Source organism: Hakea prostrata, chromosome 8 (assembly GCF_041222555.1).
Source record: "Hakea prostrata isolate BN-2017 chromosome 8, UWA_Hpros_2, whole genome shotgun sequence".
NCBI classification, from domain to species: Eukaryota; Viridiplantae; Streptophyta; class Magnoliopsida; order Proteales; family Proteaceae; genus Hakea; species Hakea prostrata.
The window spans coordinates 23196432-23268520 of record NC_142607.1 but is presented as its reverse complement, the minus strand read 5'-3'; the positions used below and the strand labels follow the sequence as shown (position 1 = coordinate 23268520).

The 72089-nt window shown below is 39.7% G+C and overlaps 1 long non-coding RNA gene across 1 annotated transcript; it reads right to left on the bottom strand.

The window, feature by feature from the left end:
- Positions 1–15750: 15750 nt before the first annotated feature.
- Positions 15751–19903, bottom strand: LOC149007438 (uncharacterized). Its single transcript, XR_016175116.1, has 7 exons — positions 19729–19903; positions 18585–18744; positions 16917–17011; positions 16714–16815; positions 16290–16501; positions 16114–16186; positions 15751–16003 (listed from the first exon to the last, which is right to left on the bottom strand). It is a non-coding gene; the product is annotated as an uncharacterized LOC149007438 (long non-coding RNA).
- Between the last annotated feature and the right edge of the window lie 52186 nt (positions 19904–72089).

Here is a 72089-nt window from a genome sequence, read left to right as displayed (position 1 = left end):
TATTATTATTATTATTATTATTATTATTTTATTCCCTTGTTTGTAAATTATTCTCATTCTCCTATAAATATTACCTCCCCTCTTTGGTCTAGTCTGACACTTCACTTTCTCTTTTGTTTACTTTAGTCTGACACTTTTATTTTCTCTTTAGTTTATTTTAGTCTTGCACTTTCTATTTTCTTTAGCTTGCTCTAGGTTTTCTCTAGTTCTTTGATTACTTTGTGGGTTCTAATACTAGATTGAATGTTTAGGTATTAATGTTTTGCAAGGAAGATTGAAGTTGTGCAATTTTTCTTTTATGCAAGGGTAATTCCTTTAGTTTTATCAATGCAATTGCAAGTTCAAGTTCAAGTTCAAATTTCAAGTTTGAGGATTCACTTTCTCTCTGGGTCTAGCAATTGCCGATCTAGATTATTCTAGATCTGGTTGTTAGGGTTGGTTGCGATTCGAATTGTTTGTTCAAGTTTTTTTTTGGAGATTCAAAAATACAAGTAAGTAAGATTTTTCAACAATCTTTTCTCCCCCCTCCATTCCCGCTTCTATCTACCCCTCCATATTCTTAATTTAGGATTTAAATTTCAGCATTTACTTACTGTTCTCCCTTCCCCTAGGTCCTTGATCAAAGATGTCTACAGTCGTGCCTCTCTTTGGGTTAAGGTTTCCCTTTTTCTATTATTGCTTTGTTATTTACTTTATGTTATTTCCTTTCTGCAATTTCTTTTTCTCTAATATCCTTTCCCCCGATCGGTGGACTGTAAGCTACAACAAAGGGTCCATGGTCAAAGTCATTATTATTATACTCCCCTTCCCTCGATCTAGAGCTGACACTCGGATCACTTCCCTTTTCCTTTTATTTTTATTGTTCGCATTTTTTTTATTGTCTTTTATTTATGCGTTGGTTATGTTTGCTTTATTTTTCGTCTTAATTCGATTGCATTAGATGTATGGATTAGGATCGTTTAGTTTAGTTAATTAGTTAACAAAAATTGAATCATTCCACTCTTGCATTACCATTAAGGAGTTGAATTCTAGGTGGCATATCTCCTTGAGATCGACCCGTTAGCTACACAATACTGTGCGCTTGCGGTTATTTTATTTTGCAAACAATACTCATTAGAGGCCATTTGTTGGTAGGGTTGCAAATAGCTAGACTTGGGCTCACGGGCGCTCAAGACCTGTGAGTGAGAGGACGTGAGAGCTTCCCGTCTATTATTTGTGGAAGACCAATAGGGTTGATGAGTTCATAGTCAGGGACTATGTTGACTCTAGTGTGAAGGATACCGGAAAGGATTGCCAGGGGCGAGGAAAGGAAATATCTGGATCTGACTTGATACGACTGAATAGATGAGTTGCATTGGGCTAGGCTTTACCGTGACATGTGTAATACTTATACCAAATGGTGATGTGAGAGAGTGGTGACTTAACCCCCAGCCATGGATTGTCCCGAGGGATGTAGGACCCATTGCCTACCAGAGTCGGGTGATCGGATCTACCCAAGAAAAGTATGGTGCTATGACTTAAAGCATGTCTACCACAGAGACTAGCATACATAGAGTTAGATTCATATTTGCATCATCTGTTTCATATCATCTTGCATCATGTTATGTTTTGTATCATGTATATGTGTTATTATGGAATAACTTGCCTTGCTGAGTTCTTTTGAACTCACTCCTTTTGTGCAATGTTTTGTTAGACTATCCTACATGTGTTGAAGAACTTGATGGCCCCACTATGAGGAGACCAATGATGAAGCATACTACCCTCCGGGTGTTGGCTACTACAAATATTACTCTAAAGATCCCACGGGTGATTATGCTACTGATGCGTCAAAAATCTGCTCAGCCCTTAGATCTCCTGTGGATGACTTGCATAAACGAACGTCAGATATGGCCCGACCGTTGGGGTCGGGAGTCCACCTCCGAAGGCTAAGTCAGTTGATGAATTGATCATAAACGGCTCTGCTTGAGCACAAAGCTAAAGAATAAATGATGAGAATACGATTTAGATTGTATTTGTTTTTTTTTTTTTTTTTATCTCTACCTTGTGGGTAGGTGATGTCTTATATAGTGTGTACCTTCGAACCTCCTTCGTTGGATGTATTTGAGCCTTCTTCGGATAGCCGTCAGATCTTAACGAATAGATCCTTTTGAGGTTTGGCTAATAGATAACTCCTTTGATAATATGATCGTTATATGGTAGTTATCCATATGATAACGATCGATATCTTGGGCAAATGTTGCTAACCGTCTCCTTGATGATTAGTCCATTCCGATTATAGCGGATTCGGGCGTATTTGCCGACTGAGTCAGTTTACTTCCTCCGCAAGCTACCTTTTGAACCCGGACCGCTCGGAAGCGAGTTGATTCCTTTTGTCCCGACCGGGGTCGAGGGTCGAACCAAGGATGAACTCGGTTCGATTATATTTTCTCCGTATCACGAGCCCCCCAGACCAAGCGTTCGGGCAATTCCGAGGGCTTCGTTTTGAACTTGACTTATCTGTTGAAAGAGGGCTTTGCATAATCCTCAGCTTATTAAATGTCGTATCACATTTAATGCGGCTGTATTGCTTTTTTGTCGAGCATCGTGAATATTTTCACTTTTTGTGGGGGTGACGCCAAGTGTCCCCTGCAGCCGAAATCATCATCGCTCATGAAATCGAAACGACGGTTTCTGAATGCTTGTTTTTGATTCGTGAGTTCAAACTTTCGAACCGTCTTCAAATCACGATCGTTGATGTTGGATCCATCTCAATCGTACACGTCCCCGATCATCCGTGTGAGTGCTTAAAAGCGGTTCGTTGTCTTCGTAGGTTTCATTCTCTTTATTTGGAATTTTGAAACTTCGTCGTCTTCTGCACGCTCTAACGAGCTTTTCACCTGTAAGGGTTCTGCTTCACTGATTCAGTAAGTCTACTAACTCCTTTGTAACCTTTACTATCGTCTCCAATTTCTTTTTTTGTTAAAAACCACAACCAGACCATTGCAGTAATGGAAGGCGGTAGGGTTTCTTTTGAAATTCCTTTTGAACATAGGGCCGGTAAGGGCGACTTTGGTGATGAGGCCCTCGCTTCTGTCCCTCATGAGCAGTCAGATAGTGACAAGAAAACCTTAACTGCTCTTTGGCGTGACTTCGAAGAAGTTACCAACAAAAAAGAGCAGAAGAAAGTGTTGAGGCTCCTTCTGCGCTTTCCGAGTCTGGACCATCCAGAACTCCAAAGGCGATTGTCGAATCTTCTGGGCAGTCCAAACAACTTATCAAGTTGACTGATGAACCTAGTTCTTTTCCCTCCTCCTTTACTGAGGAGAACCTTCCTTCGGCCATCGAACGCTTCAACTTTCCTTCTTCATACCACCTTAGAGCCCCCACTCCTGATGAGAGGGTTAATTCGATCCTTCCTAGTGAATTTTCCCTGTATATAGATACTCAGGAAAGCGGAGTTCGCTTTCCCTTCTTCAATACTTTGTTTTCTGCCATTCTGAATCATTGGGAGATTTGTCCTGGCATGCTCCTTCCCAATAACTGGCGTCTCATCGTTGGCTTTCTGGGTTTATGTTTCGAACTTGGCATCACACCTTTTCTTCCTCTTTTTGTACATTTTCATGTCATGTCTCTTTGTCACATCCACCCAGCTGGTACCCTACCTAGCATACCCGAGTGTGTGATCCAGCCCCAAAGATCAAGTATCGAGGAAATCATCCTCCCACATAAACAATAACATAATCATGAACATAAATAATCAATATGCAAAGCAAAGTATAAATGATAGATCCAAATAAGGAAGGAATAAAGTTATATATCATCAGAGTACGAAAGGTAACAATAATGTCAAAATCATAAAGTAAAGTGAGGCGGAATCTCACTCTACCAAACATAGCGGAATAGTAGTTCAGAGAGAAAAAGGAAAATAGATTAAAACTAATCCCAATAACAAGTGCAATGAGTAACTAAATCGTTATCAATCTTATAGAGAACATCTTTATAAGTGTAAATCTAAAAAATAGCACATGGATGCTTCCATTCAATCGACGGACTAAGCATTGTACGTAGCATGACCACCCGAGGAATCTTCAAGGTAATCGTCGTAACCGCAATCACCTTCTTGGAAATATGTCTCCTCTCCTTGTGCTTCTTCACATGAGCAATCATAATATTCTGAGCCTGTAGAGAAATCTAACAAGACATAGCACAAAAGGAGTGAGTTTCAAAAGAAACCCAATAAGGCAGTTAAATTCATAATAACAAAAATGGCAGGATTCCAAAGCAAAACACGAATACAATATGGTATAAGACATCTCTCCTTTCCAAACCATACCTAATCAATCTCAATCATCAATCAATCGCATCACAAGTATAGTAACTCCCCATATGGAAAGTAATCAAGAACATGATCCAGCTCATATATATAATTGGCAAGTAAAGTCATACTTAAACTAAATAATATAAACAAGTATGCTACTGTGATTAGAGTAGTTGCATCAGTAGTACATCAATATAAGAATCTACTTATGGAAATAAATCAGAATATTCAAATATGGAAATTAAATCATGCAATCTATGTAATTAAAGAAATAACTATCCTTACCTTAAATAATTCGTAAAAAATCCCGAGAATCAAGGAAGATCTTTTCTAAACTAGGAAGGGGATCCTAAACAATGTACATACCTTATTAGGAAAGATCTCCAGAAGATAGGAATCAAATCAACCAAAAATCAACCAAAACAGAGGCTACTGTCTTCATTGGTTGATTGATTGGTCTACTGACTCAGTCCACCAATCAGTCGACCAACAGAGTCAGTGACAGACAAAATCAGAGATTTCTGATCCAAAATCCGAATTTTGTGATTTGAACCGCCATCAAACAAGAAGGGAATTCTATGTTAGTGTATTGGTCTAAAGAGAAACTTAAAAACCTTAACAACATCAAGTCCTAAGGTCACAAATTAGGAAATAAAACTTACCATAAATAGATCAGTCATGGTTCTTGGAGAAATCATAGCAAATTCATGGAGGAAAAACTAAAGAATGAAAGATTACTAATTTGATAAAGAAATCATGGAAAACATGTATAGAACTTCTAGAAACACAGATCTTAGATTGAAGAACTTTGAATCTAAAAAGGGAAAGAAGATGAAGACATAGATTCCTCCAAAAGCAAGTGATGTTCTTGGTTAAGAACATCCATCAAGCCTTAAATCCTTTGGAAAAGGTAGAGAGATGAGTAGAGTGATGGTTGCAACAGAGATGCAACATCAACCCCACTGTTTTCAGTCAGAAAAGGAAAGAAAAACTACAGAAAACCTAAAATGGAGAAGAGAGGAGGATGATCACATACCTTGTGATGTAAATGCAAGAGAATTGACGAAGATCCAACAAGAAAACCACCAAGGATGCAAGGGAGATGACTTGGGAGAGCTCTGGTTCGTTCCAGGGAGTTTGGAGGCACAAAAGACGAATTAGACTCGAAGTTGGGCTTAAATAGAGTAGCCAAGACCTAATTCAGCAAAACAAATCTCATTGGTCGATTGATTAGTCGACTGGCCCAGTTGACCAAGCATTCAACCAATCAGGACAGCAGGGCCAAAGTAGGGAATTGAAGGCCCAGATCAAATCAAATCTTGAAGGGGTTTTGCACACACACAAAGTGGCTTACCTAGTATGTAGAAATGCCTTCGAACCAAATCAGATAATACTCCAAGTGTGAAATCCAGCCCAAATCTAGCCCAGGGCACCCTATTTATTTTGGGTGAAGAAATACTTGTTTAATATTAGACCTTGATGTTAGACCGTGATTTCTGTGTTTTTATCTTTGAAAGCCTTAGGAGGTTATGTCCGACCTTTTCCTTAGTGTAGATCCATGTCCCGAAATGATGGGAGTTGTCCTTGTGGGCCCTCTTTATGGAAGACATGGTGTTTGACCCGAAGTGGGGGAAATAGAGACTTGTGGACCCTTTTGATTAATGATTTGGTGTCGGAGCCCAAGCCTTTGGACATTGTCGATGATGCCCCTCACTTGAGAGCATCGTCAGTGTTAGTTTTGAATCTGCAGCCTGAAGAAGGTGAGCTTAGTTGGTGGACCTAATGAACTCCCATGCCCAATCCGAAGGTATTTTCCGAAACTAGACTTCTTGATGGACTTGTAGAAGAAGACCCCACTCAATTTGACCCCATATAACCCTCCAAATCCCTGTCCGAAGTTGCTGAACTATGTTTGGCCAATCCTGCCTGCGCATTGATGAAGATTGAATTATTTGAAGTAACTAACAAGCTCCAATTCTTGATCCGAAGGTATTTCTGGAAACTATACTTCTTGATTGACTTGTAGGAGAAAACCTCACTCAATTTGACCCAGTATAGCCTTCCGAATCCCTGTCCGAAGTTTCTGTTCATGTCTTGGTCGACTGTTGGTCGACTGACAGTCAACCAAGCCAGTCAACCAAGAGATGGTAACACCCCTGTACTCGGCCGAAGTGATCCGTTTGACCTCCGATTCGATTGCTTTCTTCTCTGATGTTACTTGTGTGTTGTCTAGGGTACAAACACTGACTTTTGGGCTATTCTATGTGATCTTTGGGATTAGTTTCGACTCGATTAAGGTAAGGATGGTTATCGCCATAAATACGTAGGCTATGTACTTATGCCTTGATTTTCATAACTTGGTGAACATGGTCTCTTTATTACTTGTGAACATCATAGGACTGTTATACATGCTCTAGAACAATAGTATTGTGATTTCATATATTCTTGCTACAATGATTAATTATTATTGCCACTTATACTTATGATGAATCATTTCAATATTATGAGTGAACTTCTGCTATGATGATGTATCAAATGTATGTGAGATGTTGGACTTGAGTATGTGGTTGCTTAGGTATAACTTGGGATTGGGGAGTGTTCTATTGACACTTCTGTCCTTGGGCATCGGAGGGAATAGTATGGGATGTTCTCCGAAGGTGCCCATCGACACTTTCCTGGGTTATTGGATAACATACATAGGATTGTCTAGTTGTATGGCTAGGATTATCCTTATCGTATCAAACCCAAATCGGAAGGGCATTGAGACCGAACGACCCGTGGTAGGGTATGGTTTGATGGGCGCTCAAGACCAATAACCACCCCGTGAGAGGACATAAACCATATTGGGGATACCTGAAAGGGGCCATTTATTGGTAGGGTTGCAAATAGCTAGACTTGGGCTCACGGGCGCTCAAGACAGGTAACCAACCCGTGAGAGGATGTGAGAGCTTCCCGTTTACTATTTGTGGATGACCAATAGGGTTGATGAGTCCGTAATCCGGGATTACGCTGACTCTAGTGTGAAGGATACCGGAAAGGATCGCCGAGGGCGAGGAATGGACGTATCTGGATCTGACATGATATGACTGAGTAGATGACTTGGATTGGGCTAGGCTTTACCTTGACATGCGCCAATACTTAGACCAAATGGTGATGTGAGAGAGCGGTGACCAAAACCCCAGCCAAGGTTGTCCGGAAGGTTTCTGAACCGAATTCCCACCGGCTTGAGTGATTGAGACCTACCCAAAGAAGTATGGTGCTATGACTTAAAGCATGTCTACCTTAGAGACCAGCATTCATAGAGTTAGAACCATACTTGCATCATGTGTTTCATATCATATTGCATCATGTATGGCTTGTATCATATGGCTTATGTTTTATGGAATGACTACCTTGCTGAGTTCTTTTGAACTCACTCCTTTTTGCAACATATTTTGTTAGACTTTTCTACAGGTACTACTACGTTGTTCGTGACGATCCAACACTCTGAAGACCAAGTTGGTACTCGTACCACACTGGTGGCAGTGAACACGTTGATAAAGACTAGCAGTCCGAGACTGATATTTGTTAGGAGCAGATTCGGCCTGGCTTAGTTTCTTATGATTTTGTTATTTAGGAAACATTGTATAAGCTAGAAGAAACTGTAGTTTAGTTGCTTACCTTTCCTTTCCCTTCTTTTAAGAACTGGTTGTAACCTGCACCTTATCTCGATCTATCTTCCGTTGTTATTGTAGAATGGGTTTCTGCTTCATTTCAATTTTGATTAATTATTTTATTAGTATCTTTCTGCACTCTGATGCTCTTTGTGATTCTTCTGAGATTCTTCCTTGACTTTTATTATTAAGTTAATTGAAAATTTTGATTTGTTCCTGCTTTTGATTTAATTATTGTGCTAAATGGATATGATCGTTCCTAAACTTGATCTTTTGGGCTGTGGATCACTCCACCGGGTAATCCAGATAGGGTACCCTTAGGGTGGATGTGACACCAAGTCCATCAACTAATCCCATCTTCATCAGGGTGCAGTTTCCTTTTCAGTTTCGAACAAGTTTCCATAAATGGAACACTGTCATCAACTTCCATGGATTATAAGCCGGACACCAAATCTTCCACTGAGATTGTCACATCCACCCAGCCGGTACCCTATTTGGCATACTCGGGAATGTGATCCACAGTCCAAGGATCAAGAATCGAGGGACCATGCCTCCCACATACACAATAACACAATCATGAACAATAAAAATTAAGGTAAAAGCAACAAATAATAGATATCATGAATAAGATAAGATTCAACTAATAAGAATGCGGAAGTATATAATATCAATGTGTAAGTGTAATCATAAGGACGAGAGAATAAGTGAAATCACTCTCTCAAAGCAGCGGAAATGTAGTAATAATCAAGTTAGTTACAATCCCATGTTTCAAAAAAGTAATCCAGAGAAAATTAATTACACATCCAAAGGTTACATAATAAACCAGGGAAATGGGGCACTAGACAAGGGTTTCTTCTATCCTAATGATCGTCTCCTCATAGGTGTGGATGAAGAAAGCCCAGCTCGGCTAGATGAGTGGATATAGGTCGAGGACTTGTTCCCCGGGCAGAGGTTACAGACGAGGAGCATTTCACTACTCCGATGGCGGAGTTTCTACACGAGCACTATTTCCATGATATACCGATCGAGCACGGACGATTGGTGGATGTGGATGATTTAGAGATATTTCGCATCCAAGAGAGATTGGAGGCTATGGATTGGCTTCACTTATACACTACGGCACAACCAGTCTATCCAGCTCTTGTTAGGTACTTCTATAGACTTACCATATAGAGGATGATCCACAGGATGGTTCTAGGATTGTCATGGATTCTATGGTTGGAGGTAGGGAGATCAGCTTCACTACCAGGACATTGGCTCGCATCTTGGATGTCCCAATTGTACGAGATTCCCGTTGGTGGATTCCCGCTGGTACAGACATCACAGATGTTCTTCTTCCCTACGAGGTATATGAGGTATGCATGACTCTATGGGTTGACATTAACTTCTATACGCCCCGGTGTGGTACCGCGATGCGTCCTTCAGCTCGGGTTATCGCTCATATCGTCGGGCGAAACATCCTTCCGAAGGCAGGGCACCATAGCAAGGTGTCAACGATGGAGGCACTGGTTATCTATAGCATGTATACTGGAGTGCAGATCGATTTAGCATACATTATGCAGAATGTTATGATTGATCGGGTTGAGTTTCCTGGGGATAGGAACTTGGCTTTCGGTCGACTCTTGACTCGTGTTTTTGAGCACTTTGATGTGGACTTAGAGCATACACCCATGATTCAGGGTCGAGACTTAGGTGAGAACATCGGCTCATGGTCGATCAGGAAGATGGGGCTCCATGATGCCGTCAGATCAGAGGATGAGGATGACATCGATGATCCATCGGGAGATGATAGTACTGATGATGATGATGATGATGATGATGATGGTGATGACGATGATGAGCATGGTGAGGATGACGATCAGGGTCATGATGAGGCTCCGAGACATGAGGAGGTTCCCACTCCACGATTCACTGAGGTCGGAGGTCCATCTCATGTGACTTCTGAGGCTCCAGATGTGGCTTCTCATCAGCCATCTATTTACTCTATACTTGAGAGGATCGAGGCTTGACAAGAGAGGATAGAATTACACATGTGCACCCTTGGTGAGAGGTTTGCACGACTGGAGGAGGAATTCAGATCTAGGAGGGGTCAGACAGATCGTCGGAGTCGATCACCTATATAGATAGTACTAGGAATTTTCTTTTATGCTATCTTGGATGTATCTCTTTTCCAGACTTGTAAAATTCCCTTATGTGATTAATGAAGATCAGTTACTTTGTTTATATTATTGTGTCTTATTCATGAATCAAATTATGCTTCAATATTTTAGTTTCTAATCCAGGTTATCTATTATTCGCTTCTAAGAGTACTTGAGTCACTTTTGGATCTGTGACTCGGAATGTTCCGTCACCGTTTCTGTGGTCGGGGTTCCACTTGATCTTGGGCTCTGATACCAATCTGTCACATCCACCCAGCCGATACCCCATTTGGAATACCCTGGAATGTGATCCACAGTCCAAGGATCAAGATTCGTAGGTCCATGCCTCCCACATACACAATGACATAATCATGAACAAAGATAATCAAAGTAAAAACAATTAATACTAAGTATCATGAATAAGATAAGATTAAATAAATCAGAGTGCGGAAGACAGATAACAATAAAGTGTGAACATAATCATAAAGGTGAGAGAAGGTATGATAACCACTCTCTCAGAGCAGCGGAAAAGAAGTGTGATTAAGTTAATTACAAGTTCAAGTATCTAAAGATAATCCAAAACAAGTTAGTTATATAACCAAAGGTTCCATAAATACACCAGAGAAATGGGGCACTAAGCTAGGGTTTCCTCTACTCTAATAACAGTCTCCTCAATGGTACGGATGAAGTAAACCCAGCTTTGCCGCTCCCTCACAACCGTGGGGCTAACCCTGGTGCGGATAGTAATCCTCCTCGGCACCAACACTCGGATCTTCACAGATGCCACTACCCGAAGGGTAGTATGCAGAATCATAGTCAGTCTCAAAGGGGGTGCCATCGTAGTCTTCGGTACTTGTAGGATAATCTACATTTGTACAAAAGGAATGAGTTCGAAGAACTCAGCAAGGTAGTTATTCCATAATTAGAAATCATACACATACAGAACATATATAATGCAATGTGATATGGAACATATGATGCAGTATGATTCTAACTCTATGAATGCTAGTCATAGCACCATACTTCTTTGGGTGGTCATTCACTCCCCCTCAATCATACAAGATATCTTGGGTCTGCCAGGGAAGTTCGATAAAGTCATCTCAAAAACCATGGTAAGGGAATAGGTCACCACTCTCTCACATCACCATTTGGTATAAATCTGGCGCATGTCCACAAGTAAAGCCTAGCCCAATGCAAGTCATCTACTCAGTCGGTCAAGTCAGATCCAGATACGTCCATTCCTCACCCCGGCGATCCTTTCCGGTATCCTTCACACTAGAGTTAGCGAAATCCCAGATTTTGGGATTTCGGACTCATCAACCCTATTGGTCATCCACAAATAGTAAACGTAAAGCTCTCACGTCCTCTCATGGGTTGGTTACCGGTCTTGAGCGCCCGTGAGCCCAAGTCTAGCCATTTGCAACCCTACCAATAAATGGCCCCTTTCGGGTATCCGTAGCATGGTTTATGTCCCCTACCGGATTGGTTACAGGCCTAGAGCGCCCATCCAACCATACACTACCACGGGTTGTTCGGTCTCAATGCCCTTCCGATTCAGGTTTGACACGACAAGGATAAACCTAGCCAACCAACTAGACAGTCCTATGTATGTCATCCAATAACCCGGGAAAGTGTCTATAGGCACCATCAGAGAACATCCCATACTATTCCCTCCGATGCCTAAGGACAGAAGTGTCAATAGAACACTCCCCAATCCCAAGTCAATACGTAAGCAATCACATATTCAAGTTCATCATCTTTCATGCATCCCATGCATCTTATCATAAAATTTAAATCATGATATTGAAATGAATCATCATAAACATAAGTAAACAAGAATAGTGAGGTAACATGACAAAAGTATGAAGATATCAATACTACTGTTGTTCTAACACATATATAACAGTCTTATCAAGATTTAAAAGAAATCAAAAGGTTCTATTCATAATCAAGAACATAAATCATAAGTTGGTGATCTATATATTTATGGAGATAATCATCCTTACCTTGGGTTGAATTGATGATGAATTGAGAGTACCAAGAAATAGTCCAAAATAATTGTTAAGGCCCTAAACAAACATCAATAATAAGTTAGAGAAGAAATTAGGAAGATTGGATATCAATTGGATCAAAACTGGCCAAGGTTGCTGTCAGCAACAACTTTGGTCCACCAAAATTTCCTTCGGGACAGAATGATGGATTTTGGGTGTTTTCATCCGAAATTGGTTTTCCGGTGTTCGGATCAATCTGAAACTTGGAGGAACACTTAACAACAGTAGTAGGACACTATAAGTCAAGAAATTTACCCAATCCAATGGTCCAAACAAAAAGCCCCAAATTGAGCTAACAAGTTCAAGTGACAAACATCATGGCATGAGTTGGGATTGATTGCTTTGTCGTGGAAATGGCATGTAATAGCTAGGGGAACTAATAGAATTTCGATTAAAATCATATAGAAGTGATAAACATGAACATAGCATGCCCTACAACTCAGTTTGGTACAAAATGACATGATGTTAATAGAAAAATAGAGGAATACATATGTTAGGCATGAGGTGGAGGCATAGCATCAATGGATGGCTAAGAAACTCATAGGTTAATCATGTGTAGACACTTGGAGTGGTGGTTGCAAGGTTGCAGCACCATTTCCAATGTCTCACCAGCAAGAAAGGAATAGAAAAGAGTAGAAAATGGTAGGATAGAGAGTGGAATGGTGATTCATACCTTAGTGTGGAAGAAGTAGACAAGAATCAATAGTAAACAATGAGTTTTGGATGAGATGCCCTTCACATTAGCCAAGGAGGTGCCTTGGGAAGCTCTCCCCACGATTTCAGGTGAGAAAATTATTGCACAAGGCTCAAGGCTCGAGGTCATAATAAATAGAATAGGAATATTCCATAGAATCTTTAACTTGGCAGACTGGGAAACTTTGGTCGATGGTATCGACCAAAAGGATCGGCCAAAATGTTTCTCAGCAGAAAAACATGTTTAGTTCAGCAACTTCAAGTAGGGATTTGAAAGGATATACAAGGTCAATTTAAGTGAGGTTTTCTTCCACAATTCAATCAAGAAGTCTAGTTTCGGGGAATACCTTCGGATTGTGCACAGGAGGTCATTAGGTACATCAACTAGATTAATCTTCTCCGATGCACAGACTTTCCTTAAACATTGATAATGCATTTAAGCAAGGGGTATCATCATCAATGTCCATAGGCTCAGTCTCCGAATCATGATCATCAATCAGAATGGTCCATAGGTCTCTTCTACCATCGCTTCGGGTCTTCGGACCTGAATACAACAGTGGATCCAGGTTAGGGTCAGGGTTAGAATAGGGCTGGATATTACAGTTATTCCATAGTTTAACATCATACAAATACAGATCATAACATAATGCAATGTGATATGAGACATGTGATGCAAATATGATTCTAACTCTATGAATGCTAGTCTCTATGGTAACATGCTTTAAGTCATAGCACCATACTTCTTTGGGTAGTCAGTCACTCTCCCTCAACCCATTTCGTATCTTGGGAATGCCGTGGTAATTGGGTAAAGTCATCTCAAAGCATGGTAGGGGAATCAGTCACCGCTCTTTCACATCACCATTTGGTATAAGTATTGGCGCATGTCACATTTAAGCCTAGCCCAATGCAAGTCATCTACTCAGTCGTATCAAGTCAGATCCAGATACGTCCATCCCTCGCCCCTGGCGATCCTTTCCGGTATCCTTCACACTAGAGTCAGCGAAATCCCAGATTACGGACTCATCAACCCTATTGGTCATCCACAAATAGTAAACGGGAAGCTCTCACATCCTCTCACGGGTTGGTTACCGGTCTTGAGTGCCCATCAAACCATACACTACCACGGGTTGTTCGGTCTCAATGCCCTTCCGATTCGGGTCTGACACAACAAGGACAATCCTAGCCACACAACTAGACAATCCTATGTATGTCATCCAATAACCCGGGAAAGTGTCGATAGGCACCTTCGGAGAACATCCCATACTATTCCCTCCGATGCCCAAGGACAGAAGCGTCAATAGGACACTCCCCAATCCCAAGTTATACTTAGGCAATCACATATTCAAGTCCATCATTTCTCATACATTCAATACATCTTCATGATAAAAGTTAAGTCATAATATTGAAATGATCCACCATGAACACAAGTAACAAGAATAATAAATCATTATGACAAGAGTATATGAATCGCAATACTACTGTTCTAAAACATGTATAGCAGTTCTATAATAATCAAAAGCAATTAAGAGACTATGTTCATTAAGTATAAGCATCAATCATAAGTTCATGGCCAAAGTGTTTATGGAGATAACCATCCTTACCTTAGGTTGAGTTGATGATGAATCGAGAATTATCAAGAAATGGTCCAAAAGTAATGTTAAGACCCTAAACAAACATCAATAATAAGTTAGAGAAGAAATCGGGAAGATCGGATGTTAAATGGGTCAAAACTGGCTAAGGTTGTTGTTAGCAACAACTTTGGTCAATGGTCTTAAAGAGGATCGACCAAAATGTCTTCGGGACAGAATAGTGGGTTTTGGTCCGAAATTGGTCTTCTGGGGTTCGGATCGATCCGAAACTTGGAGGAATGCTTAAGAACAGTATGAGGACACTACAAATCAAGGAATTAACATAATCCAATGGTCTAAATAGAAAGTCCCAAATTGAACTACTAAGTTCAAGAGACAAGCATCATAGCATGAATTGAAATTGATTGCATTGACATTGAAAAGGCATGCGCGCTACAACAAAAAGGGCATATAACCGCGGAATTTTCCGCAGTAAAATGTACCGAAATCTGTAGTAATAGCCTATAGCTATGGATTACATGTGGTTATTATCTGTCGCAACAAGCTCCGTCGCAAACACATTAGCTACACATAAAATACTGCATGTACAAGGTTGTCTATAGCTATGGTTTTTTAGTTACAGGTATTTCTGTAGCTATATCTATAGCTACGGATTGTTAGTTACAGATGTTTCCACATCCAACTTCTAGCTATACATATTGAAGCGACGGATATTTTTGTGGTTATATATCATCTAACTACGGAAAAAATAATTGTGGATGTTTTCGCGACTACCCTATAGCTACGAAAAACATAACCGTGGATGTTTTCGCATCTAACTTCTACCTACACATATTGTAGCGACAGATAATTCCATGGTTATATATCCTCTAGCTGCGGAAAGTTTAACTACATATGTAACTGCGGCTACCCTATAGCTACGAAAACTATAACTGTGGATATTTCGCGGCTAACTTCTAACTACACATATTGTAGCGCCAGATGTTTCCGTGGGTATATATCTTTTAGCTGCGGATGTTTTTGTATCTCACTTCTTGATATACACATTGTAGCAACTGACATTTCCGTGGCTAATTTATAGCTTCCGTATATTAACTACAAATATTTTTGCTACAATACTATAGGTGTGGAAATTTATTTGTAGGTATTTCCTCCATAATGAAAATGTAGCTACAGATTTTATTCTATAAATATATTCACAAGTCATCTATTGGTACCAATATTAGTGTGGATTGTCTTATAAAATTTATAACTACAAACTCTTTATAGATGCACAAATTAATAGGTATACATTTCTTTGCAACAATTGTATGGAAACAAAATATACATTTATTGAATTCATTATCATCTGAAATCCATACATATCAATTAAAAATAAATAAATAAAATAAATTATTTGTAATCCAACTTATTCAAACTAGAATAACTGCAAATTAAAACTTAAATCTAGATAAAAGTCTATGCTAAAGTTCAAAGTGTACTTAAAAAAAAAAACACAAGAATCAACTAGTCAATCTAAGCCTCTATGCTTTATGCTATGTGGAACTCTGCGGTGGTTAACTTCACTTCTTAATAAATCATCCTGCAATCAATATAAAAATATAAAAAAATTAAAAAATTAAAAAAAAAAAACAATTAATAATATTGTCATAAAAATTCATAAGAAACCCATAGCTTAGAGTATCGCATTACCTTTATAAGAACAAAATGCATCATTTCTTCTAGAAGAGTGATTTCCTTCGTAACTATTAAAGTGATTAAGCTCCTATCACAAAGATACAATATTTGCAAAATCAATTAAAATAAAAATCATTAAGTTTAAGGAATAAAAGAAACTTTAGAGATTGATAAAATTTTGGTAACATTACCTGTTCCTCAGATGAATAATCTTTTATCTGACAACCTGAATTTGATTGTTTAACAAACAACAAAATTATGTTGGCTTGAGCTTCTAACATATTAACTTTATTCTTCAAGAAAGTAACTTGTTCAAGATCATCTTCTCTTTTATTTTCCTTAGAGGCAAGCCTAGCTCCCAATCCTAGTCCTTGAATGCGTTTATGTTTATCTTTCTTAATACCTGAAAAAAGATGTCATTGTCTCAATTATTACTCTCGCCATTGCCTTGAGAGGCATCTATTTCTACTTTCTTTCCCTTAATTTTTTTCCTACAACTAACATATAAAAATATATATATCATACACATTTATTATGCTTGATTTTATTTGGAAAAAGAATTAGTTGGTTGGTATTTTGATAAAAAAAAAATATAATAAACGAAGGAAAACATACAATTGTTAATTGTGCAATCTCATGAACTGGACGTCCATCTGCATGTTCATGAGTGACTATGTACAAACTAGCAAAGTCTAGTTGTACTCCAATTTCTTTCAGCTGTTTTAACATTGTAAATATCACAGTTAAATATTTGATACTACAATATTTATGAATATATAAAATGTAAGAGTTCTATAGTCAGCGTTTTCAAATATTACCTTTTCATGGCGAATTCATACAAAACTCTTCTGACCTGCAGTATGTGGTGGACCTTGATTTTTACGATTATATTCTTGTTTCTTGTATTACGATCCTACAAGCAAAAATACTCAATAAGTAATTAATTATTATAAAAGAATTTTGAAACCAAATAAGCATCCTATAGCACACCCCTGTCCATCTACAATTATCTAATTAGGCTATAATGATTTGAAACGATAAAATCACAACTCCATTATCATAGTTCTTTATTTCAAGAAATAACCTTATGTAAGTGGTTGTAGCACCTGTCCAAAAGAAAATGAAGAAATATGGGAAGAATACAAGCATAAGACTCTTGAGTTCTTGCATGCCAAAACACTATACTTCCAATATGAAGGGAGCAGCCGCATTACATGTAGAAAGAAGATTATCTATCAATAGTACTCCAATTCTAATGATAATAGCTTGACCTACATAGGTAGTTTTATCTGCTACACTGCTGATTAAAAGGGCTAACAACCTGTTGTAAGTGTAGCAACTCCTCTATTCAATCCTTTGCAGGGAGTTGCCCCTAGATAACTAGTTTCCCATTATTGGGTAAGTAATAATCTACTGTTTGAAACTCTCACTTGCAGTGGGAAACCTATAAAACTAACTAATTGTGGATTCCCAATGAAGAATGAGGTCATATACACCTCTCCGTGGTGATTCCTATAAAACTTTATTAAGGCAATTCAGTAGGTCAGGTAATGTTGTGATTCCGTTCCTGCAAGCTGCTAGGTGCTGAAGAGATGTTCATTTTTTGAGTACTCATTCAAATTGCCTTTTTAAAAGCTAAGAACTGGATGTCTTCCAATAACCTCTCTCACCCCATAAGGAACAGGGGATTTGCTGTTCAGCATGTTAGTCACTGATTTGACAATCAAAATTTTTTTTTTCTGGTCAAAGAAATTATTATATTAGGCTCTCCAAATAAATATTGCTAGAGGCACAAACATAATTGTTTACAGGAAAAGGAGGAGGTGAAGACCATCAACATCTAGATAACCCAAAATGCTTCAAACATCTTGCAAGATGATCTGTTAAATAGTTTTCAGACCTAGAGACAAAACAAAATTGAAGAGAAGCTTTAAGGGACCAATCTAAGGAGTGATCTAGCCCATTAAGGGCTCGCACTGCAACCTAGCAATCAGATTCCTCCCACAAGTGCTTGATGTCTTCAGATATACTTTCCAACATACCTTCTCCCACACTTAAAGCTTCTCCTCCTAAAATTGAGTCAAATTGTTTGGCCAGAGAAACTGCTGCAATTGGCTTACCTCTTTCATTTCTAATGATATATCCCATGCCACCTTTCTTCTTTAAAGTGCAGAGAAATTTCCTTGATTCAGAGTGCCAAGGTGTAGTGTTTGGGGTTCCATACCATCCCTATTTTTCTTTTTAAATTTAAAAAGGCTACAAAGTTCAAGGCCTAGACAACAAATATTTACCACAAAAGGAGGAGACATCACACCATGCAAAAATACCAATCTATGTAGCCTATACCTATTCCATATTTATTTTTTTCTTTTTTGGTTGATTTCCTATTCAACTGTTTAAGTAAAGCAGAAAACATGCAAAAACATACAGCATAATTCAAGGCAGAAGTGGGAAAACAAGATGAGTTAGAATGAAGAATCACATACTTAAAACATGAAGTAACAGACACAGTGCCTCTTTTCTGTTGGATGGTCCCCTCCTTTTGCAAAAGAAAATTGCTCCATTGCAGGATCTCCACACTTGTGCAGGCGCTTTATTCCATATTGAATCCCTTATTGGATTATTGCCTGGATTATGAGCCAAAAGCTACCCAAAAAGTACATTTTTCAACAGTGAAGACAAAGATAAACTTGAATGAGAAATTGGTGGCATTGCTGCAATAGCATGCAGATGGAATCTAGAAAACCATGAAGGATGTAGAACCATTATTATATTCAGACTACATCAAGTCCAGGAACGGCCTCACTCATTCATTGTCATGATCTACCATTGTTGGTGCAATGGCATAGTCTCCAACCAAACCTGCCTCTGTTGGAAAAGATGGTCTGTGATTTAATAGGGTCAGGTTCATTTTTGAATAAGATTATATGGGAGTATGAATTCAACAATGAAATCTGCTCTACTCAGTTGCTTTAACTGAAATTCACTAATGGAAGTCCACTAACCTCAGTTGCTATGCCGACTTATTCCAAGTCAATCACCAAAGCTTAAAACTGATTACAAATATATTGAACATAATATAATCTACAGCGAACCCTTACATGTCTTAAATAAACTGCCTTGATGCATGATCTATTTGACAAGGAATGAAGAAAATCACTACATCAAAGTTAAAAAATGTTAAAAGCTACATCTTCTTGAGTAATTATCAACTCTTCGGTCAGTGGCTTATATGCAGGGCAGACATAGTTACACAGATTAATGCAACCAAATGATACCACTCATCGAATTGATTATAAGCAATCATCGTTCTCTGAGCACAGGACTTTCAACAAATGCAAAGTCGGTTTTGTGTCCGCTAGGGATGGAAACTCTCAGAGCCCAAGTTCTTTTGGGGAGAGAATTTCTAAAGAAGTTAGGAAACAGAGATGGGTTTTAGGAAGAAGGATTTGTAGGATTGGGAAGTCCATCGCTACCAAAGAGGTAAGAAACTAAAAAACCAAATGGGGGATAACATAGAGATTAATGGCACGGAATTAACCAGTAATCAGAGGAAATTGATAGACCCTTAAACCATTGCAAGGTCAAGAACGAGATCAAGAACAAGGAAAACTAGATCGGTAGACATACCTGTTCTTTCAACCCTCACTTGGGAGCCAGCTTAGGGATTGAGATGTTTCAACCACAGTGCTGCAACTGACTGCCTTCGACCGAGAGTGATTTGTTCCACTCTGCTCTACCGTTTCACCGCCTTGATCTGAAAATAGGTTTTTGAAATGAGCGTTAGCTTTAGAGAATGAGAGAGAGAAACGTATAAACCATCAGAGGTGGTAGAGAGAGAAACCTTTAAGCGGGAAGACGAAAAGTATAAGCGGGAAGACGAAAATTATTTTCCACTAGTAAAAAGCTTGGATGACCGTCAAGCTGAGATTTTGGCCGTCGGATCTGAAATTTCGGTCTCGACAGTTGAATTTCAATGGTCAAAATCAAAATTTCAACCAAGATTTCAATCCGTCTGCCCCAAATGCATGGCTTGACAGCAAGACCCTTTCCAGAAACCGTGGCTAGTAATCCAAGAGACAAACCCCCTTATCGTGTTTTACAGCGGCAAAATAAAAAAACCGCCACTAAACATAAACAATTGGTGGCGCTTTACAAAAAACTCCACTAATAATCCAATACTTAGCGGCAGTTTATATAAATCGATTCTGATGTATTGTGTTTTATAGTATCAGGATTTGGCTCGTAAGGTTCTGTCTATTCATGACGATTTACATAAAACTGCCACTGTTGAAAAATTAAAAGGGTCACCAATTGTGTCTTTTCTTATAGTGTCTCCGTACTCAAAAAATAACATTTTACATAAATAAATTCGCCAAGGTGGATTCCGTTGGTCAAGGCCAAACGTGCACCCTTAATTTTAGTATTAAATAATTAGGTATGTGAGTGTAACTAGACCGATAAACAGAACGATTTGGCTCAGATACACCAATAGCCGAATCCAATTAACAAAACTGTTATCTAAATCCAAATCAAATGGAAATTTAGAAAAGGCATCCGAATTCAAATCCGGAATTTTATCGGATATCCGATAAACTATCTAATTATTGATTGGTGATTGTCATTTTTTTAATTTTTTATTTTCGATTTTCAATTTCCAGTTTCTGACTACATGTTTCCGAATCCCATTATCAACACTTTTTTAGAAAAATTAATGTTTAATACTTGACTTTAACCAGATAATTGCCGATTTTCGGTTATCCGGTTACCAATTACCGATTTTAGAATCCGATTATCATCCACTTTTAGAGAAAATAATGTTGAATACTTTACCTTACTTTATCCGGGAAAAAAATTTTCCAGACTGATCCGATAAGCAATAATCCGAATCCGGTTGCTTAGCGGATGGATACAAATATTTTTTAGTGAGAAAATTTCTGAATATGTACACACTTAAAATAATACGAATGCGAATTTAGAGGCAGATTTCGGCTATCCATTTATAGGTCTAAGTGTAACAAGGTTTATGATTTAACTGGAAACAAAAAGGATAAATTTCTAAAACATTCAAATTTTTTGAATATTCTCCCGTTCCCTTGTAAAAATTTTAAAATTTTCTTCTGACCCTCTTTCCATGTTTGAAATGTAGGGGTGTCAATAAAGCTCGGTTGACCCATCCCGGCCCTAACCCCCTAAGCACAAGCAAAATTCGACCTGAAGGGTGAGTTAGGGTTACATAATACTTGACCCTGGTAGGGTTGGGTCGGGCTTGGGTTCCACCCTCCGAATTGTAATTTATTCTAGTTATTAAAAAACTTGATGTCGCTACACTGTTAATTATCATAACAATAAGTTTATCATATTACTACAATTTTTAACTTTAGTGTTGTTGTCGTAGTTATAGCGTTTTTTTATTGTCGTGGTTTAAATACTATAATATAAAATATCTTAAATTACTACAATACATAACTGTAATTATATTTTTGTAGCTAGAGGGAATGTATTTACTATGATTTTTAACCGCAGTTTTATATCCGCAGCTAAAAAGAAATTGTTACTACAATTTTAAATATTGCAGTTATTATATAAACTATATTACTACAATTTCAAAATGTAGTTCTATTTTAGTAGCTAAAAAGTTTAATATTGTTACACTTTTATTTCCATAGTAATAAGTTTCATATATTACTACAATTTTTAGTTGTAGTTTTGTTTCTGTAGTTACCATGTTTTTTTATTACTATGGTCTTGAATGTTGTAGTTAAAAATATTTAAATTACTGCAATACATAACTGTAGTTATATTTTTACAGTTAGAAGTAATATATTACTATGGTTTTGAATACTGTAGTAAAAAGTTGTTCATATTACTACAATTTTTAGTTACACTTTTACAAGCACATCTATAAATATATTTGTTACTACAGGTGTTACATACTGCAGCAATAATTGTTTTATATTACTACACATGAAAAAATTGTAGTTAGAAGAGACTTGTAGCTTCGGTTAAAAAAACTGTAGCTAACTATCTGTAGCTATAAGGGGTTTTTGTTGTAGCACATTAGCTAAGGGAACTTATGAGGATATTTTGTATAAAACTGAAAAAACCTTAGTTTCGATGTTTAACTCTTTATTTTATCTTTTGAGACTTGGTTTCTAAACCCTTATGAAGGCAAGTGATGTTTGGAGATGTCCGGAGTGAAGGTAAGATCTCCCCCATGTCTTCTTTCGGGCTAGGTTGTACTTGGACATCAACCCCTTAGCAAAGCACCCTTGTATGGCAAAATACATGGAGGCTGTTGCTAGTGGCAGTCGATTGAACCAAGCGACCGCATGGAGCGACCGCCTGGTTCTTGTTGTGGGGTTTTGCCCTATTTTGCCCCCGACTTCTATAAATAGTAACCCTCGCCTATTTTACAAATATTTTATTCATGGTTACTTTTTTGGAGGTTAGACGGCTGCGGAGAAGTGTTGAAAGCAGATCTGAAGTTATTTTAGAGTCCCAGAAGGTTCTATTGTTATTCATAGTCAATCTAGTTGAGGTAAGTGGTTCCCTGTTCACTTATGCTTCACCACTTGCTATGATTAAGGTAGTTCAGTGTTCATCTTTGCTTGTTCTTGATCCTTCCATTGCATTGTCTATCCTTTTGATGATCTTGGTTAGATCAGATTCGAAAACGAAACCCTGCTTTCATGAAAATGGCTGATTTGATCAAGGGAAGGTTTCTGGGTAATCCATTTATGATGATTGTTAGGTTTCTTTTCACCCATTGGCTATAGGAGTGTTAGATTCGAGATTCGGACTATGATCTTTCAAAATTTTGATTGAAAACGGATGATCAAAAGCCTGAGTTTCGGATTTGAAACTCACTGTTTTTTAGGTGGTCACTAGTGGCGGTCGCTCAACCTAAGCGACCGGCCCAAGCGACCGGCTGGTACATAGTGACCAAATGGCTTTTGGTTTTAATCTGATTTGATTCATTTGACTTATACCTTATTGTAACCCTGTGTATAGGTGTCCTCTATTTGAAGAGAAAGTTTTATAATTGTTTACAGATTTCTTTTTACGGACAAATTACTTATATGCAGGTAAGGATATACAATCCTATCTTTATAAATTTCCTTGAACATGCTAGTCCAGTGTCTTCCTTCACTGTTCTTTTGTTCTATATACTGCTATAATCATGTTTCATATGCTGATCTTGTTATATGACTGTTGTTTACACTGTCTTTACTTAGACTATAATGGTTATGAATGTGATATACTGTGATGGTTATGAATGTGATATACTGATGATGGTTAGTATGTGGTTCTGATGGATGAGGTATTCCATTGGGATATCTTAGCTTGGGATATCAGAAGGTTGTGGTATGGGACACATGCTTGCTGATGTCTCCAGCATTGTCATAACTATTGGATGACATTCTTAGGTAGAATCTAGAGTTGCATGGCTAGGTACCCCACATGCTACTACCCTTTCGGTAGGGGAATTGAAACCGGATGACCCGTGATGATAGTGATGTGACGTTAATCCACTGTTAGTCATATAAATGGTAGGGTTGCATATGTTAGGGTTGGGCTCATGGACGTCCAAGGAACGGACTGGGTGTCGTGAGGAGTCATGAGAGCATTCTGCCCCCAACAATATGTGGATGACCATAGGGTTATGGAATGAAGTCCAATAGCAGTAGCTAGTCCGTGAGGATTCTCATTCCTAGGTTGTGAAGGATATTGAACCGAGTTGGTTGGTGCCATAGGGGATGTATCTGGACTTCATGTAGTTACCTGTATGACCTTGCATTGGATTAGAAACTCCGACATGCGCCAGTACTCATTGCCAATGGTCGTGGTGAGAGAGTGTTGACTTAACCCCAGCCATGGTTTGAGAGCCAGGTTTGGACTTTCCATTTTACCAAGGATCCCTACAGAGGTAACCAGTCCTTTCCGGATCAGAGTGACTAGACCTACCCAGAGGAGGGCTGGTGTATATCTTAAAGCATGTCAACTGTTAGAGACTTGCATAATTAGATCTTAGCAGCATTCATACTTTGCACTCATACATATCATATATGCATTTCTGATTTGGTTTGACATATGGATGGGAATTATTGTTGTTCTTACTGAGTTCTCCAGAACTCATTCCTTTATTTGTATATGTTTTATTAGCCTGCGCAGATGGAGGAAATGTGTTGGAAGATGGGTTGGTTTCCTATGAAGGAACCTTCCTGTATGAAGAAGATGTGGCACCGACAATGGGAAATGGAAATAGCCTGTGCGGGAGCTCCTGAAAGTGCATGGAATGCGCTTATCGCACCCATTGATGGGTGGAGGAGACAAGTTGCCAGATAGTTTGCTCACTGTATAGAGGAGAATTGGAGAACCCCTCATCTTGATAAACTTGAGTCTAAGTTTATAGCTATAGAAAAAGAATCTGGAAAGAAAATAATTTAACTCTTTTTGATTGCTTCCGCTGAACTCGTATTCATTTTGATTTATTATTCTTTCATTGATTATCTTATTGGAGTATTTGGACTCCTGTAATCTTTTAATTCATTAATTGAACTATTTTTGCACTTGATTGTCTTTATTTGTATTTATTATTGTTGATAGACTAAAACCGTGGATCCTATAACAGATCGCTCCCATGGATACTTATAAAGAACATCTTTATAAGTATAAACTTCAGAAATCAAGCACGGCCGCTATCACTCCACGGTTGGGCTAATCATGGTACGTAGCATGATCACACGAGGGATCATCACCGAGATTTTCGTAATCACCAACACCTTGCGTGAAGTATGCTTCTTCAGCTTGCACTTCCTCATACTAGCCGTCATAATACTCAATACATGTAAATAATCTAACGAAAAATATTTGCACAAAAAGGAGTGAATTAAAAAGAACTCAACAAGACAAGTTATTCCACAACAACATATATAACATGATTGCAGAACATAGTATGATGCAATATGATATGAAATAGACAATGCAAGTATGAATCTAACTCTATGTATGCTGATCTCTATAGGCAGACATGCTTTAGTCATATCACCATACTTCTTTGGGAAGGTCTCAAATCACACATCATTGGTTGGTAATGGGTCCGGCATCCCTCGGGATATTCCATGGCGGGGGTTTAGGTCACCGCTCTCTCACATCACCATTGGTCTAAGTATTGGTGCATGTCAAGGTAAAGCCTAGCCAAATGCAAGTCATCTACTTAGTTACATCAAATCAGGTCCAGATATATCCATTCCTCGCCCCAGGCGATCCTTTCCGGTATCCTTTTCAATAGAGTCAGCATAGTCCCGGACTACGGACTCATCAACCTTATTGGTAATCCACAAATAATAGACGAGAAGCTCTCATGTCCTCTAACGGATTGGTTACCGGTCTTGAACACCTATGAACCCAAATCTACTATTTGCAACCTACCAATAAATGGCCTCTCACGAGTAACCACAATGTGATTCATGTTCTCTCACGGGTTGGTTACCGCTCTTGAGCGCCCACAAATCCCCATTGCTACCACAGGTTGTTCAATCTCAATACCCTTTCGAATCGGGTCTAATATAACAAGGTATTCCTAGCCAAACACTGCTAGACAAGCCCTAGGTATGACAATCAATAATCTAGGAAAGTGTCAAAGGGCACCATCGGAAATATCCCATACTATTCTCACTGATGTCCAAGGACAAAAATGTCAAAAGGACACTTCCCAATCCCAAATCATACCTATTCAATCACATTCTCAATTTAGTCATAACAGACACAACCGAAAGATGCATATAAACATGATCAATCGCATATGTAAATGACAAGAGTAAGTACTCATAATCAAAAGAACACATGAACATGTTACTACTGTACTTGGAGTACTTACATCAGTAATATAATAATAAGAAAATACAATTATGGTAGTGAATCTAAGAAATTCCCAAAAAAGAAACTAAGATTCACACAATCAATGTAATTATGAAAAAAAATATCCTTACCTTAAATAACTTCGATGAATATCCAAAGATCAAAGTGAATGGTTCCAAACTTAGCAAATAAACCCTAAACAAGCATAGATACATCATTAGGAAAGAGGCCTAAAAGATCGAAGATCAAATTAATCAAATTGGACGAAGAACACAGCTACTATCTTGCTTGGTCTATTGGGTGGTAGCTTGGTCCAATCGACCAAGCAATCGACCACCTGAACAGTACGTAGCAGAATTTTGATTTTATCCGAAATTCATTCTACAAGATCCGAAACACTACGAAACTTGGAGGAAACCTCTAGAACAGTAATCTAACACTAAAATAGCATATATTAGACACTAACAATAATCAAAAACACTACTTACTAATTTGGAAACATGACTTTCTAATTTGGTAAAATTCATAGTTTTCGATGAAAACATACTATGAACTCAAGGGAAAAACTAGAGATGATAGGATCTCATTCTATTAGAAGATAATCAAAAGATCATACATGAAACTATCATGCAAAACAGATCTAACATGCTAGAGAAATCAAATCAAAAGAATGATCATGGCTTCATGAAGAATTCACAAAGATCATGGCTAAGATCGATATGAAGATCATAAAACATTAAGAATGAAAGGAGATTGTAGAAGAGATGGTTGCAAGGATGCAACATCTTCTTCATAGTCTCAACACAAAGAATAAAACATAGTAAGAGTATATCAACATAATACAAGAGAGATTACTAACCTTTGATTGAAGAATAGGAGATGAAAAGCTTGAAGTCTTGCAAAGTTCTTCACAAACACCAAGGAGAGGCTTTGAGAGAGTTTTCACACATTCTCTGAGGGTTTTAGAACCAAAGGAGGCTATGAAACACGTACTTCTATTATATAGAGCACCAACAGATCTTACAGAGGATCTTTGGCAGATTTTGTCCCTGTTGGTCGATTGGGCCTAGTCGACCAAGCAAGTCAGCAAGGCCAAAACATGGAATTGAAGGATCAAATCAAGTCCAAACCCAATGAGCTTCTCCCAACACAACATATGACTTACTTATTATAGAGAAATGCCTTCAAATCATGTCTAACTATACTTCAAGTCCATCAACTAGTCTCATCTTCAACAAGGTGCAGTTTCTTTTCCAATTCTAAACAAGCTTCCAAGTATGGAACACCATCATCAACTCCCATGGGTTTTGGGTCAAACACCATGTCTTCCACTGAGATGGCCCATAGTTGGCTTCTTCCTTTACTTCGGGTCTTCGGACCTACAAACAACAGGGTTTTTGGGTCAAGGTTAGGGCTAGGTTTCACATTCTCCCCCCCCCCTTAAAAGAAATTTCATCCTTGAAATTGGAAGCGTACCTGAGCTTCCAAAAAGATGAGGAAACTTCTCCTTCATGTCTTCTTCCTTCTCCCAAGAAGCTTCTTTAGGGGTATGGTTCTTCCACCGAATCTTTACCAAAGGAATGGTACAATTCTGCAACTGTTTGTCCTTCTTATCTAGGATTTCTGGCTCTTCATCATAGGTAAAATCAGCACTAAGTCCTTTGGGTGCTTGTTGTAGTATGTGTTCCGAATTCTCTATGTACTTCTGAAGCATTGAAACATGAAACACATTATGAACACCAACAAGAGATGGAGGCAAGGCCAAACGATATGCGACGGGTCCAACCTTTTCAAGAATCTCAAAAGGTCCGATGAAACGAGGGCTAAGCTTTCCCTTAACATTGAATCTCATCACACCCTTCATAGGTGATACCTTTAAGAAAACTTTTTCGCCAACTTGAAATTCAAAATCGGTCCTTCTCTTATTAGCATAGGATTTCTGTCTTGACTGAGCAGACTTAATCCTTTCTCTAATCATATCAACCATCACGCTTGTAGCTTCAATCATTTCTGGGCCTAAGACTTTTCTTTCACTAGTCTCAGTCCAGTCCAAGGGTGTCCTACAAGTGTTACCATACAAAGCCTTGAATGGATCCATGCCTATTGTTGCTTGATAACTATTGTTATAGGCAAACTCAACCAAATCTAAGTGTTCATCCCAATTGCCACCCATATCCACAACACAAGATATAAGCATATCTTCCAAAATCAGAATTGTTCGCTTAGATTGTCCATCAAACTATGGATGATGAGCAGTACTAAAATTCAATTGGGTTCCCAAAGCCTTTTGCAAACTATTCCAAAACCTTGAGGTGAACCTAGGATCACGATCAGAAACAATACTCACTGGCACTCCGTGCAGACAAACTACATTGTTCACATAAAGTCTAGCTAGCTTATCCAAAGTATGAGTGAAATTCATAGGAATGAAATGGGCTGATTTGGTCAACCTATCAACTATTACCCATACAGTGTCATTGCCTTTACTTGTCCGAGGCAAGCTAGTCATGAAGTACATAGAGATATCTTTCCACTTCCAACTAGGAACAGGAAGGGGTTGAAGTAATCCAGATAGAGGTTGACGAACGGCTTTTACACGCTGACAAGTCTCACACTTGGCCACAAAATCTTCCACATTGGCCTTCAAACCAATCCACCAAAAATGTTCTCTTAAGTCCTTATACATCTTGGTGCTTCCAGGGTGTACTGTGAAAATAGATTGATGTGATTCTTTTAAAATCTCCTTCTTGATTTCAACATTCGAAGGCACACAAAGTCTTCCTTTAAACAGTAAGGCACCATCCATAGATGTACCAAAGTCAGGGTCTGAATTAGGGTTCAAAGAGATCTTCTCAATCTTCTCTTTCAATTCCTAATCAGAAGCTTGCAGAGCAACAATTCTATCTCTAAGGGTGGATCTTGCCGACATAGCAGAAATAACAAATTCCAAAGCTTTAGGAACAATTTCCAAACCAAGCTCCGGAATCGAAAGCAACAATGGTTGACTCAAAGCATTCAAATCCAACTCTTTTCTTTTACTATTCCTGCTAAGAGCATTAGCAACCACATTCGCTTTACTAGGATGATACTAAATGTCCCAGTCATAATCAGACGCCAATTCTAACCATCTTCTTTGTCTCATTTAACTCCTTTTGGGTAAAGAAGTATTTCAAACTTTTATGATCCGTGAAAATAGCAATCTTCTCACCATAAAGGTAATGTCTCCAAATCTTCAAAGCGAAGACAACTGCGGCAAGCTCTAAATCATGAGTGGGGTACTTCCGCTCATAATCTTTCAATTGCCAAGAAGCATAGGCTATGACTTTACCATGTTGCATAAGAACACAACCCAAACCAATCTTTGACGCATCGGTATAGACTGTCAAACCACCGGAGTCATCAGGTATAGTCAAAACCGGGGCATTTGTCAATCTATCTTTCAACTTTTGAAAATTCTTCTCACAAGTGTCAGACCAAACAAACTTCTCTTCTTTTCTAGTTAGCTTAGTCATAGGGGCAGCCAACCTAGAAAAATTCTCAATAAATCTTCTGTAGGATCCCGCCAATCCTAGAAAACTTCTTATTTCTATCACAGTCTTCGGTCTTTCCCAATCGGCAACTGCTTGTACCTTTTTGGGGTCAACATGAATACCTTCAGCTGAAAGCACATGGCCGAGAAATACTACCCTTTTAAGCCAAAAATCACACTTGCTAAACATAGCATAAAGCTTCTTTTCCCGCAGTCTTTGCAAACTGAAATTTAGGTGCCTTACATGCTCTTCTTTACTTTTTGAATAAATCAAGATGTCGTTGATGAAAACTATCACAAACTTATCAATCACATCATGAAATACTTGGTTCATGAGGTCCATGAACACAGCAGGAGCATTAGTCAAACCGAAAGGCATGACTCTAAACTCAAAGTGACCATATCTTGTTCTAAAAGTTGTCTTGAAAATATCACTTGACTTCACTTTCAACTGCTGATATCTAGATCTCAAGTCAATCTTCGAGAACACGGCTGCACCTTTCAACTAATCAAAGAGATCATCAATCCTGGGTAGCGGATATCTATTCTTGATGGTCAACTTGTTCAACTCCCGGTAATCAATGCATAGACGCATTACTACCATCCTTCTTCTTAACAAACAAAAGCGGAGCTCCCCAAGGTGATACACTAGGCTGTATAAAACCTCCATCTAAGAACTCATTCAGCTGGTTTTGTAGTTCTTTCAGTTCAATAGGAGCCATTCCATATGGAGTTTTAGATACCAAAGCAGCTCCAAGAATTAGATCAATAGAAAACTCAACATCCCTATTGTGAAATCCAGCCTATCCTAACCCTGACCCGGAACCTTTGATGTTTGTAGGTCTGAAGACTTGGAGTTGAAAAAGGAGAGACTTGTGGGCCCTCTCAGTTGAAGACTTGGTGTTTGATTCTGAGCCCATGGATATTGACAGTGATGCCCCTTACTTGGATGCATTGTTAGTGTTCGGTGAGAAGCTACACCTAGAAGAGGGGAAGTCTAGTTGAAGTACCTAATGCACTTCCGGACTCGATTCGAAGGTAATACTTTAATCTAGACTTGTTGATTGACTTGTAGGAGAAAACCCACTTCAATTTGAGTTGTTCTAGCCTTTCAATTCCCTAGATCAAGCTTGTTGTACTAGCTTGGTCGACCAAGCCAGTTGACCAAGCCAGTCGACCAAAGGATTCCCAAATCCGAGAATTTGATGCTTTTTGGATATTCTCTTCTATACTTAAGTGAGCCTCATGACTTGAACCCTATTTTACTCATTTAGCTTGCTGAAAACAAGGGGAGAGCTTCCCAAGGCACTCTCTTGGTAGTGGTGAAGGAATATTGCATCAATCATTGCCAATCATTGTTTCTTGTCTTCAATATCATCTCTAAGGTATGATTCCTCTATCTCACTCTCTATTCTACTCTATTCCCTTCTCTTACTTGATGTTGTAACCTTGAAGTTGATGCTGCAACCTTGCAACCACCACTTCAAGTGTTCATTCTTTGCTAAAGCTTAAGCTCTTTCCATTCTTACCTATGCTATACTCTCATTTTGATTCTTGCCTATGCATTTTCAATGATTTTCTTCTTAGCATCTTGTTATCTTCTCCTAAACTGAATTATGAAGCATGCTAAGTCTAATTTCTATGCTAGCATATGATCCTAATCTATTGCATATCAATTCCCCTAGCTAATTCCCTAATTTCCCTTGCAATTGCATTTGATTTCATTGAAGACTATGATTCTTGCATATAGAACATAGGGTTTCAATTTGGGGATTCCTAATTAGACCATTGGATTATGTTAATTACTTGCTAGATTAGTGTTCTTATATTGTTACTATCAATTCCTCCAAGTTTCAGATCGATTTAAGCCCCGGAAGCTAGGTTTCGGATCAAAATTCACTATTCAGCCCCGACCAAGTAAGTCAACCAATTGGTTGCTGAACTGTGTGCTTCGCCGATTTGACCCGTTCGACCTCCGATTTTCCCGATTTCTTTTCTAATCTTTCATCTATGTTTGTCTAGGGTCTATATTCTACCTTTGGATCATTCTCTTGTGATTATTGGATTATCATCATCGCGACTCAAGGTAAGGAAGTTATCACCATCTATGCATAGACTATATGAATCTTGCACTGATGTTGGAAACTTAGTAGGCTTAACTTCTTTGTTGTAATTGAACATCATATGACTGCTATACATACCTTAGGACAGTAGTACCATGTTTATATACTCTTGGTTATCATGACTATTCATTCTTGTCAATTACATATATGATGGACCATGTGATGTTATGACTTACTTTTCGATATGATGAAGTATTACTTATGTATGATGTGATGAAACTGAGAATGTGATTGGATAAGTATGATTTGGGATTGGGGAATGTCCTTTTGAAATTTCTGTCCTTGGACATCAGAGGGAATAGTATGGGATGTTCTCCGAAGATGCCCATCAACGCTTTCCCGGATTATTGGATGTCATGTATAGGACTTGTCTATAAGTGTTGGCTAGGATGTCCCTGTTGTATCAGACCCGAATCGGAAGGGTATTGAGACCGAATGACCCGTGGTAGTAATGTGGTTTGATGGGCGCTCAAGACCAGTAACCAACCCGTGAGAGGACATAAATCACCTTGCAGATACCCGAAAGGGGCCATTTATTGGTAGGATTACAAATGGCTAGACTTGGGATCGGTAACCAACCCGTGAGAGGACGTGAGAGCTTCCCATTTACTATTTGTGGATGACCAATAGGGTTGATGAGTCTGTAGTCTGAGCTGGTTGGTGCCATAGGATACATGACTCTAGGGTGAAGGATACCGAACCGAGTTGGTTGTAGCCATAGGGGAAGTATCCGAATCTAACATGATATGGCTGAGTAGATGACTTGCATTGGGCTAGGCTCTACCGTGACATGCACCAATACTTATACCAATGGTGATGTGAGAGAGCGGTGACTTAAGCCCCAGCCATGGATTGTCTTGAGGGATGCAGGATCCAATTACCAACAGTGAACCCAAGATATCTTAAATGGTTGAGGGCGAGTGATGGAGACCTACCCAAAGAAGTATGGTGCTATGACTTAAAGCATGTCTACCATAGAGACTAGCATGTATAGAGTTAGTATCATGTTTGCATCATCTGTTTCATATTATTCTGCATCATGTTATGTTTTGGATCATATGACTTATGTATTATGGAATAATTGCCTTGCTGAGTTCTTTCGAACTCATGCCTTTCTGTGCAATTGTTTTGTTAGATTACTCTATAGGTGCAGAAGGATTTGATGGCGCCTACCCAGAGACAAACCCGGATGAGGCATACTACCCTCAAGGTACTAACTAGATACCATGAAGATTATAGTGAAAATCCCGAGGGAGTGAATTCTGCTCACTCTTTCTCTTTTGATTATATACAATGGTATCGTTTATTTTATGCACTCTGATTATATTATTTCTTGTCCTTATCATGATTTCATTATTTATATGCTATGACATTGATTTATTATGGTTCATGATTGTGTTATCGCATATGTGGGAGGCATGGTTGCTCGATACTTGATCTTCAGGACTGTGGATCACATACCCGGGTATTCCAGGTAGGGTACCGGCTGGGTGGATGTGACACCTATCAGGGGGCAGCCCTAACAGATCATCCGGGAAAACATCAATGAAGTCACAGACAACTTTGACCTCTTCTATCTTCTTCTCTTCCTTAACCTTGCTTTCAAATGAAGCATCTTCCACTAATGCACAAACTTGCATCAGTGCAATCAAGGTCTTCTTACCAATTCTTCCTCTTTCACCTTGAATTTCCACAAATTTGAAACTGAATTCTCTTTGAAGAACAAAGAATTACAGCTTTATGGGCTGTCAACCAATCGATTCCCAAAATGATATCAAAGTCTTTCATATCGAGAACTACTAAATTGGCTTCCAAATTCTTCTCACTAACCAAAACAGGACATTTAACTAACACTTTATCTAGTTTCACAATAGATCCAGTAGGAGTACTAATCATCAAACAACTAGATAGATTCTCGGATGTTAAGTTAGTCTTCTTAATGAATGCAGATGAAATGAATGAATGAGATGCACCCATATCAAATAAAACAAATGCAGGTATGGAAGCAACTAACAATGTACCTGTTACCACATCGTGGTTCACATCTTTTTCAGTACCGGAAATATTGAACACTCTTCCGGAAGGAAGTGCTGGGGCACTCTTTGCTACAGGGGCTGACTGTCACATCCACCCAGCCGGTACCCTATCTGGCATACCAGGGATGTGATCCACAGCCCCAAAGATCCATAGTCCAGGGACCACACCATCCACATCAACGATAACACAATCATGAACAATCAATATTAAACTAAACAATTGATAATAATAGAATTCAGAAATGACATACCAAAGATAATCAGAGTGCGGAAATAAATATCTTATCAGATAAAATTAAGAAGGCAGTGGGTGGAATCCACTCCTTCAACCAAGCGGAAAGTGAGGTCAAAACTAGATAATTACAAGTCTCAAGTTATAAGGATAAATCGAAAGTTATTACAATTCTTCCAAGTTTAACAAACATTGAAGAAAGGGGATGGGTCTCTACGCATAAGTCTCCTCCACAATAAATAAGTTCTCTTAAAAAATGAAGACCATAGAGATCCAACATGGCTGCTCCCACACTATCCCAGGGCTAACTCTGATACGCCGAAGGAACTTCTTCGGTACCGTCACCGAAGTCTTCATGGTAGCTAGCCTCCGGATAGTAGTATGGGGTATCCGGGTCTGCCTCGGGGAACATACCATAAGAATAATCACCTGCAGAGTAGTCTAACACAACATTGCAACAGAAAAGGAATGAGTTCAAAAGAACTCAGCAAGGTAGTTATTCCGCAACACATAAGCCACATGATAACAATAATAAGATAATGCAGATGATATGAGACATATAATGCAATATGATTCTACTCTAAGTATGCTGGTCATCTATGGTAGACATGCTTTAAGCCGTAGCACCATACTACTTTAGGTAGTCTCAGTCACTCATCACCAGGGGGAATTGGGTTCTGCATCCCTCTCGGACAAATCCATGGTTGGGGGTTTCGGTCACCACTCTCTCACATCACCATTTGGCCTAAGTATTGGTGCATGTCAAGGTAAAGCCTAGCCCAATGCAAGTCATCTTCTTAGTCATATCATGTCAGTTCCAGATACGTCCATTCCTCCCCTCTCAGGAACCTTTCCGGTATCCTTCACACTAGAGTCACAGATATTACTCACCGGACTCATCAACCCTATTGGTCATCCACAAATAGTAGACGAGAAGCTCTCACGTCCCCTCACGGATCATTTTACCGGTCTTGAGTGTGAAATCTAGCCCAAACCTAACTAGGACACCCTATTTGTTTTGGGATAAAGAAAGACTTGTTTAATGTTAGACCTTGAAGTTGGACCTTGATTTCATTGTTGTTATCCTTGAAAGCCTTAGGAGGCCATGTTCGGCCTTATCCTTACCCTGAACCGGCCCGGAAATTGTATCGTCTATAGATCCAATGACCCGAAGTGGTGGGAAAAGTCCTTGTGGACCCTTTTGGTTGATGATTTGGTGTTGGAGCCCAAGCCCATGGACAATGACGATGATGCCCCTCACTTGAGAGCATTGTTAGTGTTAGTTTTGAACCTGCGCACCGAAGAGGGGTGAATTAGTTGAAATACCTATGAACTCCTGTGCACAATCCAAAAGTATTTCCCGAAACTAGACTTCTTGATGGACTTGTAGGAGAAAACCTCACTCAATTTGACCCCATATAGCCCCCCAAATCCCTGTCCGAAGTTGCTGAACTATGTCTGGCAAATCCTGCTTGCGCATCGAAGAAGGTGAGCTTAGTTGGCGGACCTAATGAACTCCCATGCTTTATCCAAAGGTATTTATGGAAACTAGACTTCTTTATTGAATTGTAGGAGAAAGCCTCACTCAATTTGACCTTATATAGCCTTCCGAATCTCTGTTCAAAGTTGCTAAACTATTCCTGAAAATTCTGTTGAGACTCTGTTGGTCGATACTGTTGGTCGATACTATCAACCAAAGGTATCGACCAACAAGCCCAGATTCGAATAAAAAGGTGCTTTTTGGATATTCCTTTCTCCTTTTTAAGTGAAACCTTGAACCTAAATCATTATTTCACTCATTTCAACATTTGAGAACGTGGGAAAGCTCCTCTAAACCTCCTCCTTAGCTTGGGTGTTGATCTTCTTCAAGAATCATTGTCTCTCTTCTCTAATCTCTTCTCCAAGGTATGTAATCTCTCACTCTCTCTCTAATCTACTTCTACCTCATCTTGTTCTTGCTACTGAGTTCGTGAAGAAGGTGCTGCAACCTTGCAACCACCTCTTCTACAAGCTCTTTTGATTTGATTAAACCTCTCTTCACCCTTTCCATGCTATGATTCTCATACATGATGTTCTTGCTTTCTTATTTTGATTTTTCTCTTCTTTACAACATGAATTCATCTCTTAATCTGATTTTCTCTTTCAATTAGGTCTGATTATATGTTAGTATGTATCTCTAATCTACTGCCCATCATTCCCTTAATTGAATTCCTAAGTTCTCTTGCAATTTCAATTGATTCCATTGAAGAACATGATTCTTGCAAGTTTGAACCTAGGACCTCAATTTGGGGGTTTTCAATTTGACCATTGGATCATGTTAATTCTTGCTACATAGTCTCCTGCTACTGTTCCTAGCATTCCCTCCAAGTTTTGTATCGATCCGAGACCCGGAAGACCAAATTTGGGCAAAAAACCCAAAAAGCCAGCTTGCTGTCCGAGATTCTTTTGGTCGATGCTTGTTGGTCGATACTGTGAAATCCAGCCCAGACCTAGCCCGGGATACCCTATTTGTTTTGGGATAAAGAAAGACTTGTTTAATGTTAGACCTTGAAGTTGGACCTTGATTTCAATGTTGTTATCCTTGAAAGCCTTAGGAGGCCATATCCAGCCTTATCCTTACCCTGACCCGGCCTGGCTTAATTTCTTATGATTATGTTATTAAGGAGACATTGTATAAGTTAGAAGAAACTATAACTTAGTTGCTTACCTTGTTATTTCCCTTCTTTGGAGATCTGGTTGTAACATTTACCTTATTTCGATCTACCTTCCGCACACGTTTGTAGAGTATATTTCCGCTATACTCTATAGCTGTCTTTTGATTTGGTACTTGTTATTCCGCACTCTGATGTTCTTTGTGATCCTTCTATGATCATCTCCTAACTTTTATTATTAGATTACTTGAATACTATAAATTGTTCTTGCTTTTGATTATATTATTGTGATAAGTGGATATGATCGTTCCTAAACTGGATCTATTGGGCTGTGGATCACTCCCGAGTAACCCAGATAGGGTACCCCCTGGGGTGGAATTGGGGCGGGATGTGATAGATGGTATCAGAGCCCAAGTTTTCGGACGATCATAACCATAGAACATGGTAGTGAAAGCATGTTTGAGTCATAGATCCAGAAGTGACTCAAACTTTCGTAGAAGTGAATAATAGAAAAGTTGGATTAGAAACTTGAGTAAAGAAAGCATAATACACCTTGATTGAATAATACACAATAATTAAAAGTTTATGACTTATATTTGGGTTGTAGTCATGGTTAGACTTAAGTTGTCAGTCGTGTAGATGTGTTAAGTTGTGAGTCGAGTCTTGAGTTGAAAGTTGTCGTCGTGAGTCGTCCTTGTCGGTGAGTCTCTGTCACATCCTCCCAGCCGGTACCCTATCTGGCATACCCGAGAGTGTGATCCACAGCCCGAAGATCAGGTATCGAGTAATCAACCTCCCACATAAACAATAACATAATCATGAACAATAATAACAAAAGTGCGAAAGATAAACCATAGATCCAAATAAGGAAAGAATGAATCATATATAAATCAGAGTACTAGATAAAATCAGAGTGTCTAAATCAGAGAAGTAAAGTGAGGCGAAATCCCACTCTACAACCAGCGGAAAACTAGTTCTAAAAGAGAATAAGCAAGACAGAATCTAATCCCAGTAGCAGGTACAATGGGTAACTAAATTGTTCTCAACTTTATAGACAACATCCCTATAAGTATAAATCTCATAGACAGCACAAGGGCGCTTCCACTCTATGGTCGGACTAAGCATCGTACGGAGCATAACCACTCGCGGGATCATTAGTGTAATTGTTGTAACCGCAATCACCTTCCTGGAGATATGCCTCTTCTCCTTGCGCTTCTTCATAGGGGCCGTCATGATATTCAGTACCTGTAGAATAATCTAACAAACATTGTACAATAAAGGAATGAGTTTCAAAGAAACTCAGTAAGGCAGTTAAATCCATAATAACATAAATGGCAGGATTTCAGAACAAACATAAATGCAATATGGTATGAAACAAACAATGAATGTATGAATCTAACTCTACATATGCTGGTCTCTATTGGCAGACATGCTTTAAGTCATAGCACCGTACTTCTTTAGGAAGGTCTCAATCACTCAACATCATTTGGTAATGGGTCCGGCATCCCTCGGGACATTCCATGGCTGGGGGTTTAGGTCACCACTCTCTCACATCACCATTGGTCTAAGTACCGGCGCATGTCAGGGTAAAGCCTAGCCAAATGCAAGTCTTCTACTCAGTTACATCAAGTCAGATCCAGATACGTCCATTCCTCATCCCTGACGATCCTTTCCAATATCCTTCACACTAGAGTCCTCATAGTCCCTGACTACGGACTCATCAACCCTACTGGTCATCCACATTTGGTAAACGGGAAGCTCGCACGTCCTCTCACGGGTTGGTTACCGGTCTTGAGCGCCCGTGAGCCCAAGTCTATCCATATGCAACCCTACCAATAAATGGCCCCCACAATGTGATTCCAGTCCTCTCACGGGTTGGTTACCGGTCTTGAGCGCCCATGAATCCCCATTGCTACCACGGGTCGTTCAGTCTCAATACCCCTCCGATTAGGGTCTGACATAACGGGACATCCTAGCCAAACACTACTAGACAGTCCTAGATATGTCATCCAACAGTTTAGGAAGGTGTCCAGAGGGCATCTCCGGAAACATCCCATAATATTCCCGTAGTTGTCCAAGGACAGAAGTGTCAAAAGGACACCTCTCCTTTCCAAACCATACTTAAGCATACACATGCATCAATTCATATCATCACATATATGGTAACTTCATATATGGAAAGAAATCAATAATTACAATTAATTTTTATATAACTGGTAAGTAAATCATACATGAGTCAATTCAATATAAATAAGTAATGCTACTGATATCAAGACAGTACCATAGTAGTATAACATTATAAGAATCTAATTAAAGAAATAAATTAACAAGATTCAAATATAGAAACTAAGATATGCAATTTATGTTGTTAAAGAAGTAACCATCCTTACCTTTTATAACTCGCAAAGGAATCCTAAGAAATCAAGTAAGATCTTGACAAACTTGAGAAGAAGGTCCTAAACAAGTGTGTACAACATATTAGGAAAGATCCCTAACAGAAAGATACCAAAACATCCAAAACAGACCAATTCTGGAGTTGCTGTACTCATTGGTCGAGTGGATTGGTCGACTGGTCCAGTCGACCAATGCAGACAGTAGCCTATAAAATCAGAGTTTTGAGATATAAAATCCGAATTTGGTGGTTCAAAAGGGTACTAATCAAAGGGTAAACTACATTAGTAGTATCCTAACATATAGGGGATCTCATAACACTAATCAAATCAAGTCATCAAGATCCAAATTAGGAAACAAAAAGTTACCATAATTAGATCAATCATGGTTCTTGAAGAATTCAAGATAGAAATCAAAGACAAGAACAATAGGAGAATGGATCATTGATTCAGGTAAAGGTATCATGAAAAGCATACTTAGATCTTCAAGAAAATAGACCTAAGAGCATAAATCTAAATAAGGAAACAAAACCTACCATATATGTAATTATCATGATTCATGAAGAAAACATAGTATGGTAGAAGAGAAACAACTAGAGATTGATAGATCATGGATCATGAAAAGAAAACACAGCAATTGACTACTAACATGATCAATATAGTAGATCCAAGGAGATCAGAATTCAAATAAAAAGTTAAACAAAGACTAGATCATGGTTTGATCATGATTCCTTCAAAAGCTTGCAATGATCATGGTTAAGATCATTGCATTAGCCATTAATCCTTAGGAAGATCATGAGAGACAAGTCTAGAGATGTTTGCAACAGAGAATGCAGCATCTCCTCTACTGTCTCAACTCAAAAAGGAAAGAAAAACAGAGATGGAGGAGAAGAAGAGAGTGTAGACATACCTTTGATGCAAAAGGAAGAGTTTTGACGAAGATCCGTCAAGAAAATCACCAAGGATGCAAGGGAGATGACTTGCAGAGGTCTTTGGTTCGTTCCAAAGAGTTTGGAGGCAGAAAATACGAAGTAGACTCGAGATTGGACTTAAATAGAGCAAGCAAGACCTAATTGCCAAAGACAGCACTCATTGGTCGAGTGGATTGGTCGACTGGTCCAGTCCACCAATCAGTCGACCAATGCAGACAGCAATTCCAAAACAGGGAATTGAAGACCCAGATCAAATCCAATTCTAAAGGGGTTTTGCACACATATCAAGTGACTTACCTAATAGGTAGAAATGCCTTCAAACCATGATAGAGAGCACTCCAAGTCCATCAACTAATCCGATCTTCATCAAGATTCAGTTTCCATAAATAGAACTTCATCATCAACTCTCATGGATTCAAAGCCAGACACCAAGTCCTCCACTGGGATGGCCCAAAGCTGACTTCTTACTTTACTTCGGGTCACTGGACCTACAAATAACAAGGTTTTCGGGTCAAGGTTAGGGCTGGGTTTTACATTCTCAGTTGTGAGTCGGGTTGTCATCGTATGTTGTCATGAGTCTGAGTCGTGTGTCATCGTATGAGTCTGAGTCGGGTGTCGTCGCAGAGTCTGAGTCGGGTGTTGTCGTATGAGTCTGAGTCGGGTGTTGTCGTTGGGAGTAATGGTCGTGAGTAGTTGTCATGAGTTATAAGTCATAACTAAACATTTACAACTTCTAATGCAATAAAAGAATTGCATAATGTACAATAACATAAGTGAAATAAACTAAATTTCATTAATCACATAAGAGATTTTTACAAGTCTGAAAGAGAATACATCTGTGAAAGCATAAAAGGAAACTCCTAGCACTATATATCTAGGTGATCAAATCCGATGATCTGTCTGGTCCACCCTAGCTGTGAACTCCTCCTCCAGTCATATAAAACTGTTTCTCAAAGTATACATATAAGAACTCTATCCTCTCCTATCGAGCCTTTATCCTCTCAAGTGTGAAAGAAATCAATGACTAATGATAAACCACACCCGGTGCCTCGAAAATTGTATACAATGGACCTCCATCGTCAACTGTTGAGCTGGAATAGTTTCTTCCTCATCTTCTTGAACCTCCTGATCCTCCTCCTCATCATCTTCATCTTGAACCTGAACCTCAATTGGAGTCTGGACCGTTGCCTCCTTACCATTGTATTACCTCTGCTTGTGGCGTAGGAATTGTTCTCTGATCCTCATTCCTACCTCTCCCAACCCTTAAGTGTTTTCTTCGTGGTGGTTTGATGGGAATCTGAAGAGACAAGTTGAAATTTGCATTGCTTGTGTAAAGGAAGTTAAGTAATGCAATAGTTTGTGAAGAAGGGCATTTTGGTAAATTTTTGGGAAAATTTTGTTTTGGATGTAAGGTGCGACTTGGACTTGTTAGCATGTGTATAAGAGTTGGTTTAATATGCTAAGAAGGTTTGTTTGGAGAAGATCCATTGAAACCCTTGGATGTTGGAAAATTGTAGCAAGGATGAAAGTTGTGGAAGATCCCTCCTATAGGACTACTAGCCGTAGAACGTGTCCCTGATCTCTATCAGCCCTCCTACCTCCCCTAAGCATAGTGAACCTATTGAGTCAAGAGAACTTTGTATTTGGATTGGTTCTTGTGCTTGTTTGAATGGAAGAGTGGCATTTTCGTAATTTTTCGAAAAATTTCAGTTTTGTTGAAATTGTGATTCGAACATTCTAGCATGTGCATAAGACTTGGATAAACATGCTGGGATGTTTCGTTTGAAGAAAATCTATCAGTTTTGAAGTGTGAATGTCAAAATTCAGCAACTTTAGAAGAAGGAATCCTCTTTTGGGCAAGGTTTTGTGATTTTTGGATAGTTGGATTTTGGCCAAACGAAGTGTGTGAGCACCTTCCTCATGTTGAAAGAGTCATGTAGGAATTGGTTTGGTGTCAAAATTCCTTTTGGTTTGAAAATGGGACAAGTGTTTGTAAAGTTGGGATTTTTGTAATGTGAATAGTGAAATTGATGCAAAATGTGGGAAATCTTTGTGGTTGAAGTTTGGCTTGTGTGGGAATTGGTTGGAGCATGTTTCTAAACACCCCTAGACATGTTTCTAACCAATATCAACAAGTATGTCTCAGTTTTGAAGAAAATCATGTTGTTGGTAATGAAATTTGAAGAGAAAGAAAGGTAAGAATGAAGGTTTTCTTGTGTTGGCCAAACACCCCTGAATGAAAGTTTGTGTGAAGTTGTTGAAGCCTCTTGAAGTCTTGGAACCTTAGGAACCCTAGAGAACCTTTTCCCCTGAACCAACTCAAAGTTAGAAGTGTTAGAAGTGTGATTGAAATGGAGAAAGTGGTCCCTTTTAGGCTGTTTTTCAGGCAGGCAGATTTTGCTGTTTTTGGCAGTTTTGTGAAAAAATTGATTTTGATGCATTGTTCGGATTTTAATGACCTGTGTAGCTGATTTAAGTGTGGTTGACTTGTTGGAAGTGTGATGTTTATGGAAGACCTTTGAAACCCTTGAACCTTTTGAGAAGAAAACTTTACTTCAAGATCGTTATTCGTACCCTTTATTTCTGTCTTCGCTCGAATTGTCACCTATGCATCTCTTGCATTCTTAACATCAGCATTTGTTTTGTGTTCCTATCAGCTATTTAAGAAGTCAGCCAAGAGTCCAGTGTTCTTTACCTATTAAATCTATTTTCATTGTACTTTCCGTCCCCTTGGTAAAGATTCAGTGGAACAATCACACCCCTGAAAAAGTTTCCTCATCTTATTGGAAGTCCAGGTATGCTTTCAATTTCGAGGACGAAATTATTTTAAGGGGGGGAGAATGTGAAATCCCACCTAATCCTAACCTTGCTGCTGTGCCGAATGCATACCTACCATATACATTGTTTGATTTATTCTCTGTCATATGAGTTGCCTAATTCTGTTCAGTAGAAGTCTACCCCGAAGCTGATCTTTCCTCCCTTCTATCTCTTCTTGTGCCTTCTTTTCCCTTTGATAAGAGGGTGATCTTAAGTCATTCCCACGACTGATCCTCCCATCCCTGCTGTTCTAGAATGGACCTCCATACACCCTATAACCTTGTGTTTTCCCCACATGATGATTTCGAAGGGAAATCAAGTGTGATCTTCATGATTTGTTATTCCTTCTAATTATTTCAAGACTTCAAGCTTTTCATCCCCTGTTCCTCAATCAAAGGTTCGTAATCTCTCTTGTATTGTATTGATCTACTTTTACAATGTTTTACCCTTTGTGATTGAGACTATGAAGAAGATGCTGCATCCTTGCAACCATCTCTTTACAATCTCTTTTCATTTTTTGGGTTTTATGATCTTCATATTGATCTTTACCATGATCCTTATGAAATCTTCATAAAGCCATGATCTTACTTTACTCTTACTATGTTTTATTCTTTGTGATTGAGACCATGAAGAAGATGCTGCATCCTTGCAATCATCTCTTCTACAATCTCCTTTCATTCTTAGGGTTTTATGATCTTCATATTGGTCTTTGCCATTATCCTTGTGAAGTCTTCATGAAGCCATTATCATACTTTTGATTTGATTTCAAGGCATGTTAGATTTATCCCTTGTTTTCTTACAAAAGTTTTATTGTTAATTGTTTTATGAAGATTTTGGGAGAAGAAAAGTCAAGATAAAAGCAATGTCCTCCATCTCCTTAGAATCCTAGTACTCTCCCAATTTCGAGGACGAAATTATTTTAAGGGGGTGAGAATGTGAAATCCAGCCCAGACCTAGCCCGGGATACCCTATTTGTTTTGGGATAAAGAAAGACTTGTTTAATGTTAGACCTTGAAGTTGGACCTTGATTTCAATGTTTTTATCCTTGAAAGCCTTAGGAGGCCATATCCGGCCTTATCCTTACCCTGACTCCGCTTGGCTTAATTTCTTATGATTATGTTATTAAGGAGACATTGTATAAGTTAGAAGAAACTATAACTTAGTTGCTTACCTTGTTATTTCCCTTCTTTGGAGATCTGGTTGTAACCTTTACCTTATTTCGATCTACCTTCCGCACACGTTTGTAGAGTATATTTCCGCTATACTCTATAGCTGTCTTTTGATTTGGTACTTGTTATTCCGAACTCTGATGTTCTTTGTGATCCTTTTATGATCATTTCTTAACTTTTATTATTAGATTACTTGAATACTATAAATTGTTCTTGCTTTTGATTATATTATTGTGATAAGTGGATATGATCGTTCCTAAACTGGATCTGTTGGACTGTGGATCACTCCCGAGTAACCCAGATAGAGTACCCCCTGGGTGGAATTGGGGCGGGATGTGACAGATACTATCGACCCAATGTATCGACCAACAAGGTTGCTGTCAGAAACTTTTGCCCAGTTTTGATCCATTCGATCTCCGATTGTTTTGATTTCTTCTCTAATCCTTCATGTATGTTTGTTTAGGGCTTTAAGACTATAATTGGACCATTCTCTTGTGACTTCGGATCATCTTCTTCAAAATTTGAGGTAAGGATGGTTATTGCCATACAACATAGACTGTATGACTTTTACACTATTGTTGGTAACTTAGTAGACTTAACTTATTAATTGATTTTAGACATCATATGATTACTGTAGTTACCTTATGACGGTAGCACCATGCTTAATTACTTGGTTTATCATGTTTACTTATTCTTGTCATTTATTTATACACTGTATTATGAGATGTTATGACATGTTTTCAATATGATAATGTATTGTTGATATGAAATGGATGGAAATAAGCATGTGATTGCTTAGGTATGATTTGGGATTGGGGAGTGCCCTACTGGTACTTCTGTCCTTGGACATCGGAGAGAATAGTATGGGATGTTCTCCGAAGATGCCCATCGACGCTTTCCTGGATCATTGGATGACATACATAGGACTTGTCTAGATGTATGGCTAGGATGTCCCTGTCATATCAGACCCGAATCGGAAGGGCATTGAGACCGAACGACCCGTGGTAGTAGTGTGGATTTGTGGGTGCTCAAGATCGGTAACCACTCCGTGAGAGGACATAAATTGCATTGCGGATACCCGAAAGGGGACATTTATTGGTAGGGTTGCAAATGGCTAGACTTGGGCTCACGGGCGCTCAAGACCGGTGAAATGATCCGTGAGGGGACGTGAGAGCTTCCCGTCTACTATTTGTGGATGACCAATAGGGTTGATGAGTCCGGTGAGTAATATCCGTGACTCTAGTGTGAAGGATACCGGAAAGGATCCCGAGAGGGGAGGAATGGACGTATCTGGAACTGACATGATATGACTAAGTAGATGACTTGCATTAGGCTAGGCTTTACCTTGACATGCGCCAATACTTAGACCAAATGGTGATGTGAGAGAGTGGTGACCGAAACCCCCAACCATGGATTTGTCCAAGAGGGATGCAAGACCCAATTTCCCCCCGGTGATGAGTGACTGAGACTACCTAAAGAAGTATGGTGCTATGACTTAAAGCATGTCTACCATAGAGACCAGCATACTTAGAGTTAGATTCATGTTTACATCATGTCTCATATCATATTGCATCATGCTATGCTGTGCATCATATGATTTATGTTATTATGGAATAACTTTCCTTGCTGAGTTCTTTTGAACTCACTCATTTTACAACATATTTTGTTAGACTTTTTTGCAGGTACTACTACTGTTGACTGTGACGGTCAACACTTTGAGGACTAAGTTGGTGACTCATACCACTTTGGCTACGGTGACCACATTGGCGAAGGCTATCAGTTCAACACTTATATTTGTCAGGAGTGGATCCGGCCTGGCTTTGTTTCTTATGATTATTGTCACATCCTCCCAGCCGGTACCCTATCTGGCATACCCGAGAGTGTGATCCACAGCCCAAAAGATCAAGTTTAGGAACGATCATATCCATTTCGCACAATAACATAATCAAAAGCAAGAACAAATCATAATGTTCAAGTAATTTATAATAAAAGTCAAGAAAGGATCTGGGATGGAAAAAAAAAAAAAAGGGGGGGTCAAGTAATTTATAATAAAAGTTAAGAAAGGGTTTGGGGGGGGGAAAAAAAAAAATTAGGGGGAATAACAAGATACCAAATCAAAAGACAACTGTAGAGTATAGCGGAAATATACCCTACAAACACATGCGGAAGGTAGATCGAAATCTAAATAAAGCTCTAAGCTAATACAAGTAAAGTAAAAGATAAGTCTAGAAGAAACAAAGGAAATCAAATCCACATCTTCAGTCAGCTCTTCTGGTTCTTCAGTCTTCATCTTCTTCACCTTGCGCTTCCTCATACGGGCCGTCAAAGAAATCCAAACCTATAGAGAAGTCTAACAACAGATTGTACAAAAAAAGGAATGAGTTTCGAAAGAAACTCAGTAAGGCAAGTTAATCCATAACAACATAAATAACATGGAAGCAAACCATAACAAGATGCAATGCAATATGAAACAAGTAATGTATGTATGCGTCTAACTCTATGTATGCTGGTCTCTATGGCAGACATGCTTTAAGTCATAGCACCGTACTTCTTTGGGTAGGTCCGCTCACATCCTCAACCATTTAAGATATCTTGGATTCCCTCCAACCATTTAAGATATCTCGGGCGACCGATTGGTAATGGGTCCCTGCATCCTTCTTGGACAATTTCCATGGTAAGGGGTTAAGTCAACACACTCTCTCACAACCGTTTGGCATAAGTACCGGCGCATGTCGGGGAAAAGCCTAGCCCAATGCAAGTCATCTAGTCGTTATATCAACTCGGTTCCGGATACGTCCATTCCTCGTCCCCGACGATCCTTTCCGGTATCCTTCGCACTAGAGTCGGCGTATCCTATGGCACCGACCAACTCGGACTACGGACTCATCAACCCTATTGGTTATCCACATATGGTAAACGGGAAGCTCTCATGTCCTCTCACGGATATAACTCACCGGTCTCGAGCGCCCATGAGCCCAAGTCTAGCCATATGCAACCCTCCAATAAATGGCCCCCACAATGTGATTCCCGTCCTCTCACGGGTTGGTTACCGGTCTTGAGCGCCCGTGAATCCCCATTGCTACCACGGGTCGTTCGGTCTCAATACCCTTCCGAATCGGGTCTGATATAACAGGGGTATATCCTAGCCAAACACTGCTAGACATCCCTAGGTATGACAACCATTGATTCGGGAAAGTGTCGATGGGCAACCCCGGAAACATCCCATACTATTTCCGACAATGTCCAAGGACAGAAGTGTCAAAAGGACACTTCCCAATCCCAAACCAAACTTAAGCAAACACATTCTCAGACCAGTCATGACATACACAACCAGTAGTTCATCATATAAAAGAGAATGTAAAAGCAACATCAGATTAAGCAAGTAATAAGTAATTCATATAACATAAACAATGAAAAGATGATATAAATAAGTGCTACTGTTCCCACAGTAGGAGATCAGAATTAAAATACAATAACAGTAGGTAATCTCATAGTTTCATAAAGTAGAAACCAGAGAACAAGCAATCTATGTAGTTAAGGAATTAATTGTCCTTACCTGATTATCGCCGAAGATAATCCAAAGATCAAAGAGAGAGACACCAAACATGGCAAATAAACCCCTAACAAGCATAGATATAACATTAGGAAAGATACCTAAAAGATCAGAGAGCAAACGAATCAAATCGAGCGAAAATTGAAGCTACTGACTTCATTGGTCGATTGATTGGTCTATCGACCTGATCGACCGACCAATCGGTCGACCAATCGGGTCAGTACGGAATAGTGAAAACTATTTTGGCCATAACTTCTTCGTTTGAAGTCGGATTGATCCGAAATTCGAAGGGGAACTTCCTAGGATGTATTAGAATCATATGGGAAGATAAAATCATCAAGTCATGGTCAAAATATGGGTTCTTGATTTAACCCAAGAAATTAGGGTTTCAACCTTTATGGCTCTCATGAAAAGGTTATGATCACAGGAAGAAAGGGAATGGTTGCAATCAAGAACATAATAAGAAAATCTTGTTTAGGTTAATAGAAACATTATGGGAAGATAATCATGGTCAAAAGATGGGTTCTTGATCTAACCCAAGAAATTAGGGTTTCACCCTTATGGTTCCCATAAAAAGGTTAAGATCACAGGAGGGAAGGAATTGATGATTGGCCAATTACAACAAGAAGAATTAAAGAATATTGAATTTAGATCAACCTCCACATTACCCATGAGGTTTCCCTCACATGGGAGGTTACCAAAAAGGTTCTCGGGATAATCACCCAGGTTAGGGTTTCAAAGGATTAGGGTTAGGGTTTTCAAAGATTCCACTGGCTGGGGTTGAGATCATGATGATGATCATAGATCTCAAGGAACAAGATGAGATCATGGAGTGGATGGTTGCAAGAGTGCATCATCTTCTTCCTGATCTCAGCCAAGAACAGATTAAAGAAAGAAAATCAGAGATGGAGAAGAAAGAAAAGAGAGTAGACATACCTTTGATGCGAGAGGAAGAAGATTACTTCAAGTCTTGTGAGAGATCACCAAGGAATGCAAGGGAATTGATTAGATTAGGGTTCTAACTCATTCCAGAGGCTTAGGAGGCATAGGAGGCGAAGTAATCCCGAGATTTGACTTAAATAGAGGAGACAGGACCAAATTGGTAAATTCAGACACCATTGGTCGATTGGATTGGTCTACTGGTCCAGTCGACCAATGAGTCGACCAATCAGGACAGCAAGGTTCAAACAGGGATTCGGAGGGCTATACAAGGTCAAATTGAGTGAGGTTTTCTTCTACGAGTCAATCAAGAAGTCTAGTTTCCAGAAATACCTTCGGATCAAGAATTGGAGTTCATTAGGTTCACCAACTAGGCTCATCTTCTTCGATGCGCAAGCAGGATTTGACAGACATAGTTCAGCAACTTCGGACAGGGATTTGGAAGGTTATATGGGGTCAAATTGAGTGGGGTTTTCTCCTACAAGTCCATCAAGAAGTCTAGTTTCGGGAAATATATTCAGATTGGGCACAGGAGTTCATTAGGTATTTCAACTAATTCACCCCTCTTCGGTGCGCAGATTCAAAACTAACACTGACAATGCTCTCAAGTGAGGGGCATCATCGACAATGTCCATGGGCTTGGGTTCCGACACCAAATCGTCAACCAAAAGGGTCTACAAGCAACAAGCTAAGATCAAATCAAGGTCCAACTTTAAGGTCAAACATTTAAACTAACCCTTCTTTACCCAAAACGGATAGGGTGCCCTGGCTAGGTTTGGGCTGGATTTCACATTCTCCCCCCTTAAAATAATTTCGTCCTCGAAATTGGGAGAGTGCTTGGTTTCAAAAAGGTAGGGGTACTTTCCTATTATCTTGGCTTCCTTTTCCCAAAGTCCACGGAAAACAAATAACAATAAGTCTTATGTAATAAAACAAGGAGTAAATCTGACATGCTTTGAAATCAAATCGAAAGTATGATCATGGCTTCATGAAGATTTCACAAGGATCATGGTGAAGATTAATATGAAGATCATAAAGCTTTAAGAATGAAAGGAGATTGTAGAAGAGATGGTTGCAAGGATCAATATGTTGCAAGGATGCAACATCTACTTCATAATCTCAATCTCAAAGAATAAATCATAGCAAGAGTAGATCAATACAACACAAGAGAGATTACAAATCTTTGATTGAAGAATAGGAGATGAAAAGCTTGAAACAATTAGAAGGAATAACAAATCATGAAGATCACACTTGATTTCTCTTTGAAATCATCATGTGGAGAATTTACAAGGTTATAGTGTATGGAGATCCACTCTAGAACAGCAGGGATAGAAGGATCAGTCATGGGAATGATTTAAGATCATCCTCCTATCAAAGGGAATGTAAGGCACAAGAAGAAATCATGGAGAGAATAGATCAGCTTTGGGGTAAACTTCTACCAAACGAAACTAGGCAATTCGTACAGCAAAGAATAAATTGAACAATGCATATGGTATATATGTATTTGGTACAACAGCAAGGTTAGGAATAGGTGGGATCTCACATTCTCCCCCCCTTAAAATAATTTCGTCCACGAAATTGAAAGCATACTTGGGCTTCCAATAAGATGAGGAACTTTCATCAGGGGATGGAAGGTACAATGAACAATAGATCTAATAGGTAAGGAACATGGGAGTCTTGGCTGACTTCTTAAACAGCTAAGAGGAATTCAAAACAATACTGACAAGCATTTCATACAGATTAGGCAACTCATATGGTAAGAATAAATCAAAACAATGCATATAGCCTATATGCAATGCATCAGTAAGGATTAAATCAAGCAATGCATAAGATATGTATGTAATGCACAAGTAAAGAATAAATCAGGGCAATAAATGTTGTATTCATACAATGCGCAAGCAAAGATAAATCAAAGCAGTGCATATGGTATTTATACAATGCGCAAGCAAAAACTAGATCAACGAAATGCATATGGTATATATGCAATGAACAATCAGAGAATAAATCAAGGCAATGCATATGGTATTTATACAATGCATAAGTAAAGAATAGATCAATAGCAGAAGTTAAAGGATAAGAGCAACGTACCGATTGCGACATTGAATCTTCTATCGGCTCATTGTTGATCGGGAAGATGGGGCTTCAAGATGCAGTTAGATCAGAGGATGAGAGTGCTGATGACGGTGATGATGATGATGGGGGTATGATGAGAATGAGCATAATGAGAATGAGGACGAGTACGGGGATGAAGTTCAATCTTAGGATGAGACTCAGGATCAGTAAGTTCAGAAAGATGAGGAGGAAACTATTCCAGCTCGACAATTTGAGGATGGAGGCACACAAATATACTATAGAAGATCGATTGACACGACTAAGATGAAAGTCTCGGGCTATGAGAGGTCAGCTCGATTCTCAGGAACAATTTCTTAAACAAATAGCACTAGAATTGTAATCAAGTCTACGGTTGGAGGCAAAGCGGTTTGTTTCACTACCAGGGACATCATAGGGGCTTCGCGACGTAGCTAGGTCAGAGGATGAGGGTGACATTGTCAAGGCTGATGACACAGAGGATGAGGATGCCGACGACAATGATGATGATGATGATGATGATGATGATGATGATGATGATGAGGATGAGTATGGATACAATGATGATCATGATGGGGTTCCAGTTCAGGATGAGGATGAGTATAGATACAATGATGATCATGATGGGGTTCCAGTTCAGGATGAGGATGAGTATGGATACAATGATGATTATGATGGGGTTCCAGTTCAGGATGAGGATGTTATTGATGATCAAGGAGATGAGAATCAGGATCAGGGTGAGATTTCGAAACACAAGGAGATTCCTATACCACGCTTTCGTGAGATTGGAGGTCCATCACATACGACACGACTGGAGAAAGAGTTCAAATTTAGAAGGGACCAGACAAATCACCGGAGTTTATCACCTAGATAAACAGTACTAGGAGTTTCCTTTTATGCTTTCGTAGATGTAATTTCTTTGATACTTGACAACCCAAGTGATTAGTGAAGTTAAATTGTATCACTTGTGTTATTGTACATTATGCGTCGCTTTTGTTGCATTAGTAGTTGTAAATGTTTAGTTATGACTTATAACTCATAACGACTACTCACGACCATTACTCCCAACGACAACTCCCAACTCAGACTTATACGACAACACATGAGAGCAACACGACACAGACTCATATGACAACTCATGACGACAACACCTCACAATGACAATTTACTCACAAAAACAACTCACCACGACAACTTTAAAAGCAAGACTCAACTCACAACTCAACACACATACCCAATAACTTAAAACTGACAACTTAACTCTAACTATGACTACAACCCAAGTACAAGTCATAAACTTTAATTATTGTGTATTATTCAAGCTCGGTATATTATGCTTTGTTTGTTCAAGTTTCTAATCCAAGTTTTCTATTATTCACTTCTAAGAAAGTTTGAGTCACTTCTGGATCTATGACTCAAGGATGCTTTCATTACTGTGTTCTATGGTTATGATTGTCCGAAAACTTAGGCTCTGATACCATTCTGTCACATCCTCCCAGCCGGTACCCTATCTGGCATACCCGAGAGTGTGATCCACAGCCCAAAAGATCAAGTTTAGGAACGATCATATCCATTTCGCACAATAACATAATCAAAAGCAAGAACAAATCATAATGTTCAAGTAATTTATAATAAAAGTCAAGAAAGGATCTCAGATGGATCATAAAAAAATATCAGAGTGCGGAATAACAAGATACCAAATCAAAAGACAACTGTAGAGTATAGCGGAAATATACCCTACAAACACATGCGGAAGGTAGATCAAAATCTAAATAAAGCTCTAAGCTAATACAAGTAAAGTAAAAGATAAGTCTAGAAGAAACAAAGGAAATCAAATCCACATCTTCAGTCAGCTCTTCTGGTTCTTCAGTCTTCATCTTCTTCACCTTGCGCTTCCTCATACGGGCCGTCAAAGAAATCCAAACCTATAGAGAAGTCTAACAACAGATTGTACAAAAAAAGGAATGAGTTTCGAAAGAAACTCAGTAAGGCAAGTTAATCCATAACAACATAAATAACATGGAAGCAAACCATAACAAGATGCAATGCAATATGAAACAAGTAATGTATGTATGCGTCTAACTCTATGTATGCTGGTCTCTATGGCAGACATGCTTTAAGTCATAGCACCGTACTTCTTTGGGTAGGTCCGCTCACATCCTCAACCATTTAAGATATCTTGGATTCCCTCCAACCATTTAAGATATCTCGGGCGACCGATTGGTAATGGGTCCTGCATCCTTCTTGGACAATTTCCATGGTAAGGGGTTAAGTCAACACACTCTCTCACAACCGTTTGGCATAAGTACCGGCGCATGTCAGGGAAAAGCCTAGCCCAATGCAAGTCATCTAGTCGATTATATCAACTCGGTTCCAGATACGTCCATTCCTCGTCCCCGACGATCCTTTCCGGTATCCTTCGCACTAGAGTCGGCGTATCCTATGGCACCGACCAACTCGGACTACGGACTCATCAACCCTATTGGTTATCCACATATGGTAAACGGGAAGCTCTCATGTCCTCTCACGGATATAACTCACCGGTCTCGAGCGCCCATGAGCCCAAGTCTAGCCATATGCAACCCTCCAATAAATGGCCCCCACAATGTGATTCCCGTCCTCTCACGGGTTGGTTACCGGTCTTGAGCGCCCGTGAATCCCCATTGCTACCACGGGTCGTTCGGTCTCAATACCCTTCCGAATCGGGTCTGATATAACAGGGGTATATCCTAGCCAAACACTGCTAGACATCCCTAGGTATGACAACCATTGATTCGGGAAAGTGTCGATGGGCAATCCCGGAAACATCCCATACTATTTCCGACAATGTCCAAGGACAGAAGTGTCAAAAGGACACTTCCCAATCCCAAACCAAACTTAAGCAAACACATTCTCAGATCAGTCATGACATACACAACCAGTAGTTCATCATATAAAAGAGAATGTAAAAGCAACATCAGATTAAGCAGTAATAAGTAATTCATATAACATAAACAATGAAAAGATGATATAAATAAGTGCTACTGTTCCCACAATAGGAGATCAGAATTAAAATACAATAACAGTAGGTAATCTCATAGTTTCATAAAGTAGAAACCAGAGAACAAGCAATCTATGTAGTTAAGGAATTAATCTGTCCTTACCGATTATCGCCGAAGATAATCCAAAGATCAAAGAGAGAGACACCAAACATGGCAAATAAACCCCTAACAAGCATAGATATAACATTAGGAAAGATACCTAAAAGATCAGAGAGCAAACGAATCAAATCGAGCGAAAATTGAAGCTACTGACTTCATTGGTCGATTGATTGGTCTACTGACCCAGTCGACCAATCAGTCGACCAATCGGGTCAGTACGGAATAGTGAAAACTATTTTGGCCATAACTTCTTCGTTTGAAGTCGGATTGATCCGAAATTCGAAGGGGAACTTCCTAGGATGTATTAGAATCATATGGGAAGATAAAATCATCAAGTCATGGTCAAAATATGGGTTCTTGATTTAACCCAAGAAATTAGGGTTTCAACCTTTATGGCTCTCATGAAAAGGTTATGATCACAGGAAGAAAGGGAATGGTTGCAATCAAGAACATAATAAGAAAATCTTGTTTAGGTTAATAGAAACATTATGGGAAGATAATCATGGTCAAAAGATGGGTTCTTGATCTAACCCAAGAAATTAGGGTTTCACCCTTATGGTTCCCATAAAAAGGTTAAGATCACAGGAGGGAAGGAATTGATGATTGGCCAATTACAACAAGAAGAATTAAAGAATATTGAATTTAGATCAACCTCCACATTACCCATGAGGTTTCCCTCACATGGGAGGTTACCAAAAAGGTTCTCAGATAATCACCCAGGTTAGGGTTTCAAAGGATTAGGGTTAGGGTTTTCAAAGATTCCACTGGCTGGGGTTGAGATCATGATGATGATCATAGATCTCAAGGAACAAGATGAGATCATGGAGTGGATGGTTGCAAGAGTGCATCATCTTCTTCCTGATCTCAGCCAAGAACAGATTAAAGAAAGAAAATCAGAGATGGAGAAGAAAGAAAAGAGAGTAGACATACCTTTGATGCGAGAGGAAGAAGATTACTTCAAGTCTTGTGAGAGATCACCAAGGAATGCAAGGGAATTGATTAGATTAGGGTTCTAACTCATTCCAGAGGCTTAGGAGGCATAGGAGGCGAAGTAATCCCGAGATTTGACTTAAATAGAGGAGACAGGACCAAATTGGTAAATTCAGACACCATTGGTCGATTGGATTGGTCTCTTGGTCCATCGACCAATGAGTCGACCAATCAGGACAGCAAGGTTCAAACAGGGATTCGGAGGGCTATACAAGGTCAAATTGAGTGAGGTTTTCTTCTACGAGTCAATCAAGAAGTCTAGTTTCCAGAAATACCTTCGGATCAGGAATTGGAGTTCATTAGGTTCACCAACTAGGCTCATCTTCTTCGATGCGCAAGCAGGATTTGACAGACATAGTTCAGCAACTTCGGACAGGGATTTGGAAGGTTATATGGGGTCAAATTGAGTGGGGTTTTCTCCTACAAGTCCATCAAGAAGTCTAGTTTCGGGAAATATATTCAGATTGGGCACAGGAGTTCATTAGGTATTTCAACTAATTCACCCCTCTTCGGTGCGCAGATTCAAAACTAACACTGACAATGCTCTCAAGTGAGGGGCATCATCGACAATGTCCATGGGCTTGGGTTCCGACACCAAATCGTCAACCAAAAGGGTCTACAAGCAACAAGCTAAGATCAAATCAAGGTCCAACTTTAAGGTCAAACATTTAAACTAACCCTTCTTTACCCAAAACGGATAGGGTGCCCTGGCTAGGTTTGGGCTGGATTTCACAATTATGTTATTGAGGAGACATTGTATAAGTTAGAAGAAACTGTAACTTAGTTGCTTACCTTTTTATTTCCCTTCTTTGGGGATCTGGTTGTAACATTTACCTTATTTCGATCTACCCTCCGCACAGTTGTCTTTTGATTTGGTACTTGTTATTCCGCACTCTGATGTTCTTTGTGATCCTTCTGTGATCATTTCTTAACTTTTATTATTAGATTACTTGAATACCATAAATTGTTCTTGCTTTTGATTATATTATTGTGATAAGTGGATATGATCGTTCCTAAACTGGATCTGTTGGGCTGTGGATCACTCCTGAGTAATCCAGATAGGGTACCCCCTGAGTGGATTCGGGGCGGGATGTGACATTGAGTGCCCGTGAGCCCAAGTCTAGCCATTTGCAACCCTACCAATAAATGGCCCCTTTCGGTTAACTGCAATGCAATTTATGTCCTCTCACGGAGTGGTTACCGGTCTTGAGCGCCCACAAATCCACACTACTACCACGGGTCGTTCGGTCTCAATGCCCTTCCGAATCGGGTTTGATATGATAGGGACATCCTAGCCAAACACCACTAGACAAGTCCTATGTATGTCATCCAATAACCCGGGAAAGCGTCGATGGACATCTTCGGAGAACATCCCATACTATTCCCTCCGATGTCCAAGGACAGAAGCACCAGTAGGGTGCTCCTCAATCCCAAGTTATACTTAAGCAATCACATGCCCAAGTTCATCATATCAATTCACAAGATACAACATCATAGTAAACATTTTATTCATAACATTGACATAATTCATTATATATTGAAATTGATAAACATAATAAGGCATTGTAATAAAACAAATGTGAACACAAAGCTAATGTTATAAGACATATGTAGCAAGTCTGAAATGGTAAGAACATGAGATAGAGACTATGTTCACTATGTTAGGAATATCAAGTCAAAATCACACATCCTAAGTAATTGTAGCGATAACTATCCTTACCTTGAGTTGGGGAAGAAGATGGTCCAAGATCACAAGCAAGTGGCCCAATTAGTCTTAAAACCCTAAACAAACATATATGAAGAATTAGAGAAGAAATCAGAATAATCGGAGATCGAATGAATCAAAACTAGGCAAAAGTTGCTGAAAGCAACTCTGTTGGTCGATACATTGGGTCGAATGTATCGACCAACAAGCATCGACCCAAAGAGTTTCGGACAGCAAGCTGGGTTTTTGGGTTTTGGCCCAAATTTGGTCTTCCGGGTCTCAGATCGATACAAAACTTGGGGAACAGTCTAAACACACTATAGAGACCTCAATTATCAAGGAATTAACATCATCCAATGGTGAAATTAGAAATCCCCAATTTGGCATATCAAGTTCAAGAGTTGGAAATCATGGCATTGGTTATTACTTAATACAAATTGGGGGAAAACATAGTGGATTAGGTAGGGAATAACTTAGGAGCAATATTGAAATCATATGCAAGGTATAGATTAGGTTAATCATAGGCTTCATCTCAGTTTTGGTAAATAAAGTAAGTTGGTAAGCAACAAATCATGGAAATGCATAATAAATGATCAAGAGGTAAGTAAATCATAGTAAGATTGGGGAAAACATCAATGTATGAGGTAAAGAAGACCCATGGCAAGGTGTTTGCAAGGTTGCAGCACCTTGGCCATGGTCCAAATAGTAAAAATGAGAATAAAGATGAGTGAGAAAGAGACTAGGAGAGAGAGTCATACCTTGAGAGTAGAGTAAGAGAGTGGAAGTGAGTGGTTGGCAATGATTAGTGGGAAAGATGCTTCACCATTACCAAGGAGGAGTTCTTGGGAGTCTCATTCACGTTCTCAGGTGCCTCAACGATTAGAATAGGGTTCAAAACATGATGATGGAATAAATAGAGTAGGGAATATTCCACAGAATCTTTAATTCGGATTCAGTAACACTGTTGGTCGATACATCGGATCGATGGTATCGACCAAGACATGTTTCTACAGAATTTTTCCAGAATAGTTCAGCAACTTTAGGTGTGGACTTGGAGGTCTATACTAGGTCAAATTGCATGGGGTTTTCTCCTATAGTTCACTCAAGAAGTCTAGTTTCGGGGAAAACCTTTGGATTTTGCATAGGAGTCCTTTTGATATCTCAATTGTCTCACTCTTCATCAGTGCGCAGATTCTAACTTAACACTGATAATGTGCTCAAGGGAAGAGCAACATCATCAATGTCCATAGAATGGAGTTCCGACACCACGTCATCAACTAGTAGGGTCCACAAGTCCCTTTTACCACCACCTCGGTTCTTCGGACCTACAAACACAACAATTTCTGGGTCGGGTCAAGGTTAGGTAAAAGCTGGATTTTACACTGACAGCTGAACCAGCTTCTTTGGACAAGCACGAGCGAAGTGACCGGTCTGCTTACAGAAAAAGCAAATAGGGTCCCTAGGTCCAACTAGAATTGCTGCAATAGAGGGCTTCTGAACCATGGGTCTAGAATTAGCATTCACAGGTCTAACATTAGGAATATTCATAGCTTGCCTATTCCCACCATACTGACTATGCTGGCCGGCAGACAAAAATCCAGGACTCTGACCTACACTCCTAGGCTGAAAAGTAGGAGTGGGGTATGGTGTAGGTCTAACAAATCGCCGATCCCTACAGTCAACTAAGCCAGGATTCCTTGACTGCCACGTTCTTTGCACACAAGCGCTCTCCTTCTCAGTCTCTTCCAACTTTTTCGAATTCTGAACCACTTGGGTATAGCTCTCAATAGGCTGAATAGTGAGATACGCCCTGATTGCAGGCCGCAATCCTTTGAAGAATTTCTTTGCCTTTGCATAGTCAGGCTTCAAGGAGTCAGGAGCAAAGAAGAAAAGTTCTTCGAACTTCTGTTGGTAATCCAACACAGATAGGGGTCTTTGCACAAGAGCCATAAACTCAGCTTCCTTTGCATCCTTCACAGCTTCAGGGAAATAATTCTTGCAGAAAACCTCTTTGAAAATTTCCCAAGTCACAACACCTGCATGTAGCTCTTCTAAAATGGGTCGGGTGGAGGTCCACCAAGCGTCAGCTTCGTGCGAGAGTTTCTGCTCAGCGAAACAAAATCTTTTGAGCTTCAGAACACTGTAGATGACTGAAAGCTTTCTCTTGCTCTTGCAGCCACTTGTGCGAAAACAAGGTATCTTTGGACACTCCGATGAAGGTGGGCACTTGCAACTTCAAGAAACTCTCCATCAGACGTGTATAAGGAGTTCCAACCAACCTTTCCGCATTCGGGACTGCGGTATTAGGGTTCCCGTTCACACCAGTACGAGTCTCATTGTGGAGAGTCATGAAACCCGTCAGCATCTGATTAAACTGGTTTGCTTGCTGCTGTATCATATTGCCCATGATATTGGCAATATCATGGAAACTTCCTATGTTCGGGGCATCGGGTATATCATTAGTAGTTTGATCATCAATATGGGTCTGTTGATCAGAACCACCGTTTGGTATCTCTTCATTCCCATTGTTGCTGGATTCAACATGACGATTTCTCAACAGAACCATTCTGCAAAACCGAAAATATCAAAAACACAAAAAATCAAAGATTCAACATAAACCACATGTCCAAACGATTGGAAATCTTAAATTAGGCTTATATACATCCATTTAGTCATCAAATAAACAATCATAGGGCAAAAATCACAGTTTTCCAAAATTCAACAGAAATTGGAGCTATTGTGACTGTTGGTCAACTGCTTGGTCGATTGGTCCAGTTGGCCAACCAATCGACCAAGCCTGACAGCATGCGAAAAATAAGGTTTTAAGTCACCAAGCTTCATTCCAAACTCAATTCTACCTTAGCAAACTTGAGAGGAAGCTCTGGAGAAGAGGTTCTAAGGTCTTTCTAAGTGTTTCCAAGTTAGTTTGGTGCTTCAACAACAACTCTTCATCACACTTAGATCATCATACAAGGTAAACACTCTTTTTCTATCAAATGCAACTTCTCATGCTAGCACTTCAACAAAAATCATGTTATGCTTGTGTCTATTGTTAGAAATCATGTCTAGGAACACTTAGAAACATGTTCCATGAGTTTTTAACACAATGCCATGCTTAGACAACAAGTACTAACACAATCTAGCACTTTTTCACCTCTATCGCAACCGAAAGTTCCAAATTTTAGGAAAATTTCGATTTCTCACAAACCGCTAGGAGTTTTCGCATGAAATCAAATGCTACATGCTTGAAATGATATTTTAGATGTGTACATGTAGTTTGATTCAACCAATTTCACAATTTCAAAAATCTAATTTTGACCTAATTTGCAAAAATCCCCAATTTTCCTTCTTGCTGAATTACTTTCTTTAGACCAAGATTTCAATGGATTTTCTTCAAATAAAACATCTTAACATGTTATTCCAAGTATTACACACATGCTAGTATGCTCAATTTGCATTTTCCCCAAAATTGAAAATTTCCAAAAAATTACGAAAATGCCCTTCTTGCTGAATTTCTTGAAACAACACTGACAAATGACTTCCTTTGTCTTTTCCACAGACATACACACTATGCAGAGACGAGCACAAGGTCGGGGTCACCTAGTGGGTGCTAGGAGAGGTAGAGGTCAGGTTCCAGCTTAGCCACGAGCGGAGGTTCTACGACTTGACAGGTTTGATAAGCCGCAGGCCGAGTTCCTGTATGAGGCGTACTTTGAGTACTGTCATATCGATTTCGGGAGGCTACTTCACTTACCATAGCTTAGGGTATTCAGGATCCGACAGAGATTTGACACTATGGAGTGGACTCATCTCTTCACGGCAGACTTGCCTGTGTGCCCTGAGCTAGTGAGGTTGTTTTTCAACAACCTCTCATCTACTGAGGAGGCCAGAGGTCGGGGTCGTCCTTTTCTACTGATCATAGAGAGCTGGGTCTAGGAGACACAGATTAGGTTTTCCATGAGGACACTGGCTCAGATTCTTCAAGTGCCTTACTATCCACACGAGTGTAGGTGGATACCTACAGGAGCTGAGGTGGATAGCTACATGTTGCCATAAGAGCTTCGCTAGATATGTTCCACTCTTTGGAACGATCAAGAGTGCTACGCTCCATGGAACAATGGACAAATGATGGATTCGGCTCGAATTATCGGTCATATTGTGCGCCAAAACATCATTTCGAAGGCCAAACATCATCATAGGGTCACAGTGATGGAGGCCCTAGTCATATATCGCATCTACATGGGATTTTAGATTGACTTGTCCTACATCATCCAGAACGTCATGATAGATCTGGTGGCGCATCCGAGTACGAGGAACCTTTGTTTTGCGAGATTACTGACATTGGACTTCTGACACTTTGGGGTGAGGCTAGAGGACACAGAGGTGGTCACTGGAGGTCTGGGATATGTGATCAGAACGAGGACCATTTGACAGATGCAGCTCACCCAGATTGAGAGATCCGAGGGTGAGGATGATGATGACTCAGAGGAGGAGGATGACGAGTCAGATGGTGGAGTAAAGGATGTCGGTCCAGATTGTAAAATAAGGCCTTATCCTGTTGCAGGTCCGAAGACACGAAGTGGTGGTAGAAGAGACCTGTGGGCCCTCTTAGTGGATGATTCGATGTTTGATACTGAGCCTATGGACATTGACAATGATGCCCCTCACTTGTGCACCTTGTCAGTGTTGAGTAAAAATCTGCGCATCGATGAAGATTGAATTAGTTGAATCACTTCCAGGAACCCCATGATCAATCCAAAGGTATTTTTTGAAACTAGACTTGTTGATTGACTTGTAGGAGAAAACCCCACTCAATTTGACCCTGTATAGCCTTCCGAATCCACTCCTGAAGTTGCTGTCATAGCTTGGTCAAGTGCTTGGTCGACTGACAGTCGACCAGCCAGTCGACCAAGAGTAATGAAATTCAAGTTTGCAGTAAATCTCTTCCCATTTTGCCCCTACCTTTTTGGAACTCGTGAATGATGACCTAAACTAATCATTTTCACTCCAGAGCTCAAGGTTGGACACTCTCTTGGGCTATTCCTTGATGTTTGGGAAGATCTTTGACTCCATTCTTTATTGTATACACTAATCATCAACTCAATGTATGATTTCTTCTATTCCTCTTCTAATCAATTCATGTTTCTATCAATTAATAATCTTGAAACCATGGCTGAAGTGCTGCAACCTTGCAAACACTTAACCATGAGTTTCCCCCTTTCAATTTCTTAATCCTCCTCCACTCATGCTATGCTATGATTCAAATGAGATTAATTGCACTCCATCACTTTGATTCTATTCAATCTAACCTATTTTGATTCTAATCTGATATGTAGATGCATGATAAGCTTAGGCTGTAATGAAATTAAGATTCTAGCTTGATTCTTGGCACTCATTTGGTTGATTCTTATCATCCTTTTCAATTTCTATAAGTTCCAAATTAATTCTTGCTAAGTATCATATAGAACCTAAAATTCGATTTGGGTATTTTTGATTGAACCGTTGGATCATCATGAAAATTAGTGTGTAGTATCCTCTTACTGTTATAAACATGCCCTCCAAATTTAATGACGATCGGAGCACCGTAAGGGCAGTTTAGGATCAAGTTTCCATTGCTGTCCTGAAGATAACAAGTCTTGGTCGACTGACAGTCGACCAAGCCAATCAACCAAGAGTTGTTAAGGCCCTGTACTAAGCCAATTTGATCCGTTTGAACCCCAATTCAATTGTTTTCTTCTCTGACATTAATTGTATGATTATCTAGGGTATCAACACTGATTTTGGGACCATACTTGGTAATCATTGAATCTATTTACAACTTGAGTAAGGTAAGGACAGTCGTTAACTCAAGTATGTTAATTATACCAACATGCTTACATTATGGGAACTTATTGGTTATGATCACATGAGTAATCCTTTACTATACATGATTTTTATGTGTTTTCTTATCAGTAATAGAATGTATATATTATTTAGAATATTATGTTCAGTTTTACTTTATGATTCATGTATGATCAATCATGTTATGATATGTATTTGTTTATATGACGAATCATTGATTTAGTATAATATGATGAGATCGAGATTTTGATTGACTACGTATGACTTGGGATTGAGAGGTGTCCTTTCGACACTTCTGTCCTTGGACATTGGAGGGAGTAGTATGGGATATTCCCCGAAGGTGTCCATCGACGCTTTCCCGGGTTATCGGATGACATGTATAGGATTGTTAGGATTTCCCTTCTCGTATCAGACCCGAATCGGAAGGGTATTGAGACCGAACGACCCGTGGTAGTGTAAAACCCAGCCCTAACCTTGACCCGGAAACCTTGTTATATTTAGGTCCAGTGACCCGAAGTAAAGTAAGAAGTCAGCTTTGGGCCATCCCAGTGGAGGACTTGGTGTCTGGCTTTGAATCCATGAGAGTTGATGATGAGGTTCTATTTATGGAAACTGAATCTTGATGAAGATCGGATTAGTTGATGGACTTGGAGTGCTCTCTATCATGGTTTGAAGGCATTTCTACCTATTAGGTAAGTCACTTGATATGTGTGCAAAACCCCTTTAGGATTGGATTTGATCTGGGTCTTCAATTCCCTGTTTAGGAGTTGCTAAACTGATTGGTCGACTAGACCAGTCGACCAATCCACTCGACCAATGGGTTCTGTCTTTGGCAATTAGGTCTTGCTTGCTCTATTTAAGTCCAATCTCGAGTCTACTTCGTATTTTCTGCCTCCAAACTCTTTGGAACGAACCAAAGACCTCTGCAAGTCATCTCCCTTGCATCCTTGGTATTTTTCTTGATGGATCTTCGTCAAAACTCTTCCTCTTGCATCAAAGGTATGTCTACACTCTCTTCTTCTCCTCCATCTCTGTTTTTCTTTCCTTTTTGAGTTGAGACAGTAGAGGAGATGCTGCATTCTCTGTTGCAAACATCTCTGGACTTGTCTCTCATGATCTTCCTAAGGATTAATGGCTAATGCAATGATCTTAACCATGATCATTGCAAGCTTTTGAAGGAATCATGATCAAATCATGATCTTGCCTTTGTTCCTCTTTTGATTTGAATTCTGATCTTCTTAGATCTACTATATTGATCATGTTAGTAGTCAATTGCTATGTTTTCTTTACATGATCCATGATCTATCAATCTCTAGTTGTTTCTCTTCTACCATACCATGCTTTCTTCATGAATCATGATAGTTACATATATGGTAGGTTTTGTTTACTTATTTAGATTTATGCTCTTAGGTCTATTTTCTTGAAGATCTAAGTATGCCTTCCATGATATCTTTATCTGAATCAATGATTCATTCTTCTATTGTTCTTGTCTATGATTTCTATCTTGAATTCTTCAAGAACCATGATTGATCTAATTATGGTAACTTTTTGTTTCCTAATTTGTATCTTGAAGACTTGATTCGATTAGTGTTTTGAGGTCCTCTATATGTTAGGATACTACTAATGTAGGTTACCCCTTGATTAGTACCCTTTTGAACCACCAAATTCGGATTTTATATCTTAAAACTTTGATTTTGTAGGCTACTGTCTTCATTGGTCGACTGATTGGTCGATCGAGCGATAGACCAATCCAATCGACCAATGAGTACAAGCAACTCCGGAATTGGTATGTTTTGGATGTTTTGGTATCTTTTCTGTTAGGGATCTTTCCTAATATGTTGTATACACTTGTTTAGGACCTTCTTCTCAAGTTTGTCAAGATCTTACTTGATTTCTTAGGATTCCTTTGCAAGTTATAAAAGGTAAGGATGGTTACTTCTTTAACAACATAAACTGCATTCTTAGTTTCTATATTTGAATCTTGTTAATTTATTTCTTTAATTAGATTCTTATAATGTTATACTACTGTGGTACCGCTTGATATCAGTAGCATTACTTATTTATATTGAATTGACTCATGTATGATTTGCTTACCAGTTATATACAAGTTGATTGTAATTATTGATTTCTTTCCATATATGAAGTTACCATATATGTGATGTTATGAATTGATGCTTGTGTATGCTTAAGTATGGTTTGGAAAGGAGAGGTGTCCTTTTGACACTTCTGCCCTTGGACTACTATGGGAATATTATGGGATGTTTCCGGAGATGCCCTCTGGACACCTTCCTAAACTGTTGGATGACATATCTAGGACTGTCTAGTAGTGTTTGGCTAGGATGTCCCGTTATGTCAGACCCTAATTGGAGGGGTATTGAGACCGAACGACCCGTGGTAGCAATGGGGATTCATGGGCGCTCAAGACCGGTAACCAACCCGTGAGAGGACGTGAGAGCTTCCCGTTTACCATATGTGGATAACCAGTAGGGTTGATGAGTCCGTAGTCAGGGACTATGAGGACTCTAGTGTGAAGGATACCGGAAAGGATCGTCAGGGACGAGGAATGGACGTATCTGGATCTGACTTGATGTAACTAAGTAGAAGACTTGCATTTGGCTAGGTTTAACCCTGACATGCGCCGGTACTTAGACCAATGGTGATGTGAGAGAGCGGTGACCTATACCCCCAGCCATGGAATGTCCCGAGGGATGCCGGACCCATTACCAACTGATGATGAGTGATTGAGACTTTCCTAAAGAAGTACGGTGCTATGACTTAAAGCATGTCTGCCAATAGAGACCAGCATATATAGAGTTAGATTCATACATTCATCACCGTAACCACATTATGATGTCCCGCTCTCGGTATGATGTTCCTCCCTACAATTCGACCGATGACTCTGGCCGATGCAATCATCTCACCGCTGTTTCTAGGATAGTAGCACTTATCATCATCCCAAAGTGTCATGCATATCTCATGCAACTCGAATAGAAGCATATGTTTGCTGAAATCCTCCCCTACTGGTATCCACACACATGCAAGTGGACAATAAGGAACCCCGAGAATCTCTGCTAGTGTGCGAGTAGTAAATTTGATCTGAGTCTCCCGATCTTGACTCGCTAACACTAATTCCATTTGATCAGCTCGCCCCTCCACAAATGAAGTCAAATTGCTGTAAAACAGCTGAATTAACTCTGGGTACACCGGAAAAATCCTCAGTAAGTAGGTGTGTCCACCCCAAAACATCGAATCTCTCCCCAATCCGAAAAGTAGTCAACTCTGCAGCCCGAAATGGTCGCCCGTACTCTATGTGACAATGCCCAAAGTATGCATCGTAAAGAAACTCGGCCAATGGTGTGATGAAGCAGTGTCGATCAACCACCTCCGCTCGTGGAAGCAAAGGCATCTGACCTCTACCTCTTCTGGCACCTACTACCCTACCTCGGGAACGACCACCTCGTCCTCGCCTCTCCATAGAGCATAAATATCTGTAGGGAAAGATCAACAAGTCAATGTTAGGAGATTAACAAAAATTGGATATGAAGGGCATTTTCGTAATTTTCTGAAATTTTCAAATTTGGGGGAAATTCAATTTGAGTATACTGCCATATGAAAAATACTTAAAATTGCATGATTGTGGTGTTTGTTCGAAGAAAACCGGTCGAAATCGCGTCCTAATGTTGAAAATTCAGCAAACTAGAAAAGAGAAATTTCAACGTTTAGGTCAAATTTGGGGATTTTCGATATTGTTGAAATTGGTTGAAACGAATTGCATGGTAATGTGAAGCATATTATTTGGAATGTGTGGCATCAAATTTGGTATTAAAACTCCTAGCGGTTTGGGAGAAATCGAATTTTTTCTAATTTTGGAAACTTTCGGCTACGTTTGCGAGATCAAGTTGAAAATTCGTGTTTGCTTGTTGTTTAAGCGTTGTTGTTGCATGTAAACTATGAGATTTTGTTTCTAAGCATGCATGAACCTATTTCTATCCTAGAACAACAATTTTAGCATGGTATTTTGAGAAATCTAAGTAAAGAAACTACTTGAAAAGATGATGAATAGTGATTTACTTACTTGGTTGATCAATGCTTGATGTCTTGATGATGTGGAAGCCTCTAACCACTTGGCATTTGCTTAGAAGTGTTTGCTAATGCGTTTTCCAGAGCCCCTCCACAAGAAAAACAAGTTAGAAATGAGAAATGAAGGAGAAATGAAGTTAAAAGCCTGATTTTTAAATTCTTGTCATGGCTTGGTCGATCGATGACAGGTCGACCACCAATGATCGACCAAGGCTATAGAAAGTGAGAAAAATGAGAATTTTGGGGAAATTTTTGGATTTTGACCAATGTTTAATTATTTGCTTATTATATTGATGAATCTATGTATAATTTGAGCACTTTAATCATATGGTCAAGTTGTTTTGACGAATATTCGTATCTCGATGTGGTCAATGTTCTTTTGCAGAATGGTTTTACTGAGAAGTCGTCTTGTAGGCTCCGGTAGTGCCGGACATGAGGAGACGCCCTCTGGAGGGTCTGACCAACAGACCCAGGAGGACAGCCATACTACCAATGGCATCCCCAGTGCCCCTGACATTGGAAGCTTCAAGGACATTGCAAGTGTCATGACTAACATGATGCAACAGCAGCAAGCTCAGTTTAACCAGATGATGGTTGGTTTTGTGAACTTGAGAGAAGAGAACCATGCTAGTGGGTCTGGCAGTGCTGGCTTGGCGGCCCCATATGTGGAGAGGTTCACAGGAACCCCACATACCCGGATGATGGAGAGTTTCTTGAAACTCCAGGTGTCATCTTTTACTGGTGTATCTAAAGACATTCTGTTCCCTAATAGATGGCTAAGGGAATTAGAAAAGGCCTTCCGGAACTTGCAGTGTTTGGATGCTCAGAAGGTGCTCTTCGCCGAGCAGAAGCTTTAGCAGGAACCGGATGCATGATGGACTTCTTCCCGCCCTATTCTTGAAACCCTCCATGGTGGTGCTGTCTCTTGGGAAATATTCAAGGAAGCCTTCTGTAAAAATTATTTTCCCGAGGCTGTGAAAGATTCCAAGGAGTCTGAATTTATGACATTGGCCCAAGGTTCCCTTTTTGTGCTGGACTACCAGCAGAAATTTGAAGAGTTATTCTTTTTCGCCCCTGACTCGATGAAACCTGATAATGCGAAGGCAAAGAAATTCTTCAAAGGACTGCGGCCATCTCTAAAGACGTACCTCACCCTTCTCCCTCTTGAGAGTTACGCCCAGGTGGTTTAGAATGCAAAGAAGCTAGAAGAAGCAGAAAGAGAAAATGCTAGAGTTCAGAGGCCGTGGCAGCCTAGGCATCCCGGTCTTGCGGATTGCACCGAGCGTCAGTTTGTGAGGCCTTCACCATATCCCACTCCTGCCTTCCAACCTAGGGGTGTGGGTCAGAGTTCCGGTACTACTCCTGTGGGCCCTCGTGGCCAATATAGTGGAGTTCGACCTACGGGATTTGTGCAGCCTCCCCTGCCTGGTGTGGTTTTCCCTCGGCCTGCTTTTCAGAGACCCCCTTTGGCAGCCGCCCCTGTTGGACAGAGAGATCTTGTGTGCTTCCTTTGCAAGCAGCCCGGACATTTGCTTGCTTGTGTCCGGAAAAGTCCGCCTTGCCTAGTGTTTCTGCTCCTACTGTGAGAAGTGCTCCCGCTTCTGTTCTTGCCCTTGCCCCTCCTTCTGGCAGAGTATTTAGCATCTCCGATACTGAGCAGGACCCTTGCCATGAAGTTGTAACAGGTACATTGTTAGTCGCCTCTTTTCCAGCATTTGTGTTGTTTGATACGGGTGCATCTCATTCATTCATTTCATCTACTTTTGCTGTAAAGACTAACCTAACACCCAGATGTTTATCTAGTTGTTTGTCAATTTGTACCCCTGTTGGGTCTGCTGTTAAACTAGATAAAGTGTTAGAGGAATGTCCTATTCTTGTTTGCGGATTGAACTTGAAGGCAAATCTAGTGTTGTTTGATATGAGGGACTTCGACGTCATTTTGGGAATTGACTGGTTGACATCCTACAACGTTGTGATCTTGTGCTCTTCTAAGAAGATCCAGTTTCGATTGGATGGGAATTCAGTTTTCGAGTTCCAGGGAAAGAAGGGAAGAGTGAGCAAGAAGACCTTGACCGCTTTAATGCAAGTCCACGCTTTGGTGGAAGATGCTTCATCTAGAAACAAAGTCAAGGAAAGGAAGAGACTTGAAGATGTCAGTGTTGTTTGTAATTTTGCTGATGTGTTTCCAGACGATTTATCAGGACTACCCCCTAATAGAGAGGTTGAGTTCTCCATAGACTTGATTCCTGGAGCGTCTCCGGTGTCTAAGGCTCCATATAGGATGGCGCCTACCGAGCTTGAGGAGTTGCAAACTCAGTTGAATGAACTCCCGGATAGAGGTTTTGTGCAGCCAAGTGTGTCGCCCTGGGGCGCTCTGGTCTTGTTCGTCAAGAAGAAAGATGGTAGTATGCGTCTGTGCATTGACTACCGAGAGTTGAACAAGCTGACGATTAAGAATAGATACCCGCTGCCCCGGATTGATGATCTATTTGATCAGTCGAAAGGCGTGGCTGTGTTCTCAAAGATTGACTTAGGGTCTGGGTATCACTAGTTGAAGGTGAAGTCTAGTGATATCTTTAAGACTACGTTCAAGACAAGGTATGGACATTATGAATTCAAAGTCATGCCTTTTGGTCTAACCAATGCTCCTGCTGTGTCCATGGACCTCATGAACCGGGTATTTCACAATGTGCTCGATAAGTTTGTAATCGTTTTCATTGATGACATCCTAATATACTCGAAGAACGAAGAAGAGCATGTGAAGCACCTGAACTTCACATTGCAAAGGTTGAGAGGAAAGAAACTCTATGCTAAATTTAGCCAGTGTGACTTTTGGTTCTCAAGGGTAGTGTTCCTTGGCCATGATGTTTCAGCCGAAGGTATTCGTGTTGACCCGGAAAAAGTGCAAACCGTTACCGATTGGGAAAGACCGAAGACCGTGACTGAGATAAGAAGTTTCCTTGGATTGGCTGAATACTATCGGAGATTTATTGAGAATTTTTCTAGGTTGGCTGCCCCGATGACTAAGTTAACTAGAAAAGAAGAGAAGTTCGTTTGGACCGAAGCCTGCGAGAAGAATTTTGAAGAGCTGAAAGTTAGATTGACAAGCGCCCCAGTGTTAACTATACCTGATAGTTCCGGTGGATTGACAGTTTACACTGATGCTTCCAAGATCAGTTTGGGTTGCGTGTTGATGCAACATGGCAAGGTTGTGGCTTATGCCTCTCGGCAATTGAAAGACTATGAGTGGAATTATCCCACTCATGACTTGGAGCTTGCCGCCATCGTTTTTGCTTTAAAGATTTGGAGGCATTACCTGTACGGTGAGAAAATCGCTATTTTCACAGATCACAAGAGTCTGAAATACTTCTTCACCCAGAAAGAGCTGAATATGAGATAAAGAAGATGGTTGGAGTTGGTTTCTGACTACGATTGTGACATTCAGTATCACCCTGGTAAAGCAAATGTAGTTGCGGATGCTCTTAGTAGGAAAGATCAAAGGAAGGATTTGAGCTTGTGTGCTTGGAATCGGCCCTTGCTTTTTTCAATGGAAAGATTTAGTTTGGAAGTGGTTCCTGAGGGTTCGGATTGTATCCTTTATGCAATGACGGCGAGATCCACCCTTAGAGACCGCATTGTTGCCTTGCAAAATTCTGATCTTGAGTTGAAAGAGAAGATTGAGAAGATCGCTTCGAATTCAGAAATGGACCCTGCCTTTAGTACATCTTTAGATGGTACTTTATTGTTTAGAGGTAGACTATGTGTGCCTAATGTTGATAAAATCAAGATGGAAATATTGAAAGAAGCACACCAGTCGATCTTTACAATACACCCTGGAAGTACCAAGATGTATAAAGACGGAACATTTTTTGGTGGAACGGTTTGGAAGCGGATGTTGAAGACTTCGTTGCTAGGTGTGAAACTTGTCAATGTGTGAAAGCCGTTCGTCAGCCTCCGTCCGGATTGCTTCAGCCCCTTCCTATTCCTAGCTGGAAGTGGTAAGATATCTCCATGGACTTCGTGACTAGCTTGCCACGGACAAGTAAGGGAAATGACACTGTGTGGGTGATTGTCGATAGGTTGACCAAATCAGCCCATTTCATTCCTATGAAGATCACTTATACTTTGGATAAGCTAGCTAGACTTTATGTGGACAATGTGGTTCGTCTACACGGAGTGCCTGTGAGTATTGTTTCTGATCGTGATCCTAGGTTCACCTCAAGGTTTTGGAATGGTTTGCAGAAAGCCTTGGGAACCCAATTGAATCTGAGTACAGCCCATCATCCATAGTCTGATGGACAATCTGAGCGTACAATTCAAATCTTAGAGGATATGCTTGGATCCTGTGTGGTGGACATGGGTGGAAATTGGGATGAACACTTAGCTTTAGTGGAGTTTGCCTATAACAACAGTTATCAAGCAACAATAGGCATGGCTCCATTCAAAGCTTTGTACGGTAACACTTGTACGACACCTTTGTATTGGACTGAGACAGGTGAAAGAAAAGTCTTAGGTCTAGAAATGATTGAAGCTACAAGTGCAATGGTCGACATGATTAGAGAAAGAATTAAGTCTGCACAGTCAAGACAGAAATCTTATGCCGACAAGAGAAGGACCAATCTGGAGTTTCCAATTGGAGAAAAAGTTTTCCTTAAAGTGTCACCTATGAAAGGGGTGACAAGATTCAATGTGAAAGGAAAGCTTAGCCCTCGCTTCATTGGACCTTATGAGATCCTGGAGAAGGTTGGACGTGTTGCCTATCGCTTGGCATTGCCACCATCCCTTGCTGGAGTTCACAGTGTGTTCCATGTTTCTATGCTCCGAAAGTACATAGAGAACACAGAACATATATTACAGCAAGCTCCCGAAGGGCTCAGTGCCGATCTTTCTTATGATGAAGGACCAGCCGAAATTCTTGATAAGAAGGACAAGCAGCTACGGAATCGCACCATCCCTTTGGTGAAGATTCGGTGGAAGAACCATACCCCGGAAGAAGCCTCATGGGAGAAAGAAGAAGACATGAGAGAGAAGTTTCCTCATCTTTTTGGAAGCACAGGTACGCTTTCAATTTCGAGGACGAAATTTCTTTCAAGGGGGGGAGAATGTAAAATCTTGCCTTATCCTAACCCTGACCCGGCCCGGATTTTATACTGTTGCAAGTTCGAAGACACGAAGTGGTGGTAGAAGAGACCTGTGGGCCCTCTTAGTGGATGATTTGATGCTTGATACTGAGCCTATGGACATTGACAATGATGCCCCTCACTTGTGCACCTTGTCAGTGTTGAGTAAAAATCTGTGCATCGATGAAGATTGAATTAGTTGAATCACTTCCCGGAACTTCGTGATCAATCCGAAGGTATTTTCTGAAACTAGACTTATTGATTGACTTGTAGGAAAAAACCCCGCTCAAGTTGCCCCTGTATAGCCTTCCGAATTCACTCCTGAAGTTGCTGTCATAGCTTGGTCAAGTGCTTGGTCGAGTGCTTGGTCGACTGACAGTCGACCAGCCAGTCGACCAAGAGTAATGAAATTCGAGTTTGCACTAAATCTCTTCCCATTTTGTCCCTACCTTTTTGGAACTCGTGAATGAGGACCTAAACTAATCATTTTCACTCCAGAGCTCAAGGTTGGACAATCTCTAGGGCTATTCCTTGATGTTTGGGAAGATCTTTGACTCCATTCTTTATTGTATACACTAATCATCAACTCAAGGTATGATTTCTTCTATTCCTCTTCTAATCTATTCATGTTTCTATCAATTAATAATCTTGAAACCATGGCTGAAGTGCTGCAACCTTGCAAACACTTAACCATGAGTTTCCCCCTTTCAATTCCTTAATCCTCCCCCACTCATGCTATGCTATGATTCAAATGAGATTAATTGCACTCCATCACTTTGATTCTATTCAATC